The sequence below is a fragment of the Protopterus annectens genome, chromosome 5.part0 (genome assembly GCF_019279795.1).
Source record: "Protopterus annectens isolate FY-2018-M chromosome 5.part0, PAN1.0, whole genome shotgun sequence".
Taxonomy (NCBI): domain Eukaryota; kingdom Metazoa; phylum Chordata; order Ceratodontiformes; family Protopteridae; genus Protopterus; species Protopterus annectens.
Window position 1 is genome coordinate 1,606,239,391 of NC_056735.1, and position 72,089 is coordinate 1,606,311,479.

A 72,089-nucleotide genomic window follows, 5' to 3' on the forward strand; every position below is an offset into this window, starting at 1 on the left:
ACTTAATAAATAAGCACCTATTCAGGCATGTCTAAAGGTCAGCTCCCGGTGTTTTCTCCTGTCTACCTGATGAATCTGGGCATCTTGAGACAATGCAGCAATTAGGAGAAGGTAAACACTTGCACCGCACCACACTCATCACATAGTCCCTCAAAACCTACACCACCAAAACACACACACAGAACCACAAAACACACACCTACATTCGCGGAGGCTCTCTGTACTAATCTGCCCAAACAACAGAGACCTCCAAAGGAGAAATGCAAGCAACCTCCACCCTCCAACACAACCCAAATGACACATAGTCCACATACTCAGTATGCCACTCAACTACAGCCCATAAGGCATAACGTAGCCAACACTCTAGTCATAGGTGACTCTATAGTCAGGCACACTGATGTTCCACTCACCAGGCTAAACAAGGAAAAAGTTACTGTCAGCTGCCTGTCAGGTGCCAGGATCTGCCACATAATGCATGCACTCAGGTCACTCCACAACAAGTACAAATATGACTCTGTTATTGTCCATGTTGGTGTGAATGACGTACCTCCCTGGACTACATTAAAAGAGACAAGGAGGAGTTCTCTGATCTTGTAGCCCAGGCCGGTATGACCCTAGTCCTGAGTAGCATCCTGCTATCACCCAGAATGACACCACAGTACAAGGACAAAATGATTGACTTTAACAATTGGCTAAGCTTCTGGTGTCATTCTAAGGGAATCCAGTATCTGTCTGCCTGAGATGACATGATTGACAGACCACGCTGCTTTGCCAGAGATGGCCTGCACCTGTCACCCTTGGGATTCCGGATACTGGCAAAGGCTCTTACCACCCCTATAGTGCCTTTTTTAGGCAAGGTTCAAATGACAAATTCACCACCATAACAGGTACAAGCAAGCAAAATCTGAGGGTAATGCTACTCAATGCTAAAAGTCTAAACCTCAAAATGCACTCACTCGAGGCATTCCTTAAAATGGAGAACATGGACATCTGTGCAGTGACAGAGACCTGGTTCAAAGCTCCAGAGAGCACCCCTGCATTACCAGGCTATAATTCATACCACACCTTTCGGCCACCAAACCCGGACCGAAACACTAAAGGTGGAGGCGTGTCCATATTCATTAAGGATATCCACACCTCCAAGCTAGTTGCTCAGCATAATGCATCTGAGATTATCCAAGTTCAACTAACTCTGGGCAAAACCACAATCCAGATTGTAGCTTGCTACAGACCCCCCACCATGCCCCAGGATTCCCACTCCTCTTTTCTTGATACACTGGAAAATATTAAGGTACAACCCAACACTCTAATAATGGGTGATTTCAACTACCTTATCATTAACTGGGAAAACTACTCATGTACCAACTCTTTTGCTCAACATTTTCTGGAAATCATCAATTCCAACGCTTTGGATCAACTTATCCACACCCCCACCAGAGGCAGCAATATCCTAGACCTGGTCATCACCAACATGGGTGACCGGTGTTCCACACCAGAGGTCAGCTCCTCGTTGGTCAGATACGACCACAAGCTAATCACCCTAGACATCCACATCCCACTCCCACCCCCATTAGGAAAACAACTGTAAAAAATTTCTCCAAAGCCAACTTCACGCTTCTTAAGACAGAAGTGGCAAACTTCATGACACCCATGCAGATGGACAATAGAGGTACAACTGCTGAATCCTACACAAATGCACTTTATAAGCACTTACACGAGTGCATGGATCGTGCTATCCCTAACAGAACCAAGATGCTATCCTCTAAAAAAAGGAAGCTAATCTGGTGGTCTTCTGCCATAAACAAACTCTACAACAGAAGAAAGAAACTTGCAAAAAAGAGTAAAATCCCACGATTGGAGGAACTCCCTGGTCAGCCTCTGTAAGAAGCTGAGATCCCTCATAAAATCCTCCAAAGCTAGTTATGAAAACAAAATTGCCACTGATTCTAAAGACAACCGCAAAGCATTCTATAGCTATGTTAAAAATCTCCATGGCAACACTCAGATCTGCTCTGAGTTATAGCACAATGACACTAGATATACAGAATCAACTGATATTGCCAACATCCTGGCAGATAGGTTCAGTGCTAACTTTACCCCCTTCTCAGCCCCTAAAGGGCCCATCTTTATACCGGAAGAATGCAAAGTTCCTGTAATCATGGCTGCACAGGTAAAAACTTCACTCTCCAAAGCCAAGAACACAGCATCTGTGGGACCTGACAACATCCCTGGCAGCCTTCTACATGAACTACAGAATGAACTGGCACCCCACCTAAGTACCATGTTCAATCATAGCCTCACCTCAGGCTTTGTGCCCATTGAATGGTGCACCATGACAGTTATCCCACTCCACAAAGTGGGGGCCACAACAGACCCCAGGAACTACCGCCCCATTAGCCTGACGAGCCTCATCTGCAAGGCCATGGAACGTATCATCATGGAACTCATAAACAAAGACATTGGAGATCTCCAAACCCTGGACCCCACACAGTTTGGGTTTGTAAAAGGCAGATCATGTCTCCTAAACCTGATAGACTTCTTTGAAGTAGTCACCAAGGCCATGGATGAGGGTAAGGTGGTTCACACAGCCTATCTAGATTTCGTCAAGGCGTTCAACACCATCCCCCACTCTGGAATTATAGATAAACTCACTAAACTAGGTATAAATCCCTATGTCACAAGATGGGTTGCCAACTGGCTTACTGAAAGAACCCACACTGTGAAAGTAGCAGACTCCAAATCAGACTTCAGACCAGTGACAAGTGGAGTACCACAGGGTTCAGTCCTGGGTCCTCTCCTGTTTTGTATCTACTTCTCTGAAGTACAAGCTAACACAGAAGGTCTTTGGCTAACTAAATTCACAGAAGACTGCAAACTAGGAGCCATAATTGAAACTCCTAATGATGTGGACATCCTACAAAAGGACCTCACTGAGACAGATGCCTGGTGTCAAAGACATGGTCTCAAGCTCAATGCCAAAAAGTGCATTGTCATCCCCTTTGGTAATAATTCTGTACCCATGAACTACCACATAGGCGGTAGTCTACTTAACACCGAAAGGGTGATAAGAGACCTTGGGACACAGGTGGACAGTAGTCTCTCCTTTGATAATCACATTGCCAAAGTGGTCAGGAAATCCTTCTACATGGCACACCTCATCAAAAAAGGTTTCTCATCCAGAAAAAAAGAGGTCATTGTTCCCCTCTACTCATCACTTATTAGACCCATTATAGAGTACAACGCCCCTTTTGGTATGTACCTCACAAGACATCTACAACAACTGGATAGGCCGCAAAAATACCTCACAAAGAGGATTACTGGCCTCAAACAGATGCCTTATGCAGACCATCTCAAAAAACTCCAGCTTTACTCAGTCACATATCGCCTACTCAGAGGCAATCTCTGCCTAACATACAAAGCTATGTCAAACCCAGAGCTGTTGGACATGCTCCACTTAAAGAAATCCGAGCTACACGCTCTAGGGACCTGAATCTTGTCACCATAATAAACAGAACTTGCTGGAAGGATAGATTCCTGTCCCAGAGGCTTCCCATACTCTGGAACAGACTACCTATCTATGTCAAACAGAGCTCCTCATTAGCACTCTTCCAGAAAAATCTTGATGATTGGATGGGTAATAGGAAATTCACCCCGGGGATCACTTCTGTGGTTCTGCTTGACAGGGGCACAGGAAAATAATTTTCTTGGGTGGCGAAAGCCAGGGTACATTTTTGGTTAGGCTTGTATAGGCCCTAGGGCCAATAGCCTAGTACCTACCTATGAACCTATGAACCTAAATGTGGAGATTTTCTCCCCAGGCTTCCACTAAAAAGGGATTTTTGTCCAGTCAGACTTTCCCGGTAATCAAATGTAAAATAAAATAAAAAAAATAAAAATAAATAAATAAATAAATAAAATACAATTTAGGTCTTTCAGTCTAGCAATTCAGATGCTGTTTGTTTTGTGGATGTGCAAAATGTTCATCAAAAAAGGATCCAGTGATGCTTTGTATGCCAGGCAAGGATCGCCTCACAGAAGTGTAGCACATTGTGTTTACTATCTGTATTCTTTTTGTAAGGAACATTTGCAAACATTCCAGTTACTACATGTGTCTGGTCAGGTACATATCGAAGGCAACATTATACCATATGATGGGTATGATAAAGGCCGAGTACAGTGGCATGATGAACTCTCTGGACCTAGATGAGATGTCCTTGCTTACAAGCCGAGCAACATAGAAGGATTTTCTTACTACCTTGAACCCATGCTGGTCAAAAGCTAGGTTACTATCTACATGCCTGGCATCTTTGTGGAGGTGGGCTCACCGATTTTAACCTCCCGGGTCCTATCATGAACCAGCTAGCTATCTAGCATGTTATAAAGGGGTTTATAACTAGTTCCATAAGTTTGTTGACAATGCCTGAGTGAGGTATTGTACTGAATGCTTTAGCCAAATCTAGGTAGTCAGTATGCACTGTTTTCCCCTCATCCATTGCCTTAGGAACCTTTTCAAAGAAGCCCATCACATTCAGTAAGCAAGATTTTCTTTTGACAAAACTTAACTGGAATGGATCCATTGTTTGGAGGTCTTCTATGTCCTTGTTGATAATTTCCATAATAATTATTTCCATGGCTTTGCAGATAAGACTAATCAGACTAATGGGTCTGTAGGTTCCACAAACTGTTGAAGGTCCTCCATTATGAAGGGGTGACAATTGCAGTCCTCCGTTCATGTGACACAAAGTCTGTTTGAAGAATATGGTTAAATAATGACTCCAGGGGGTCCTGATAAGTCATATTTTAGACTGTTCAGGAGGCATCCTGAGATGTTATCAGGGCCCCATTGAGGTCATGTTCTTGGCTTTAGCTAGTGCAGTCAGTACATGCTTCCTAATTATAGTTGGAGGGGTTATGTTTGAGGGTATTTGGGGGTGTATGGTTGGGAATGCAATAAGCTTAAAGTTGGAAAGGAATTTGTCCATTAACACATTCACTCTATCGCCAGGCTTTGTGAATGCGGCACCATTAACCCCTAGTTTAGCCCACTGTTATGTGCTGCCCTTGATATTTCTTACATAGCTGAAGAAGGCCTTATGATTATATTTCACATGGGAGGCTATCTTAATCTCAAAGTTGGCTTGATCTAATTAGCCGTATTAGTTGTCTATTTAGTTGGAAGAAAGAGTTTTTATCTTTACGGGAAGTATCCATCCTGATTTTTGCCATATTTTTTTTCCTTTGGTTATATATCCTGTTTAATTTGGGATGTCACCAAGGCAGTTTGTTTTTTGGGGGCTAGTGCTGGGCTTACTTCTGGTAGATACAGCAGCCTCTATGCAGCCATTGACATTGTGGTATAATTTCTGAGAGCAATTCAACATAGGCTGCTGTATTTTTGGTGTTTGGAGGGCACTGAATGTTGAAAAAGCATCACTTAATAACAGGTATTTTCCCTTGGAATAGCTCCTAACTATTAATGATTTTAATGGGATTATGGAGCTGATTTTGATTTCAAAGGAGAAAGCTTTATGGGCGAACCTTACCAGGGAGGATGACATATGGGGGGCAGTGTTCTCTCATTTTTGTGAGCAAATAGTCCAGTATGTTGGAGCTTTTAGTGGATGTATTCCCTATTTGATCAAGGGTGCTTGCATTTACGAAGTCCAGGAAATTAACTGTCTTGGGTGGCGTAATTCAGGGAACCTTGTTGGCTAGGCTTACTTAGGCCCTTGGGCTGATAGCTAGTACCTACCTATGAACCTATGAATATCTGTGACTTTAGATTTGATGCTATGTAGGATTCCCAGTCTATAAAGGGTTAATTTAAGCCTCCCATGAGTAGGATCCAAGGTTGGAAGGTAAATGCTTCCTGTAGGTCCAAGTATGCATTGCAAGCTTCTTGTAACATGGATGGTGACCTATAGCTGGCTAGAATGCTGTACAGGATTTTGTCTATGGTAATTTGCACCTGGAGAAACTCAAGAAGATCATCTTGTTTGACCGCCCTAGAGATATGCTTGTCATTGATGTATATTGAGACACCTCCACCTTTAGCCCTTGTCTGTGCAGCTACTGGTCTAAAAGTGTGGAAGGCACTGAAATCTAGCAATGCCGGGGTACTCTCTGCTCCTTTAAACCTTATCTCAATACTCTGCACCTTTAAATCTTATCTCAATAAATATACAGATGTCTATATTCTTGAGTGTAAGGAAGGCTTATCAGTAGGTTTGTCAATTTGGCATTGCCAAAAAAAAAGGCATTATGGGGGTGGATAAAGTTTTATCCAGTATTTCAAAGCATATAGGGGAAAGGTGCAGGCTATCCTTAGTAAAGCAATGTGGTCTGTTTATCATGTCCTCCCAAGCTGACAAATATTGGATGCCCTTATAATGACACCAGAAAGACAGCCACTTGTTGAAGTCAATAATTTTTTCTCATACTGAGGCATCATCCTTAGTGATGATAACATGCTGCTCAATGCTAGCCTCATGCAAGCCTGGGACATAGTCTGAAAGCTCCATAATATCTCTCTTCATATAGTCCAGGGAGATACATCCCAGATCATTTACACCTACATGGACTATGATGGAATCATATTGGTACTTGTAATGTAATGACTTGAGTGTGTGCACGGTTTAATGGATCCTGGCTCAAGATAAACAACTAACAGTTATCTTCTCCTTGTTTAGCTTGGTTAGAGGCACATCAGTATATATTACAACGGAGTCCCCCATTATAAGTGTCTTGAGAAGTGTGTTTGCGTGCATTAGGGGTTTAGTGTTAGGTGCTCCACTGAGAGTGACAGTATGTGTGGTGTTAGGTGTTGCTTTTTCTGAATGTCTTTGGGCTTGCTGAGGCATAGCTTTGACAATGGGTGGTCTAGGTGATCATTTTTGTTTAAGAAGATTGCTTTTAAGTGCCTCAGAATACATTAGTCTATGCATGTGTGTTGTGCGCTTTGTGAGGTGTTGTGTCGATGGCTTTGACAACCTAATGTGCCTTGTATACAAGAGTTTAGTCTCCACAGTCATTGTGTGAGTACACCTCTCGCATATTGAGTCTGCTTTTTTAAGGATAAAGTGGGCCTCAGTAAACATGATACAGTTGCTATATTGTCTCAAAATGCCCATATTCACCAAGATGGCTACCCAGAAGTTAGGAAACTGCATATCCATACTGTCCAGTCCTTTTATTTGTGAGCTACAAGGAAGTGGTGTATTGGGGTTAGAAGTCTATTCATAGGTTCATAGATGTGTACTAGGCTAATGGTCCTGGAGCCTTTACAAGCCTAGCCCATAGGATTGCCCCAGCATCGTGGTAGTCAATCTTAGTTTACAGTGCCTCTGTCATGTAGAGCCACTGGAGTAATCCTCGTGGTGAATTTTCTATTTCCCATCCACTCATCAAAACTTTTCTTGAAGAAACCCAGTGAGGTGCTCTGTTTGTCATGTATGGGAAGTCTATTCCATAGCATGGGCAGTCTCTGGGTTATGAACCTGTCTCTCCAGCATGTTATGTTGATTGTAGTAATGAGGTTGATGTCTCTGGAGCATGTGGTGCAGAGGGATTGGGACTTCTTTAGATGTAGCATTTCTAACAGGTGGGTCAGATATGGCTTTGTAATTCAAGCAGAGATCGCCTCTTAAGTAGGTGATATGAGCAGAGAATAATTGGAGTTTTGTGAGTCTGTCCATATAGGACAAGTGTTTAAGGCCTAAGATCCTCTTTGTGAGGTACTTTTGCGACCTCTCCAGTTGTTGCAGGTGTCTAGTGAGGTACATGCCAAATGGGGCATTGTACTCGATGACTGGCCTAATGAGGGAAGAGTAGAGGGAGATGATGACCTCTTTCTTTCTGGATGCAAAACCCTTAGTAAAGAGATCTGCCACATAGAAGGACTTTCTGACCACAGCAGCAATGTGGTGGTCAAAAGAGAGGTTGCTGTCAACCTGTGTTCCCAGATCTCTTATAATACCGTCTGTGTTCAGTGGACTACCATCGATGTGGTAATTCATCGGAACTGGGTTTTTCCCAAAGGAGATGATGACACATTTTTTGGCATTGAGCTTAAGGCTGTGGTTCTGACACCAGTCGTTGGTCTCAGTGGGGCCTTTCTGTAGGATGTCAGCATCACTTGGGGAGTTAATAATAGCTCCTAATTTGCAATTGTCTGTGAACTTTGTCAGCCAGAGACCCTTCATGTTGTCCTGGACTTCAGAGAAGTAGATAACAAACAGGAGAGGACCCAGGACTGAACCCTGTGGGACTCCACTCGTGACTGGTCAGCAGTCTGACTTGGAGTCAGCTACTTTCACACTGTGGGTTCCATCTGTGAGCCAGTTTGCAACCCACCTAGTGATATACAGGTTGGTGCCTAGCTTAGTGAGTTTTTCAATGATTCCTGTGTAGGGAATGCTATCAAAGGCCTTGGCCAGTTCAAGGTAGGCTGAATGAACCACCTTGTCTTCATCCACAGCTCTGGTGACTGACTCAAAGAAGTCAACCAAGTTGAGCAGGCATGATCAGCCCTTCACAAAACCAAACTGTGTGGGATTCAGAGTTTGGAGATTCCCTATATCCTTGTTTATTAGGTCCATGATGATGCATTTCATAGCTTTGCATATCAGACTGATCAGGCTAATGGGGCGATAGTTCCCAGGGTCTGTAGTTGCTCCTCTTTTGAGGAGAGGGATGACTGTAGCAGTGCGCTATTCAGTAGGGACAAAGCCTGAAGTGAGGCTGTGACTGAACAGGGCACACAGGTGAGGTGCCAGTTCACTCTGTAGTTCATGTAGAACATAGCCAGGGATATTGTCAGGTCCCATAGAAGCTGTATTTTTGGCCTTGGACAGTGCTGTTTTAAATGAAAGGGAAGACTGAGGAGGTCCAAAGGTGTCAAGTCTTACAGCATATAATAGCTTTGGTGACCACTGGAAGGGTGTGTAGTTATCTGATGAAGTTCTTGACGAAACGTGAGGTGTATTGGTTGCTACGTATTCATTACACTGCTGCTGTTCATTTTGGACTTTTATTAAACTGCTGCTGTTCATTTGGAACATACTCCGAGTTGGATTACTTATTTTTATAGCCCTTTCATTTACAAGTTTTGTTTTTTGCACCGGCCATCCTTTTTTTTAACAGTGCTGTTTTAACCTGTGTAGCAGTAATCCTGGGTGCCTGGCAATCTACTAGTATTGTGATTGGTCCTTTTGGGGGGGTAAAGTTGGTACTGAATCTGTCAGCCAGTATATTGGCAAAATCTGTTGGCTCTGTATAGGGGGTAAAATTGTGCAGTAGTTCAGAGCAAATCTGGGTATTGCTGTGGAGATTCTTTACATAAGTATAGAAGGCCTTGTGTTTGTCCTTACTATCTGCTGCAATTCTGTTTCCATAGCTAACTTTAGAGGATTTGATGAGGGATCTTAGATTTTTGTTGAGACTGATAAGGGAGTTTTCAGTACTGGGATGTCACTTTATTCCACATCAGTTTCCTGCTTCTGTTGTAGAGTTTGTTTATGGCAGGGGACCACCAGATTGGCTTCCTTTTTTTGGAGCAGAGCATCTTGCTTCTATTGGGTATGGAAAGATCAATGCATTTGTGTAGGTGTTCGTACAGTGCACTGGTGTATGATCAGGTGGTCATGCAACTATTCTCCATTTGCATGGGTGCTGTGAAGTTAGCCACCTCTGTTTTTAGGAGCCCAAAGTTAGCTTTGGAGGCATTTTTCATGGTGGTTACCTTTGTGAGGGGGGTGGGAGGGATGTGGATTTCCAAGATGATTAGTTTGTGGTCAGATATAAACAGGGAGGAGTTGACTATTGGTGTAGAGCAACAGTCACCCATGTTAGTAATGACCAGGTCAAGGATGTTGCTACCTCTAGTGGAGGTAAGAATGAGCTGGTCCAGGACATTGGAATTAATGAATTCCAGGAAATGTTGGGCAAGTGTATTGTTACATGAATAGTTTTCCCAGTTAATGGAAAGATAGTTGAAGTCACCCAGTATGAGAGTGTTAGGTTGGATATTAATATTCCCCAGGGTGCTTGGGAATATGGAGTGTGAGTCTTGGGACAATGTTGTGGACCTATAGCAGGCTATGAGCTGAATCGCTGTCTTACCCAATGTTAGGTGCATCTGAAATATCTCTGATGCATTATGTTGGGCTACCAGTCTGAAGTTGTGCGGTTCCATTATGAATATGGAAACACCACCACCTTTGGAGCTACAGTCCAAGTTCTGGGTCTGAATGTTGTGGAACGAGTTATAGACTGATAATGCAGGGGTGATTTCTGCTGCCTTGAACCAGGTCTCTGTTACAGCACAAATGTCAATGTTCTCCATTTTAAGGAGTGCTTCGAGCGAGTGCATTTTGAGATTTAGACTTCTAGCATTGAGCAGCATTACCCTCAGATTGCATATGTTTGTAGCTGTTACAGTGATAATTTGATCTTTGGAACACCATCTAAAATGGCACTATATAAGTGGCAAGAGCCTTGGCCAGTATCCAGAAGCCCAGGGGTGACAGATGCAAGCCATATCCGGCAAACCATTAAGGTCTGTCAATCATGTCACTGAGGAAACTCGGAGCTATAATATATAACATTAAGTATCCTGTTTTTTGTTTATTTTGTTCTTTATTTCTTTGTTATTTATAGCACTTTGTGTACTGTGTATTTTTCTAGCTAGTTTAACTGTGTGTGAGGTATTAACTGGAAATTGTCCACTTTTATTAAGCATCTGTTGGGTTGTTTATTTCTGATAACTTGTTTCAGTAAAACTCTTTTTTTCTAGAAGATCCTTTAGCTGTTTAAAACTTTCATTTAAAGGCTCACTGCTGCTTTTTAGCTGTGAGATACATTTCTGCAGTTTGTTTCCTACCCTACCTCCCTGTTGGTATAGTGTTTTTATAGTTGGTGGCTTTGCAGTTGCCCGCCCCTAGTGTAAATTTGATCTGGGACCCTCCAACCAGTCTAGTGTCATTACCTCATTCTACCCAGTACAGGGAGAACATTTGAGAAGGCCAATCAGCTTAGTTTCTGCTATTCCTTTCTCTCTTTCCACAAAAAAAAAAAAAAAATGTTATCTGCTTTTACTGTATTTGTGTTTCTTCCTACTTTATTTTGCTTTTGCATCATCTTAAAAGTACTCAGTTGTATTTATTACTGCTTGGTGTAACTCATTCTAAGCCTTTTAGTTTAAGCACTAGGGCTTCAGACCAGTTGTTTTACATTAGGAAGGTTTGTGGTCTGCACTGTAGTGGCAGAACAGGTAGCTTACATCCTTCTAAGTTGGGAACTGCTGACTGAGGGCTCAGTGTCTGTTATTCTAAAAGTGCATTAATTCTGGTTTAAGCACTTGGGCTTCAGGCCAGTTATTTTACATTAAGAGGGTTTGTGGTCTGCACTCTTGTGGGAGGAGAGGCTGGACTCTGCCCTTCTGAGCTGGGAATTTCTGGTTAAAGGCTTAGAGTGCCTGTATATTTGAACTGCCTCTTACTGAAATTGGTACACCTTGTTTGCTGTAGCATAGACAAGATCCAGGCCTGCTGAATCTAGCTTTGTTTGTATGCTTGTTGTTTGTTTGCTTGTTATTTCCCTGAAAAGCTAATTCCACCTAAAATGCGGCTTTTCAGCGCTTCTGTGGATCCCTAGTGATATCTGCATTGCTTATTGTACTTATTTCCTTGTTTCACTTGAAAGAAAGTTACTGTTTGTCGTTTTTGCATTTAAGTTACCTGTAACACATTGCATTTAAGTTACCTGGCACTTGCTCACTAAAGCAATTATATAAGTCAGCACTTAAAACATTAAAAGCACTACACCCTAACAAACTCCCTTTAAGTACCTTGTTCCCCATTGGCCCTTTTTTTCAATTATAAAGGAATTCCCAGTACTATTCTAGCATGTCCAAAGGTCAGTTGTCAACCTCCTCTCCGGTCCAGCTGGTGAATCTGGGAATTTTGAGGCAATGTTACAACTGCCTCATGTACACAGACAACCCTCTCCTCCTCCCAACAAATTCCAACACGTATGAGAGATGCAACCATATAGCCAAACTGGAGGCTAAGCTCTCTCAACTCAGTACTGGCGTAACCAGTCAGGAGGAGAAGGAAACCACACTCACTACAATTCCAGTCTCACATAGACCTACCACGACAGCAAACCAAACACATAAACACACAAAACATACGAGGCTCTAAATAAAAATCTGCCTAAGCAGCAGAGACCTCCAAAGCAGACACCCAAGCAACCGCTACCCCAAAACAAAACACGTGCAACACATAGCTCACAAAGCCAGTGTGAACAGTCACAGCCCTTAAGGCTAAACAACTCACCTGATACACTTGTAATAGGTGACTCCAGGCACACTGACGTCCCACTCACCAGGCTGAACAAGGAGAAGGTCACGGTGAGCTGCCTGTCGGGCGCCAGGATCCGCCACATAACACAAGCACTCAGGTCACTCCAAGGCAAGTACAAGTATGACTCAGTCATTGTCCATGCTGGTGTGAATGACCTGAGACGTACCTCCCTGGACTACATGAAAAGAGACATAGAGGAGCTCTCTGCGCATGTGACCCAGGCCAGTATGACCCTGACCTTGAGTAGCATCTTACCCTCACCAAGAATGATGCCACAATATGAAGACAAGATGATCAATTTCAACAATTGGCTTAAGTATTGGTGTCATTCAAAGGGGATCCAATGCCTGTCAGCCTGAGATGACATGCACGATGCCAAGCCACGATGCTAGGGACGGCTTGCACCTGTCACCCCTGGGCTTTCGGATATTGGCAAAGGCTCTTGCTACCCCCATAGTGCCTTTTTTAGGCAAGGTTCAAAAGACAAACCCAAATCCATAGGTATCACAAGGGATAAGAAACTAAGAGTAATGCTACTCAATGCCAGAAGTCTAAACCTCAAGATGCATGCACTCGAAACTCTACTTAGCATGGAGAACAATGATATCTGTGCAGTAACAGAAACCTGGTTCAAGGCTCCCCGAGAGCACCCCAGCACTACCAGGTTATACCTTATACCATGCTTTTTGGCCCCAAAACTTGGACCGAACCACAAAAGGAGGAGGAGTATCAATATTCATCAAAGATACCCACACCTCCAGGTTGGTGGCACAGCATGAAGCATCAGAGACTATCCATGTGCAACTAGCAGTGAGTAAAACTGCCTTTCAGTTTATAGCCTGCTACAGACCACCCTCACAAACCCAGGAACCCCACTCAGCCTTCCTGAGAACACTGGAAAATATAAAGGTCTCTACAAACACCATTATATTGGGCGACTTCAACTACCCAAACATAGACTGGGAGCATTACTCTAGCTCCAACACCCTAGCCCAAAGGTTCCTAGAATTTATAAACTCAAATGCTATGGAACAACTTGTTACCACTCCCACAAGAGGGGAAAACATACTGGACCTGATCATCACCAACATGTGGACTTTATGCTCCAGACCAGAAGTGTATCCTTCACTGGTAAGATCAGACCATAAACTAATCTCACTGGATATTCACATCCCGACCCCACCCCCTGCCCAGAAAACCACAGTGAAAAACTTCTCCAAAGCAAATTTCACACTCCTCAAAACTGAGGTGGAATCCTTCAAAGCCCCCGGGCCTGTGGAAAATATGGCCCAGACCACAGAATCCTTTATAAATGCATTCTATGAACACCTTCAGGAATGCATGGATCATGCATTCCCAAATAAAACCAAGACCCAATCCTCCAAAGGCAGACGTCCTGTCTGGTGGACCCCAGCCATAAACAAACTATACAATAGAAGGAGGAAGCTGCTACATGATAGAGCAAAATCCCAAAAAGGGAAGGCATCTCTGATCAGTATTAGCAAAAAACTACGGGCACTCATAAAATCGTCTAAGGCCAGCTTCAACAGAAAAATTGTACAGGACACTAAGGATAATCACAAGGCTTTCTTTAGTTATGTTAGTAACCTGGGTGGGTATTTCCAGATATGCTCAGAATTAGTCCAAAATGACAAAAAAATACATTGAACCCACAGACATTGCCAACATGCTAGCTGACAGGTTCAGCACAAACTTCTCCCCCCCCCCTCCCCACCAAAAGGGCAAATATCTACAGACAACTGGTGCCAGAGCCATGGCCTCAAGCTAAACGCCAAAAAGTGTATAGTCATCCCCTTTGGCAAAATAGGTGGCAATCCATTAAGTACAGAAGAAGTAATTAGGGACCTGGGGGCCCAAGTTGATAGCAATCTCTCATTTGACAACTACGTGGCTACGTACAAAGTGGTTAGAAAACATTTTATATAGCCCACCTAATCATGAAGGGATTCACATCTAGATCAGGGGAGGTCATCGTGCCTCTTTACTCATCCCTCATCAGGCCCATAATTGAGTACAATGCCCCTTTTGGGATGTACCTTACCAGACACCTGAAGCAGCTGGAAAGACCCCAAAAGTACCTCACTAAGAGGATCAAAGGGCTCAAACAGATGCCATATGTTGCCCGGTTAAAGAAACTCCAGCTCTACTCAGTGGCATACTGCCTGCTCAGAGGCAATCTGTGCCTGACGTATAAAGCCATGTCCAACCCGGAATTAATGGACATGCTGCACCTCAGAAAATCCAAATCCCATCGAGCCATGCGCTCGAGAGACTTGAACCTCAGCACTGAAATAAATAGGACCTGATGGAGGGATAGATTCATAACCCAGATGCTCCCTTCACTCTGGAATAAAATCCCAGTCCAGGTTTGGCAGAGTCCCTCATTGACTCTCTTCAAGAGGAATCTTGATGAGTGGTTGGGAGATCGTAAGTTTACCCTGGGTATCACTTCTGTGTCACTGTTAGACAGAGGCACAGTATACTAACCTCGAAAAAGGGGATAGCAAAATTAATTTAAAATGGGTGGTGAAAAAGCCAAACACACTCTGGCTAGGCTTATAAATGTCCTAGGGCAGATAGCCTAGTATGAACCTATGAACCTATGAACCTATGTCATCCCAGGTAGACAGATACTGGATCCCCTTAGAAAGACACCAGAAACGTAGCCAATTGTTGAAATCAATCATTTTCTGCTTGTACTGTAAGGTATAATTTTCTGTGATGGTAGGAAGCTGCTCAGGGCGAGGATCATACACACCTGGGTTACATAATCTGAGAGCTCCTCCATGTCCCTTTTCATGTAGTCCAGGGAGGTATGCCTCAGGTCATTCACACCCACATGTACAATAACAGAGTCAGATTTTTGCCTGTTGTTGAGGGACCTGAGTGCATGGGTTATGTGGCGGATCCTGGCACCTGACAGGCAGCTGACTGTTACTTTCTCCTTATTCAACCTAGTGAGTGGCACATCAGTGTGCCTCACTATTGAGTCTCCTATGACTAGTGTGTTGGGCATGCTGTTTTGCCATAGGGGCTTTGGTTGAGTGGCACACTGTTTAGGAGAGTTATGTGTCTCGTGGTTAGTGTGTTGTCATGGTCGAGTGCATTTCTGCCTTGGAGGTCTCTGCTGTTTGGGTAGATTTTTATTGAGAGCCTCTGCAAAGGGGGGTGTATGGTTTGTGTTTTCATGTGAAGGCAGTGCTGGTGTGTGTTCTGTATTGCTATGTGTTCCATGTGGTATGATGCAAATGTTGTCCTTCTTCTCTTGACCAGCTATCCTGGTCTTGGCTGGAGAGTGTGTGACTTCCAATTTGGATATATAAGTGCATCTCTCACAAGTCTGAGTGCTGGAAGGTAAGAGGTGAGGGTTGCCAGTGTACATGAGGCAGTTGCTACCTTGTCTTAGGATGCCCAGGTTTGCCAGGTTAATATGAGAAAGCACAAGGAACTGACCTTTAGACATGCCTGGAGGGATGGGCATTAATAATAACTTCTGGAGCTGTTTCCTTGTAGACGTTTAGTGCTAATAGCACTTTTGTATGCTACAATAATTGCTACAAGTAGAGTGGTAAAGTGCTAGACTAATAAGCTAGTAAAAGTGCAGGAGAGGAGAGAACTAGCAGATCTAAGGGAAAAATTGAAGAGCAGACTTTGTCACCACTCAGAAGCTTACAAACAGTCCTGGATACAGCAAATCTGCATCTGGACTAGACTAGTTACAAGAAAGGCAGGAAACAAGTGCAAACGCGGGCTTTTAAACCAAAAAGTTGAAAGAGATGGAAAAATGCCCAAACAGCCAATAAACTACAATTTCTGGGCCAGAAACCACTCCTCTTGTGATAGATAGGCCACCTAGTTCTTACCACTCCCACTGATAAGCTAGAAGGCTTCCCTATAACACAGAAAGGCTTGGGGGGCTCAGAAGTTTACATATATTCCTGGATACTGCAAATCTATATCTGGACTAGACTAGTTACATGAAAGGTGGAAAACAAGCACAAATGCGGGCTTCTAAACCAGAAAGTTGAGAGAGATGTAAAAAACTGCTCATATGACCAATAAACTGCAATTTATGGGCCAGAAACCACTCCTCTTGTGTTAGATAGGCTACCTAGTGCTTACCACTCCTACTGATAAGCTAGAAGGCTTCCCTCCAACACAGAAAGGCTTGGGGGGTTCAGAAGCTTACAAACAGTCCTGGATATAGCCAATCTGTATCTGGACTAGACTAGTTACAGGAAAAGCAGGAAACAAGCTTAGAATGTTTTTTTTTTAACAGAAAGGCAGCAAAAACAGTAATAAAAACAATTCAAGTGCAGTGCAAGCTAGCACACTTGAGTGTGTAGCAATATTAAGGCTGAAGAGATGGGACTGGTAGGAGTGTCTGAAATCAAAATATGATCTCACTGTACTCAGTTGAGTGAGCAAATGAAATGGACCCAGGAGGAGTGTTCAAACACAAATTTACAGGAGGGGTGAGCAATTCCAAAGCCACCAAGATTAATACCACAATAAGAAGGTTAAGGGTGATTTATTGGTGTAAACTCATAAGGGTGCTTTATCAGGGTATATTATGCTATACAGTACTAAATTCTACTAATGTTAATGTTTAAATAATAGCTTGGGTGCTTTATTGGGGCAGGTTATGCTATACAGTACTAAATTCTACTGACTTTAATGTTTACACAGTACTGAATTCTACTAAATCTGTCGGAATTGCCACTTGACACCCAACTATCTACTCTTAGCTTGCTGGCATACGAGGGGTTTGCTTTATATTTCTGCTTACAGAGTGCAGTTTTATGGATTGTTCTATAGGGAAAATTTGCTTTCTGTTTGTTTAATGCTGTACAGGGTGATGCTAATCTACACAAAAAAGCAAAATTTATAGCAGCACAGAAAAAATAGAAAACTAACTAATGAGCCATCTAACCAATACAATTATTACACTACAATTCCTTTTGTGAATTTTCTAACTGAAATAGACCAGGTAAACACCTCCTGCCACAAGATGAAAAATCTGCAGTGACAGTGAGAGGAAGAGCATTTCTTACAATAAATACAGTGAAATGCACACATAAAAGCAGGAAACAGTAGCGATCACTCAAAATAGGTTAATGCAATTTGGCAATCAAAGGTACTTAACTTTGCCTGGATGGCACTGGATACAAGTAAAACACTTCTAGAATGCAGACTATGACTCCAACCTTTACAAAACTCTAGGAAAATGAGCAGAAGACACTGTCACTCTGAAGTAAAGGAGGTTTACTCAAGAGCAATACTGGTTTGCTTTATGGGTACTCAGTATCATAGCTTTTGGAAAACAATGAGTGGGAGGAGTACACAAATAACTTATACAACAAACAATAGCAATGAAAGTGGGGAGGGAATGACTTTAAAAATCATATTACCATAAGGGGTTGAGGCCAGAGATACCACCTTATAAAATCACCACAAAAAAGAGTGAAAGGGTTGGGAAAATGTTCAAGGAGCAAGCAGGCCAGCTAGAGAGCCATTGAATCAAATAAAACCAATACTGGAGCTCTTTCAGAAACTTTAGCTTAATGTGTTAGTGGGGATGGTGCAGACACAGAATGTAACTTTAAGCAGGGAAATGATAACCAGAATATGAAAACACCGAAGACAATTCTCTCATTATTGAACTTCTACTGCAATTTAAGGAACCAAACTATGTAGAAATTTACTAGTAACACTGTTTATGGAAAAATGCAGTAAAAAATTACTAAGGCTCAAATCTGACAGCATTACACAGTACTGCTACAACTGTGAATTAAACTAAAAAGATTTGGGTCTCAACGGGATTTAAAATACAAACAGCTTTTACCAGTAATTCTACTTGTGGAAATAAAAGTGCAGACTAGTGTAGAAACACAATTTTCCCACAACTGCAAATCTGCAAATTAAAATACATGACTAAGGTCCCAGAACAAACTAAAAATTGCAAACAGATAGCTTTTTGGCTAAAACATAGAAAAGTACAAAAAATATCACCCCATAAGTCACTATAAGTGCAACTTAAATATTTAAGCAGAAAGGAAATAATTATTTTTCCTTTATGAAGAAAATATATTTACAGTACCACACCTCTACAAGTCTTGCATAAAAGTCTCTGGGTGGGGTAACTATCTGCTGGAAATACTAGGCAAGCTAGAGAGGCATCCAATCAAATAAAGCCAATATTGGATCTCTTTCAGAAACTTTAGCGTAAACTCTCCTTTAAGTCCTAGTGGAGGTAATAAAGGAAGACCTTAGCCTCTTTCAGATATTATGTTTCATACTACATGAATATGTGATCCCCTTCAATAAATATCATGTTCAGTGCAGCAATGTGGCAGACCAAAGCACTTTTAATCATATGTGGCTGTGAATCATGAGTTTGACTTTTGCTGGGCTGTGGCCACTGACTGCTGACCTGGGCATCAAAGTAAAATTCTTCAGCAGCTGTTATCTATGAGGTTAGTAAGCACAATGACATACTCCTTTGTCTATGTAAGCAGTGAATTTAATTTGACCACTCAAGGGAGGTCATCAGCAATCACTGGCGATATACACTGCTGTATTTAGTTTCTCCAAAAAAAGGTCACTAAGGACTGACACTTTTATGAAACTCCTTACTACCTCTGTAATCCTATCATTAAACTAGTAGGCCAAATGCTACATTTTGACAGCTCTTCTCACAGCTGTCAAAATACCTGTCAACAAAAGACTGGCTGTATGCCACATAGAGGGATACATAGTGCCTGTAGCCAAAATGTTGTGATTTCAAATAGTGTCTCAATACTGAAAAGGACAGGCAGTGGAGGGTGAGAGTGAGCAACATATACCAGCTCATTCTTTCTGAGAGGAAACTGTTAGTGGTCCCAAACAGCCAAACTGCACCCATGCAAGTGTGGCCTGCATGCAACCTTGGGCAATAGGACCAAGAGGCATGGTTTGGTGAGCTCATACTGTTTATGGTGACCATTATATGTGGAAGGTATCAGCATGCACAGGATAGTGGAAGAACATAAAATATCCCTTTAGTGAAGTGGGAACCCTCATCATCCACCAGAGGCAGGGATAGGGATGAACAGAAACACCCATCATGGCTGACTGTGTAATGACAGTGCCATGCATTGCTTTCAACCAAGTGATGTGGGCTGAATGAGCAGTGGCAGTGGGTAAGGGACCAAAAAAGGAGATATATTAAAGATATGTGTTAAGTAAAATGGGTTTACGACTTCTGACCACTCTCTAAAGAGCTTTCAAATACTGTAATTTAACAAATGATAATTCAAAAGCTATAAAATGGCAGGTTCTATGAGGCTGTACAATACTGTATATAAGTAACTCATTTGTCCCTTTTATGTGTCTCTTCCACATTACTATAAAGTGCAGTACAAAGTATCACTACTCTAGTTTGATCAACCCCCTATACCACAGCTCCATTCAAAGAACATTTTGGTTATACCACCTATTACCAGGAACATAGTTGACTATCAGTGTGCATGCTCCATATTTTACTTTATTCGGCTTCATCATTGCCTGTAAAATTATGTCTGCAGCCAATAACATAAATTGTTCACAGCTACCATTCACATCAAGTATCTAACCATTTGTAAAATTGTAGTAAAATTTCCATTTAGATAAACTAAACTTCTGGAGCAAGGGAAGGAACCCTTACTTTGACCCAAGCAAAAAGTATTTAATTAGCTGCCCTGGCACTGGAGAAGCCATGTAGGAAGTGAGAGGACTGAAGTGACATGGCGCCTTCTTTGGGGGATGAACAGGGTTGTTAGCACTTGGGGAGCACATAGTGACAAGGAAAGCTACTTCCTGTGCTTGAGGAAGGGGGAAGGGAGGGGCAGGGTAGCTTGCTGACAAAGACCCAGATGTAAGTGAGGGATGACCAGTGCAGCCAGCAAGGTCCCAGCTGGAAGTGAGGCATGACCAGTGCAGACAGCACTGTCCCAGATGGAAGTAAGGGATGACCAGTGCAGCCAGCAATGTTCCAGCTGGAAGAGAGGCATGACCAGTACAGACAGCAATGTCCCAGATGGAAGTAAGGGATGACTAGTGCAGACAGAAAAGTCCCAGATGGAAGTGAACAATGACCAGTGAAGACAGCACATTGCACTTCCCCCACTGGCCCTGCAAGCTGGGCATTCATTCATGGTAATTGTATGACTAAATAAGAAATGAAACAAAAAAGGCTATATTAGCCGATAAAAGAAACTACTACTACCAGCTACAACAAACCAACCAAAATAATCCCCAAAATTTCTGGCGAGGTATCAATAACCTCCTACACCCTGGACGCTCAAGTACTCCCTCTCCCTATGGCTCTGATCACAACAATCCCAACCAAATAGCTGACTCATTTAATACTTTTTTCACTGAAACTATACAATCCCTAGCCAACCAGCTATCCCCTAGCACCCCGTGCTCTCCCGCAACCTCTACCAACAATCCTCCTCAATTTCATTTTCTGCCAGTGCCCACTTCATTCATTTGTAACCTCATACAGAAACGTAAACCCACTACACTCTCTGCTGATCTATTACCTGCAGAATGCCTACAAAAAGCTGCTAAAGTCATAGCCTACCCCATATCGATCCTCATTAACAGAACTATTTCCAAAGGAACTATTCCTCTAATCTGGAAAGTCTCTCACATTATTCCCCTGCATAAAGGTGGTAACTCCAAGGAGTTGTCCAATTACAGGCCCATAGCTATTCTATCACCTTTGGCAAAAATAATGGAAAAATGTATTCACCTACAACTGTTAACCTACCTACTTGATCACAATTTATTAGCACCCTGTCAACATGGCTTTAGACCATTTCATAGCACTACCTCTGCTCTCTTATCCTTCACTAACCATATTAACAGTAAACGTAATAATGATACTCTATCCTCAGCCCTATTTACTGACCTGTCTAAAGCATTTGACATGGTTAACCACCAACTGCTTATAGACATACTCAAAAACCTGTCACTGGACACCCATACTATACAGTGGTTCCAATCTTACCTACAAAATAGACAACAGGCTGTACTATGGGAAAGTACTTTATCTTCCCACCTCCCAGTTGCCCTAGGGGTCCCACAAGGATCTATATTGGGTCCATTACTCTTCTCCATCTTTACAAATTACCTCCATTCTGCAATCCCACAAGCCGATTGTATCCAATATGCTGACGACTCCACACTCATATGCTCTGCTACTTCTCAAGCAGAACTTCAGTCACTAACCCAAAAGACCTTTAGTACAGTTGAAAACTGGCTCCTACAAAGACGTCTTATCCTTAACCCCAAAAAACGAAAATGCTACTGTTTACCCCCGCCCACAGAACCTCCCTACTTAACTTTACTATTACTTCAAATAACGGAACTATAATATCTCCTGAGCCAACCACCAAACTACTCGGAGAACTAATAGACAATAACTTGTCTTTTGAACCTCACATTAATAACACCATTAAAACAGTAAACAAGAAACTAGGTTCCCTCTATAGAATCAAACACTTTCTAATACCTCCAGCCAGGGTTACCATTGCTCACACCCATCTTATCTCTACCCTGCTCTATGCTTCCCCTATCTATACCAAAATATGTAGATGTAATCTGAGTAAACTTTCATCCTCCTACAACAATATTGCCAGATTTGCAGCTGGGTCCTCCTATAGAATTCATCACTGCATCAACCTGAATCAGCTAGGATGGTTAGAGCTGCCAAATCTAATACTTTTTAATCAACTAATAGTAGCCCATAGAATCCTGTATTTACCTCAAAATACACCCGTACTTACTTCCCTAGTCATCCCCTATAACAATCTCAAGACCTTACGCTCATCTAATAAACTACTTGTACAAATATCAAAATCCAACAATTCAGCTGGTGACACCTTGTTCTCCAATACAGTAGGTAAAGCCTGGAACATCCGCCCAAGCCAGCTAACCTCAATATCCTCTGCCAGCTTATTCAAAAGCAAGCTCAAACTCTACCTCAAATCACACTGGCTATGCCCCTGTGTCAACCCAGACTAAGCACCAGACCATTAACTAGACTCCCACGATTCCTAGTCTCTCAAGATCATGGTCTTGTGTTTACTCACTAAATTCTAGTGAGCTTAACCTTTCTTAGGATTTTTTCACATGTAAATATGTATATATTGTGGTATGGTCAACCACCTTCATATATGATCACAACTTCGGTGATAAAGAACACTATAAATGCATCCTTGTATGTTTATCTTCTATACTCTATCCATTTATCTCTAGTGTTTTTCTTTCTTAGGTTTATATGTGACCTTAGTACCTATTTAATATAAACTAATAGTTGTATCTAGTTTAGTCTTATATTAAGTTTTTCTATCCCTAACAGCATACATAATATAAAATCCTAGGCTTGTAATATGTTATAAAGATTTGTAATATACCATTTCTAATGCAATTGTCTTAGTCGTGTTCATCTAATTCTTAGAAAAATATTTCTTTCCCTACTGAAATATAAAATATATAATCTTAGGCTTGTAATATTTAAAAAAAAAAAAAACTTCTTAAGTACCAAATTCTACTGTTAATGTATTTGTCGTGACCTTTATGTTGTTGTATCTTGTGGAGCTTTTCTCCCCGGGCCTCCACTGAAAATGGACACATATCCAGCTGGACTAGCCCGGTCAACAAATGTAAAATAAAATAAAATAATAAAATAAATCAAAGAAAAAAAAGAACTTGAACCACTCCCAATGGCTGCCTCAGTGATGGCCCTTCCCACATGACCCTCTCTCCTTTGAAGGGAAATGAATGATCCAATTGGCCATGGCAGAGGGATGATGGCTGACAGACAGTGAGGGCAAGCATTGCTAAATAAAACTTATTTAGATAAGCAGTATTGTCTATAGAGAATTTAAAATATTATTCAACATTCTGCTCTTTTTAACCATTATTCAGAATTATTCTATAGTTATTCAGTCCTTATAGATTAAAGGATTTAAATATAGAATTAACAAGAGAGTTTCTAGCTCATCTTATTTAAGCATCTAAATCAAGTATTTTCCCATTGAAAAATGACATGCTTGATATGAATACTTGAGTCTCATGTGTCCTGCCTGATCAATCCAGTAGGGCAAGTTCTAATTTTAATTCTACTCCCTCTCCATCTTTAAACATCTGTGGAAAAATAAAAAAAGAATTATGTCCAAACATATAGCCCCACAACTCATATATAGCTTCTGTTAGTGCCAATGTCTCCTAGAATTTAACTCTTCAGTTTGATAAATATACTTATTAGGCATCCTCTGATACTAGTAAAGTGATCAGTATATCATGCAATACTTGTTAAAACTGCTACATTCATTTACAACATGGGTTATGCAAAAGGCTATGCTTATATCCAAACATATATCCTCACAACTCAGGCAGTTTCCTATGATGTCAGGGTCTTATAAGTTTGTGCATTTACATTTGCCCACCAAACTTATATTAAAGTGATATCCCTGTTGTGCTAAAATCAGTATATCAGGCTAAGTACAAGTGTTACACAAGGTTAAGTTATTTCCAGCACATGAAGTAAGTCCAGTCATGACATGTAAGTAAAGTATAAAGTCAATGTGGACTGTATGTTATTTTAATTCAGTATTCATTAAAAAGGAAAATTACATTATTTACTCTAGTAATGTAGCTATGTTGATTGCTTAATCAATTGCATTAATACTCATCGACAATATTGAATCATTTAAACTGTCTTCAATTCAACTTCTTTCTTATTATCAATTTTCAGCCTTTCAGACCCATGTCTGTATCCCATTGTCAATCCAATATTTACAGTTAGATTATACCATTTAGATACATGTCACTTCATTAATATTCCACATTTACACAGTACAAATCATATGAAAAGCAACTGTGAACAGGTAATATCTCAAAGAATTTAGAAATACAATTGTTTATTCTAGCTCAGTAGTGGACATAAATTCAAGCCATCATCATTTAATGGGTATTTTAGTCATAGCTTAGTTCAAATGGTGCATATTAAGAGGTTATGTTGTCACAGATGGAATATTAATAACATTCTAATACTTCAAAGAAGCTCTTACTGAGAACACAAATATTAACTATCCTTAGAATATTCTTTATTTAATCCTGAAATCTGACTAATTATGCTTTGTGTTTGGTCTCACTATTTCTTGATTAATTGATAGTTTCATCAGCAATGAATCCCCATTGCAGTTTTTCCATATCCTTCCAACATATGAATCATAAGTATTCATTTATATTACACGCATTCAGAAGATCCCAGTGTGTGTTCTGGCCATAATGTTAGATGCTATGACTCTAGTAAATGTATTTAAGATATGTAGCCAACATTTTATCTTTTCTTATGTGTTTGCTTAGAGTCTGTTATATGTTTTTATGACATTCAAACACAAAATCAGACTTACCTACATTTGAGCTTCGAATAACTACCATGTACAAATGCAAAAACAACTTCTGCTTCCCTAACTGAATGTAAGGAGCTATGGAGTCTGATTAATAAGATAATATAATTCTTTCAAATATAGAAATGCAATGGTATATTCTTGCTTTCTCGAAAAATATTATTTGATTTATGTTTTTGTTATAGTACTTGGCTGTCATGAGCATTCCATGCTGTTAAATCATTACATGAAAGACTACTAATTTTAGCATTGTGCAAGAAATTAGCAATCAAGAGACATGGTCATATTTTAAATACCATTTTAAAATAAACGGCATATGCTTGATATTATTCATTAAACTGATTAATCATTTTCTTTGATAATTAGTTCACTTTACCATTGATAAGCTGTTCATTGATATCAGCCAAATTTATCTAATGGATCAAGTCAGAACTTTTAGAATCTGAAAAAAGTATTTTGAGGTTGTATATGTTAAAATCTTCATTTCAACAAACAATTTCTGACATGTTAAACCTAAATCAAATGTATTGCTTCATGTATAAGAACTGACCATGAAATGTTCAGGGATTTACATCTCCACAAAAAATTCTTATAAATTACACATGTCTTGTAACTAAGCTTAAAGTGTGGAAGAATATGTTTGTATGTAATAAAGAATAACAAAATTTAGGCAAGAGCAGCATCTTAATAATATAATGTCAGATACCCAGAGACAGTAGACATTTCCATCAGAGTTGTCGCTTGACTCATACGTGTTGTTGCATTTGTTTAGCATTAGTCTTAAAAAGGGTCTGATACATACTGTCTACCAAGATATCTGAAGGTGTAATTTGTTATCACTGGGCATTGTATAGATTTGTATTTCCTAAAGGATGAAATTTAGATTTTTGTGCTATTAACTACATGGCATAATTCATAATGGAGCTTGAGGACAGTCCTAAGAAAATCCATGATGATAATTGTCCATCTGCAGTAGATAATAAGAGATCATCTACATGCACATAGAACCTTTGATGTGACCTTTTAAGACCTTGATGTTTAACACTTTTCTTTTCCTTGAAACAGCAATTTTTCAAAAGTTAATGTAAGCTAGGGCCTAATATAAAAATAATGGAAAACAGCTGAAGAATATGTATGACCTCATTCTTTGCCTGAAATGAATAGATTCTTGATTATTTGTAAAATATATATCTCTGTGTTCCTCAGCAGGGTACATGTTAAATATATCGATTGATATGGTATAGATTTTTTCCTCAGACAGAAAAAAAAATGTTATTATCAAAAGCTTTGCATGTACCTATAGAAGAGAAAGCTGGTGCTGTACAATTCATCTCTTCTGTAAATCTTGAATAATTATTAATTGCAACTGCTGATTAATATGTCAAGTTTGCCATAGGTAACTTGTTATAAGTTAGGAAATACGATGTATGTTTATAGTACTTTAACTTTCAGGATTTTAAATTGTTAAGCCCACATGTTAATGTTATTGCATGTTTCATTTGAGAATATATGGAAGCTATTAGACAACCTTCCATCTTTGAAGTAAGGGTTGCAGTAAAAAGGTTTTGTTTCCATGGTGCATTATTTTATGATTCAGAAACACATTAGTTACAATGAGGAAATACCTGTTTAACAGCTAAGTTGCAGGTGTCTGAATCACCATTAAGTACTGTGAGTGCAAATCAACACTTCCTGTGGTAGTCAACACTGCTGGCCCATCTATCATGTTGTCACAGCCACCTCTCCTCAAGCACTCTCCCAGACACACACACACACACACACACACACACACACACACACACACACACACACACACACACACGCACTTACACACACAAACATCAGATAGCTTACACTTGTCCCTGTGTTATCAGAATGTTCCAATGTCTTCATTTTCCCTGTTCTCATAAATCAGTGATGATTGCAGTTACACTTAACGCCACACATTACCATTTCACAGTTCATGTCCTTCAGTAAAAACATGCTGGAGCATATGCTGTTATTTTAGTGACTTTATATGTTTATAAGAGTAATAATTTCAATCAACATGAGAATAATCTTTGTCCTCCATTATTTTTGGGTTTTTCTAAATTTCTTGCACTATTAGTTTTACAGGTATGCTTATATGTGTCCTTTCCCACTCCCTTGTAATTCACAGACTTTTGCAGGTGTCTAATAATAGCTGAGATCTTCATTGTATTATAAAGAAAACCTTGGTTTACTAGCTTAACATTTAGAACAGTGGGTTAATGCTGCTGTTTCCTTTATCAAGGGTGGATGGTTTGAAACTTTCCTCTTCTGTAATGTATTTATTTTTAAGCTGTATTTAGTCTTCCATATTATCCCCGATGACTACTGGTCTGTATGAGGGTCCAGGATTTAATTCCATTTTTGTGACTTTATGGCACACTATTTACAGTATGCCAAGTGTTTAGTGGTCGGGTCTCCCCGACCTACACTGTCTTTCTTTTTTCTAAGTGCCTTTAAGTCGTATTGTTAATGAGTTATTCCTGGTGAGTAGTATTCTGCCTTGCATGTCTTATATAACTGAAGTTTAGGCCTAGTACTGAAGAATTTTCTCTAGTGTCTAGGGTTCCCCCAACCCATGTCGTCTGTAAGTGGGGTTAAGGCACAAAAGTTTACCATGATTTCTACTGGTCCACTGACTCAAATCTTTAGTGTTTCCCTGTTTGCTAGTGGTCCTCAAAACCCATGTTTTCAGCACTCTCCCTGGGGCTACTGGTTCTCCCAACCCACATCTTCAGAGCTATTCCCGAGTAACTTGTTCCACTGACACAATGTTGCAGGCTTTGGTCATTAGTCTAGAACTCTTCTCAGTCAAACATTGTAATTACAACAGACTGTAGTAGTCTCCCTGAAGTTTTTCTGCTAAATGAAGAAAACATTAATTCCAAGGAGGATATGTACTGCGGTAGGTAATGGATGTAATCAGGGACACTTACTTTCATACCTCTGCTATACCTACATATCTGCATTTGTGTAGCACACTAAAGAGCAAAGTTATGATTGGCTGCTCAGAGTGCAGTTTTAAACTGCAGCCAGAAGGGAAAGCTACAACACACTGCTCTTACTGAATGCGTACACTAGATTAAAAAGTTCTGTTTCTTGTTCTTTGTTCACAGATTCAAGAAGAAATTATCATTGAATGGAGACTGGAGATCACCATAACTGCAATAATAGTGATTTCAATATTTGGTATCACTATCTAGGGCTTCAGGAGTTCTACAGGTACAGCGTGGGGTGGGATCTATTAAAATGTGTTTTTCTACTTGTTTTTCCTAAAGTAATCATACATTTTAGCGTCTTTACAGAGCACATAATAAATAAGTTGTAGCTTACTTTATTATGTGTTGTTTTCGTATTTAAAGTAATGGAATATGGCTACATTGCTAACAAGCATACTTTTCTAGGAGCCAAGGGAACTGTTTTGTATAGATGATTATGTTCTTAAAGGCTACATAGCAACTTGGACTTCCTGCTGAATATGATCATATAGGAAGCAATGAGTTAAGATGTGATGACAGAGTGCATGATAAAGTTGTGTTCCAACTTAACAAAATGTGCGTTTTTCCACAGACATTTGTTTCTACTAAAAATGTAACATAGAATAGTTATAATTTTAAACATACTTCCAAGACGAAATATTTTTCCAATAGTTTGTAATGCAATGTGATTTTAATAAACATATGATTGCTTTAAATATGATTTTACTTCTGTAAAACATTTTATTCTTTGGAAGAAGTAATATGACCTTACTTTCCAAGGCTAAGATTTTTCTGAAAGTTTAGCACAGTCTTATAAACTCTCAAAATTCAGACTATGGAATTATTATTATTATTATTATTATTATTATTATTATTATTATTATTATTATCATCATCATCATTATTATGATTATTATTATTATTATTATCATCATTATCATTATCATCATCATTATTATGATTATTATGATTATTATTATCATCATCATCATCATTATTATGATTATTATTATTATTATCATCATTATCATTATCATCATCATTATTATGATTATTATTATTATCATCATCATCATCATCATCATTATTATGATTATTATTATTATTATTATCATCATTATCATTATCATTATTATTATTATTATTATTATATTATTATTATTATTATTATTTTATACCAAGTAAGACCCACAAGCCACAAGTGCTTATTTTTTCAGCAGCACCCCAAGATCACTGTTGATTTAAAGACTTCTTCAATGTCATGTTACATACAACTGAAAAATGAGGGACTCGTGCTCAGGTTCATAAGATGAGAATGTGTGTTTTCCTTGATCACTGTTTCTCCAACTGACAGCAGTACAAGGATATTATCGCTGAAAGTGTCTTTCAAGGAACATGTGGAGTTGTGCTTTCTCCACTGCTGTGTTACAGTGCAGTTCGTATATATATATATATATATATATATATATATATATATATATATATATATATGTGTGTGTGTGTGTGTGTGTGTGTGTGTGTGTGTGTATATATAAGTTGGTGGGATGTAGAAGTCAGGGATGCCAGCCCCCTACAAAAACATGCTTTGGTTTGCATGTGCTAAAAATGGCTTTAAGTGACTGATTTCCTATTTTGTCTGTTGGTCAAACATCCTTTGTTAGATAATCATGAATCCCTTAAGATAACTTTTTCATAGACTTAACTCTCTATGTTGTGCTTCCAAATAAATTTTGTAACTCTACTGATTTTAAATGTTGAGCAAGTACATTTCCACTATGTCACCTGTTTGGTCCCACCTTGAAAATTGTTGTACTGTGATTGTACCATTCTATCATGAAAGATGATATTGCACATTAACTGCAAAATCTCCAATCAGCAATTATAAAATGCCTCTCCAATTTATTGGTGCAATTACAATGCCATAGGATTTTAGGGAAGCAGGACTATTCGACCACAGATGATTCAACCCCAATGCAACTGTATACACTTTCATGTTTAAATTTACATTTATTGTCTATGGGAGTAACTAGTGGACAGTTTGAGGATGATTAGACCCCAGACTATTTGACCCCAATTATACAAAAAAGAGTTTTTAAAGTTTTATAAATACATTTTATTGCTTAATATTTCAATCATTATTTTTTTCAATGGAATTTAATACATTATTTAACTTTTTTTATATGTAAATGTTAATTTCTATAACATATTATTTAATTTGTAAATATAATTAATTTAATTAACAGTTTTTAACTTAACTTTAAAATCAATATTATTTAACATTGCAAACATTATTATTTTAAATTAAAATTAATTAACATTATTATATGTATTTCAAATGCAAATGTTTTAAACAGTTATATATCCTCATGACTTTTTTTTTTTCTTGTTTTTTTTTTTTTTTTTGAGGTAATCTTTGACATTTTCTCAGTAACTGTGTGGATGTGCGAGCTGTATATAAAATTTTTTTCTTTATGTCAAAATGTCTGTGATTTCGTTTTTTCTTGCCTTGCCATTTCAATGGGGTCAAACTGTCTGGGGTCTAACTGCTTGGGGTCTAACTGTCTGGGGTCAAAACTTCCTGTACATATTATTTGTTTGCATTATAAGAGGTGTATATTGAACATTTTTGGAAAAATATACAGCTGACAAATCTTACATAGATATATTTCATTTCAAGAATACATGGCTCAAAAATTTAGCAATTTATGGTGTTTTGATATAAACATACAAAATACCTGTTTGGATAGAAAATGGCATGAATGCAACATAAGTCACATTTAAATCTATAAGAAATATTTTTCTACCTCAAAAGCATGTGCTGCCATTAGTAGAGAGACTATTTTACATAAAAAACAGTATCAAATAAAATGTGCAATGGGCACCATTTCAGTATCCTGAGTTATGTGGAGGTTACCCTACCTACACTAGCCTGCTTTCAAAAGCTTTAGGTGCCTTCCAGACTTTCTTCCCACCTAGTGTGCTCATAGCACACCTATAAAAGGCAGAAGAAGTGCCAAAAGATTCAGAGCTTATACTGACAAAGTGAGCACTTCTTTGCTGGTCCACCTGCCAGTCAGCTGGAATCTTCAGGCTAGGCAGTCCTCGCCGGGGAAGCCTTCCTATCTAAACTGAATTTTATGATAAATATTGTTGTTTTTGACAAGAATTCTGTGAGTATGTGCCTAGAAAATTTCTTTTTGCCCAAGTAACCAGATTCTCATTTTCATCTCATTCTGCCCAGCATGATGTCCGAGGGAGTTATAGACCCAGAGCCCTTCAGTCTTCAAGGTAAAGGTTATTATTCAAGGATTTTTCTGGTCCCAAAACCATCAGGATCAGGGAGGCCAGCACTGGAATTTTCAGCTTTAAACCCTCATGTCAACATTACAATTCAAAATGTTCTTACTTCAGAATCTTGAACCATTGATCCCAATCCTAGCTTTCATGATAAAGTTAAACATAAAGGATGGGTATTACCATATTCCTATTTTCAAATGGTTCAGTTTTATTACAAATTGCTATATCTGACTTACATTATCAGTTCTCTGTTTTACCCATTGAAATATCCTCTGCACCACTGGTATTTATACAATGCCCTACCCTACACAAAACAGTTGTTCCTGATCTTACCTACTATGGAGTTATCTTCGGAACATTTGCAGTAACTGTCAATGTTCCATTTTTTGATGTTTTCATACTAACATTACACTGACAATACAAATGTTACTCTTGTATGTGCATGTGTGTGTGTGTGTGTGTGTGTGTGTGTGTGTGTGTGTGTGTGTGTGTGTGTGTGTGTGTGTGTGTGTGAATATATATATATATATATATATATATATATATATATATATATATATTATTTTATTTTATTTATTTTACATTTGTTAACCAGGAGAGTCCAACTGGATATATGTCCATATATGGATCTAGGACTGTTGAACGAAACTTCAACAGTCCGAATCCAACTTCACTGAACACACTTTAATGAATGTGCTTTTAGTGAAAAAGCACTTTCGCTAAAGTGCATTAAAAAAAAAAGCATTTATGCAGGGGGGAAAGCCCCCACGCAACCCCATGTGGGGGGCTGAGCCCCCACACACCCCCTACTTTAATATTCTCACTCCGAGATCGCACTATAGTGGGAAAAGGAAAAAAATTCCCTTATCTGCACCTTAGTACGATCTCCACAACATCACTCCCCCACAACTCCCTCCACCTGCAGGCATACTTCCGCGAAAGTCCTTCTTCGGTGAAAAGCACTTTTGCGGAAGTATGCCTGGCTGTTCAGGATTTGGTGAAATGGCCATTCTCGCATCAGTCCTAGATATAAATATATATATATATATATATATATATATATATATATATATATATATATATATATGTATATATATATATATATATATATATATATATATATATATATATATATATACATATATATATATATATATATATATATATATATATGTATATATATATATATATATATATATGGATATAGGACTATTAAACAAAAATTCAATAGTCTGAATCCACAATCACCGAACACACTTTAACGAAAGCGCTTTCACTGAAAAAGCGCTCTCGTTAAAGAGTGTTTACAAAATAAAAAAACACTTTTACGTTTTTGCATGCATCCCCCACACACCCCCTACTTAAATATTCTCACTCCGAGATCGCACTACAGTGGGGAAAAGGGAATTATCCTTTATCCCCACTGTAGTGCAATCTCCGCAACAGGCATACTTACGCAAAAGTGCCTTTTGGTGAAAAGCACTTTCACACAAGCATGCCTGGCCGAATCTGTTTTGGTTATGTTGCTATTCAGTGATCTGTACGGATGCCATATATATATATATATATATATATATATATATATATATATATATATATATATATATATTTAGAATCACTTACCTGAATGGCAGTCAGTCGAATAGCTGATTGTCAAAATCATGGTTTTCAAGGGGCAAGAAACCGAATCAAAGTGGTTGACCATGTTAAGTCGAGTTGCATGGTGTACTCGACCTTCCAGCAAGCAACATACTGAGACTTCACGCTTCAGTGAGAAACAGAGAATTAGCCCAGTTCCTCACTGTACTGCGATCTTGGAGTTGGTATATTTAATGTGCAGGGTGTGTGGGGGGTGCAGGGGGGTATATCCCCCCCCTGCAAAATAGTAGAATTAATGTACTGTTGAATGTAGAGTTCAATGGTACGTTACTGTGCATAACAGGAGTTGAGTGACGTCACCTCCTGCTATGTTGAATACATCGAACCATGGAGTTCGATGTATTCAGTTTCATTGTGGGTTACTATTCAGAATTTCGGATTCAACATTTAAGGTCGACATTGTAAACATTCAACCAATGTTGATCCAACAGTCCCATAGTATACCATATATTAATATATATATATATATATATATATATATACACACACACACACACACACACACATACACATATACATATGGGTCTACTTTTCTTGACTGAAATTTCAAAATCTTGAACAAGAAAAGTAGAAACCCACTTAAGCGAAAGTGCACAACATCGAAAGTGCACTTTTGCAAATGCTGATTCACCGACTCAGAAAAAAAAAAACATATAACTTTTAACACTATTTTGCAGGGGGGCAAGCCGTCCACAACTCCATAGTTAAATATACTAACTCTGAGATAGCACTACAGTGGGGAAAAGGATATATTTCCTTATCCCCAATGTAATGTGCTTCACTGAATCGGCTTTTGCAAAAGTGAACTTTCGATGTTGTGCACTTTTGCTTAAGTGGGTTTTTACTTTTCTTGTTTGAGAGTTTGAAATTTCAATCAAGAAAAGTAGACCCATATATATATATATATATATATATATATATATATATATATATATATACATATATATATATATATATATATATAAAATGTATGCATGCACATATGCACACACACACACACACACACACACACACACACACACACACACACACACACACACACACACACACACACACACATATATACACAACATATGCATGCATCGATCTCTATATATACTTAAGTATATATGTATATATTTGGATGAGGAATAATGCAAGAAACTAGGAGTGTGTTTATGCTTGTTTGCATGCTTGTCTATATGGATGTCTGAATGTGCATGCATGCCATACACATGCATTTGCACATATACATTTCCTGATGCATGTAGATCACTACAATTTTCATTCAATTGAATAACTTCAATACGTTACAATGGGGATACAAATAAAGCAAAATGTTTAGGTGGTATAAAGGTAGTGGCAAGGAAATTAATTTTTTAATTAACTGCTATTTTTTTTTGTTTCACAAAGGAAATCAAAATGTGGTTATTTATAGGTTCATAGGTTCATAGGTTCATACTAGGCTATCTGCCCTAGGGCATTTATAAGCCTAGCCAGAATGTGTTTGGCTTTCGCCACCCATTTTAAATTTATTTTGCTATGCCCTTTTTCGAGGTAACCTGGACTGGGATTTTATTCCAGAGTGAAGGGAGACTCTGGGTCATGAATCTGTCCCTCCAGCATGTCCTATTTATTTCAGTGCTGAGGTTCAAGTCTCTCGAGCGCGTAGCTCGATGGGATTTGGATTTTCTGAGGTGCAGCATGTCCATTAATTCCGGGTTGGACATGGCTTTATACGTCAGGCACAGATCACCTCTGAACAGGCGGTATGCCACTGAGTAGAGCTGGAGTTTCTTTAACCGGGCAGCATATGGCATCTGTTTGAGCCCTTTGATCCTCTTGGTGAGGTACTTTTGGGGTCTTTCCAGTTGCTGCAGGTGTCTGGTAAGGTACATCCCAAAAGGGGCATTGTACTCAAATATGGGCCTGATGAGGGATGAGTAAAGAGGCACGATGACCTCCCCTGATCTAGATGTGAATCCCTTGATGATTAGGTGGGCTATATAAAATGTTTTTCTAACCACTTTGGCCACGTGGTTGTCAAATGAGAGATTGCTATCAACTTGGGTCCCCAGGTCCCTAATTACTTCTTCTGTACTTAATGGATTAACACCTATGTAGTAATTTGTGGGCACTTTGTTTTTGCCAAAGGGGATGACTATACACTTTTTGGCATTTAGCTTGAGCCTATGGCTCTGGCACCAGTTGTCTGTTTCTATAAGGCCCTTTTGTAGGATGCTTGTGTCGGCTGGAGAGTCGATTATGGCGACCAGTTTGCAGTCATCTGCAAACTTGGTCAGCTACAGTCCTTCCGTGTTGGCCTGTACCTCTGAGAAATATATACCGAACAAGAGAGGTCCCAGGACTGAGCCTTGTGGGACACCACTTGTAACTGGTTTGGAGTCTGACATGGCTCCAGCAATTCTAACCATGTGGGTTCTGTCCTTGAGCCAGTTTGCAATCCATCTAGTGACATAAGGGTTTATATTTAAGCTGGTGAGCTTATCTATAATGCCCGAGTGGGGTATTGTATCGAAGGCTTTTGTGAGGTCCAGGTAGGCTGTGTGGACCACCTTCCCCTCATCAATGGCCTTGGTGACTGTTTCAAAGAAATCAACCAGGTTTAAGAGGCAGGATCTGCCCTTAACAAAGCCGAACTGGGTAGGATCCAGTGTCTGTAGGTCCCCAATATCTTTATTTATGAGGTCCATGATGATCCTTTCCATAGCTTTGCAGACCAAGCTAGTCAGGCTTATGGGGCAATAGTTTCCAGGATCTGTTGAGGCACCACCTTTATGGAGAGGGACCACTGTTGCTGTACGCCACACTTTGGGCACATATCCTGTAGTAAGGCTGAGATTGAACAGTAGTTTTATGTTTGGGTTTAGCTCTTCTTGGAGTTCTTGTAGGACGCAGCCCGGGACATCGTCTGGTCCCATTGATGCTGTGTTTTTTGCTTTGGAGAGGGCGGCTCTTACCTGAGCATCTGAGATGTCAGGGGGGCAGCACTCTGCTGGGATAGATATTTGCCCTTTTGGTGGGGAGGGGGGGGAGAAGTTTGTGCTGAACCTGTCAGCTAGGATGTTGGCAATGTCTGTGGGTTCAGTGTATTTTTTGTCATTTTGGACTAATTCTGAGCATATCTGGTAAATACCACCCAGGTTCCTAACATAACTAAAGAAAGCCTTGTGATTATCCTTAGTGTCCTGTGCAATTTTTCTCTCATAGCTGGCCTTAGACAATTTTATGAGTGCCCGTAGTTTTTTGCTAATACTGATCAGTGATGCCTTCCCTTTTTGGGTTTTTGCTCTATCATTTAGTAGCTTCCTCCTTCTATTGTATAGTTTGTTTATGGCTGGGGTCCACCAGGCAGGACGTCTGCCTTTGGAGGATTGGGTCTTGGTTTTTTTTGGGATCGCATTATCCATGCATTCCTGAAGGTGTTCATAGAATGTGTTTATAAAGGATTCTGCAGTCTGGGCCATATTTTCCACAGGCCCGGCGGCTTTGAAGGATTCCACCTCGGTTTTGAGGAGTGTGAAATTTGCTTTATAGAAGTTTTTCACTGTGGTTTTCTGGGCAAGAGGTGGGGTCAGGATGTGAAAATCCAGTGAGATTAGTTTATGGTCTGAGCTTACCAGTGAGGGATACACTTCTGGTCTGGAGCATAGAGTTCCCATGTTGATGATGATCAGGTCCAGTATGTTTTCCCCTCTTGTGGGAGTGGTAACAAGTTGTTCCATAGCATTTGAGTTTATAAATTCTAGGAACCTTTGGGCTATGGTGTTGGAGCTAGAGTAATGCTCCTAGTCTATGTTTGGGTAGTTGAAGTCACCCAATATAATGGTGTTTGGAGAGACCTTCATATTTTCCAGTGTTCTCAGAAAGGCCAAGTGGGGTTCCTGGGTTTGGGAGGGTGGTCTGTAGCAGGCTATAAACTGGAAGGCAGTTTTACCCACTGTTAGTTGCACATGGATAGTCTCTGATGCTTCGTGCTTTGCCACCAACCTGGAGGTGTGGGTATCTTTGATGAATATCGATACTCCCCCTCCTTTTGTGGTTCGGTCCAAGTTTTAGGGCCAAAAAGCATGGTATGAGGTATAACCTGGTAGTGCTGGGGTGCTCTCGGGAGCCCTGAACCAGGTTTCTGTTACTGCACAGATATCGATGTTCTCCATGCTAAGGAGAGTTTTGAGTGCATGCATCTTGAGGTCTAGACTTCTGGCGTTGAGTAGCATTATTCTTAGTTTCTTATCCCTTGTGATACCTATGGAGGTGGGTTTGTCTTTTGAGCCTTGCCTAAAAAAGGCACTATGGGGGTAGCAACAGCCTTTGCCAATATCCGAAAGCCCAGGGGTGACAGGTGCAAGCCGTCCCTAGCGAAGCATCGTGGCTTGTCGAGCATATCATCCCAAGCTGACAGGCATTGGATCCCCTTTGAATGACACCAGTACTTAAGCCAATTGTTGAAATTGATCATCTTAGTTGTCAGAATATAAATATTATAGTGTTGTATTTACTATACGAGTAACATTTCAGTGGAGAAATAGACAGTAACTGACAAAGACTCAGATAAGTTATTTTTTCACTTATCCAAATATTTATGCGCAGTTTCTGCTAAGCAGTAATGACAAAGCATTAAAATTGCTTATAAACATAAGAATTAGCTTAATCTAGTTAACAATCTTTAAAGCATTATATGGAATAACAACAGGTTTTCAGTCACACCTTCTTCTAAGAGTCATTCTGTCTGAATCTGATCTGTGAGTTTAGATTCTGATCCTGGAAATGCTGCTGTTATATACTTTTATTATTCATTCTGTAAAACTTCTCTAAAACTCAAATACTTCTGGTTGTTCTCAAATCATACTACCTCTGCAGTCTGAAATATATACAACAAGCTGGAATATAAAATATGCTTACAAATAAAATATAACTGGTAGCTGAAGGATACCTAAATGGAGAGGTCAAATAAAGTAAGATGATAAAATATAAAGCTGTACAAAAATACATGAATGTACATACCACATGAGGAACTGAAGAGCATATGAAGAATCTATGACTCCTAGCATTCGTAGTTATTATTACCAACCCCCTGAGGACTATTTGATGACCTGCAGCACTGTGCTGGTATAGTCAATAGCTGCATCCTGTATGGATGCTTTCTTTTCAAGCAGAAAAATCAATTATTAATCTAACAATCTGAAAATTATTAATGCTCTGCTTTGTTTTGTTTATTTTAATGTAAGTGCACTAGACCGCATAAGCCTGTTTGAAGTTGAACTTATTAAAGTTTTATAAAATAAACTGTATAATGTAGTTGTCAAAGATTAGAGTCTAGCTGTATGCTAAGTAAAAAAAATGACAAAGCATAACTGTAATTTGAAAGAGAAACTAGTCCATGAAATAAAAACAGAAATCAAGCTATCCCATATTTATATACAAAATTACCAGCAAGGTTTTAAAATTGCGTCAGAATGTCTGTTTCATAATTTTCAATAATCTGCTTCACAGAATTTATTAAAAAAATAATCAAAAACAAATACTTTACGATCAACACACACACACACACACACACAAAAACCCACAGAAATGCTACTTCTAAAATAAAATATAAAAATGTAACTGTTTTTACAGAACTTCTAGTACATAGAAACATACAATAAATTTCTAAACTACATTCCAAGTCAAGAATGTGACATTCTAAGTCAAGTATGGAAGAATTCATGTTTGATTCATGGTGTAATAGTGAAGGGTACAAACAATGTAAGTTTATATATAGCAAATGGCAATGTGTGGCCATGTCTATGATTTCTAAACTAACATCTTTGAACATCAAGCACCATCAAAGCAGATATGTAGTTTTATTTAATAATGGCAATGCTAGTTATGAAAAACAAATGAATATGATATGTTATCGATATGAAGCAGCAGCAGTTAGTATCAAATATATTCTACATTCAAAATAAGATACCATTCTACATGCCATAGGTAAACTGCTATATACATCATAAAGAACAAATAGATTGATATTTAATTATTTAATTTATATTTTGATGAATTACTTTCACTGCTGAACCAAATGAACTCCATCCCTACTGTTATTGGAATAAAAAATAACATTTTATACAATTCGGATTAAGACTGCGGCATCTGATCCTGTTAATTTTCTAGAAGCAGATATGCTTTTTTATTTAAAGTCTTGCAAAGCATGCAATATTAACATTTCAACAGTTAACACAGATCAGAAAGGTTAAAATGAACATGACGAAGCACTTTTATTGTTGTTTTCAAGTTATGTAGTTTAGCGCTGTTTTCATTAAGTAATCCAAAGTGCAACATACAATCAACTAATATAGCCTAGTAACTGAGTTGCTGGCAAAAATGGAGTAGACACTTGTATATGACTTTAAGTTTTATACAGTTTTGTACAATTCATTATTTCCTGTTTATTATTTAAGGTGTACTGTTAACTACTATATTAATGCAAAATACATATGAGGCTTATTGTTGCAATTCAATGCAAAAAAAAAGAAAGTATGGTTACCAGATAAGTGAATAGCATTAGAGATAGCCTTTGACTGATCTGCTTGTGAGAAAACCAGCAGGGTTTACAATAAATAAATAAATCAGGAGTCTAATCAGCAAGTAGAGGTTACAACTTACATGTTATAGTGTAAAAAAAAACACAATTCCCACAATGCTAAATTTTAAAGGTTTAGTTTTGCATTCATTTTAAACTTAATTTTTTCATGTCATACACAATATTAACTTCTTCACAGCTTTTAATCATAATTAACAGTGCAACTAGGGTCCCCATTTCTCTTATCTTTATTTTACTTTTGATTTTTGGAATTGATTGAGCTTTTTTTTTTTGTCAAACACTTTTCAGGTTATTCTTCAAAGAGTTTGCTTTAAATGTTGAAATAACCACTCTCAATAAGATGCTCAAATCTCAGGTGAAGAGCTAATGCTATTCAAAGCCTTTTAATCTTTTGAAGTCGAGTTAATTGTAGGAATCATTCTAATCCATTATGTTTATATGAATTTCACCACAGTGTGACTTCAAATACATTGAACATCTCTGCTCTTTGCTTAGAGGCAGCTGTGTAATTTAAGTTCTTTCAAAAGCTATACAACTTCACTTACTGACAGTTTAATATAAAATAAATGTTTTAAATGTTGTTTGTCTACAAAATTTGTACAGAAACAACATTTGAATAGACCCATTTCCCCTGTTAAACTTGCAGGCCATTTGTATGACACCCACAATCTCACATTCTCTTATATTCAGTGCATTTTCTTCATTATCATGTAACTTGCCTACAGGGTTACACATACAAATAAGCAGTTCATTGCCTACTGTGCTAAATCACTGTCCAAAGATAAATTAAACTTAAGTTAAACAACTCATGTTGCAGTAGAAGAAAACGTTGCTAGTATGTTTCTTTTCTGAAATTATACAATATAAATGGGTAGCATTGTGTAAAAACATGATTTTTGGACCTCTGCCATGCACAGCTATACCAAGGAAGGCAAATAATCACTGTGATTACAATTTGTTTTGCAATTTATCACAATAATGCTTCCATATACCTCATGGAAATGGCAGCTACAGTTATGACTGAACTAGACAAACATGATATCTGGTAGATGTTTATTTACATGCATGCATGTTTTTTTTAACCTGGTTGATACGTTGATGGATTTGTAACATCGTCTGCCATGACAGAAGCTAAAAATATTTAACTAATAAAATACCATTTCTAATGAAAGAACACAAGTGCAATACAACTAGATTCACAGTGCAGTAAATACAATAACGTGCAGTACATCATCATCATCATCAACAACCCTCTTTTCCTCATTTTCTACATGGAGTTGGGGTGTCATGTTAACTGTCACTAGCTCTCTCGATTCAATGCCACACTCCTGCCTTCTTCAACACTCATGCCTGGTCGCAGATCTTCTCTTACACATTCCATCCACTTCTTTACTGGACACCCTTGTTTCCTCTTACCTTCTTCCTGCCTGTCCCAAATCTTCCTCACCAGATTGCCTTCTGCTTTTCTATACATGCAGCCAAACCAGCATAATCTGTTCTCTTTGATCTTTTCTGCAATTGGAGCTACTTGGCTTCTGCTCTTATGTCCTCATGTCTTCATCTGTCCCACAATGTGCATCCTACCACCCATCTAAGGCACTTCATTGCCATCACTTCTAGCTGTGAGCAGCAGCACAGACTCTACATGGTATCCTAATGGGGAAGAGTTGCATATACCAACCACTTTGGGCATCTACTCTGGTGCATAGTATCCCTGAGATAGAAGAACATGGGTCACAGACTGCGTGCTGTGATAGTTCTAACCACATAGTGTAAAATATGGCTCTAGGTGATTTGATAATGTGAGTACCTTTAACAAAAAGCACATAACATTTTATCAGAAAAATTGACATTATACTTTAGTCTTTAGGCAGGTTACAAGTTCACTACAAAAGATAACAATAACAATGAATCCTACGTGATTTACTCAACTTTGATCCTGTCCATAAATTAAACCAAGATACAAAGGAATCAGATTATTCTTATAGGTTCATGGGTAGCTACTAGGCTAGCTACCCTTGCAAGCCATTTTAAGCATAGCCAGTTTCATTTTTTGTGCTCAAATTAAACAATCCCATTTGCTTAGAGATTGGCCTTACCCAGCCTGTTGTCAGTAATTATATATTATACTATGATGAATGAAAAATTAGAGCTCCTTTAAAGGAATAAACACTTCCTCATCTATGCAGCAAGACTATCCCTTGCCTCATCCTTTATAGGTTCATAGGTTCATAGATGTTTACTAGGCTAACAACCACAAGGGCGTTTTTAAGTCTAGCCATGCATCCCAAATCTTTGATAAGTTCTGATACCTTTGAAAATTTTAAGCATGGGCCCGGGAGATGAACTATTTACAGGTTACCTGTTTGCATCAGAGACGTAGGTGCCAAACCAAGGATGAATTTCCAGTTTCCCATCAAATTGTCCAAGTTGCACTTGAATTGGATTAGGGAGAAACTCTGCTTTACATGGATGGGGAGCCTGTTACATAGACAGGGCAGTCTCTGGGATACATACCTATCTCTCCAGCTAGTCCTATTTAAATTACATGCAGGTTTAAGTCTTTAGAATGGGTAATTCTGGTACTGTTTGTTTTGTGGATATGCAGGAGGGCCATCAGAGTGGGGGTCTGACAATGCCCTGTATTCCAGGCATAGATGTCCCTCAACAGTCTGTAGGAGACAGAATACAGGGATAGGGCCCAGAGGCAGTCTGCATAGAACATATTACTTATGCCCTGGATCTTTTAGAGAGAAACTTCTGAGGATGTTCCAGTTGTTGGATATGCCTGGTTAGGTACATACCAAAGGGGGCATTGTATTCAGTGATAGGTCTGATGAATGCTGAATACAGTGGAACAATGACTTTCTTGGACCTAGACGCCATACCTTTGTTTATAAGTTGCACAACATAGAATGATTTCCTCACCACTGTAGACACGTAATGATCAAAGGCTAGATTACTATCTATGTGTGTCCCTAAATCCCTGACTATTGGCTCAATTTTAAGGGGTGTGTTGTCAATATGATAGTTAGTTAGCAGGGATGGATGACTTCCCAAAGGATACTATTATGTATTTCTTGGCATTTCATTTTAGTGCATGACTCTGACACCAGTTGTTTGTCTGTGTCAACTCCTCCTGGAGAACATTTGTGTCAGTGAGAGATTCAATGACAGCTCCTAATTTGCAATCATCTGCAAATTTAGTCAGCCAGATACCACTGACATTGGCCTTGACTTCTGAGAAGTACAGTAGATATAAACATTTTGCAGACCCCTGTTAAAATGCCAGGGTTTTGTGATATAAAAAAATGAGACCACAACAAATAATTTCAAAACGTTTCCCACCTTTAATGTGACCTACAACCTGTACAATTCAATTGAAAAAGAAAACAAATATGTTAGGGGAAAAAATATAAAAAATAAAAAAATGTACAATATGCTGGTTGCATAAGTGTGCACACCCTTAAATAATACTTTGTTGAAAAGCCTTTTGATTTAATTACAACATTCAGTCTTCTTGGGTAGGAGTCTGTCAGCATGGCACATCTTGACTTGGCAATATTTGCTCACTCTTCCTTGCAAAAGTGCTCCAAATCTGTCAGATTGTGAGGGCATCTCTTGTGCACAGCCCACTTCAGGTCACCCCACAGATTTTCTTTTTATATCTACTGTAAATGCCAAAATTGAGTGGTCCAAGGACTGATCCCTGTGGGACTCCACTTGTGACTGGCTTCTTTGTAGAAGTGGACTCCCCAATTCCTGGGTCCTGTCTGTGAGACAGTTGGCTATCCACCAGGTTACATATGGGTTTGTACCTAACCTCTTGAGTTTGTCAACAATTCCTGAGTGGGATATTGTGTAATATGCCTTGGCCAGGTCAAGGTAGGCAGTGTGAATGATTTTGCCCTTACCATTGTTTTGGTGACCGTCTCAAAGAAGTCCACCAGGTTGAGTAGGCATGATCTGCCCTTTACAAATCCAAACTGGGATAGGTCCAGTGCCTGGAGGTTTACTATATCTATATTGATCATCTCCATGATAACTCTTTCCATGGTTTTACATATAAGACTAGTAAGACTTATGAGTCTGTAGTTTCCAGGGTCTATAGATGGCCCACCTTTGTGCAGAGGGATGACTGCTGTCTTTCTCCATTCATGTGGCACGAAGCCTATTTGGAGGCTACAGTTAAATAGTAATTCCAGAGGACCTGATAGGTCATGTTTTGTGCTATTTAGAAGGCATCCTAGGATGTTGTCTGGGCCCATTGAGGCAATGTTATTGATCTTAGAGAGAGCATTAAGGACCTGTTTCCCAGTGATAGTAGGGGGAGTTATATTTGATGATATTTCCTGAGGGAAAGTTGATGGGGAGAGAGGAGTAAAGTTGGAGATGAATTTATCAGCCAGGAGGTTTGCTATATCTTCTGGGTCAGTATAGGTGGCTCCATTTACAATGAGCTTTGCACACAATGGTGTAATGCCTTTGAGGTTGCAGACATAGCTAAAGAATGCTTTGTGGTTGTCCTTGGCCTGGGAGGCCAAACGTAGCTCAAATTTGGCTTTGGTAGACTTTATTTGTCTTTTGAGTTGTCTGTTTACTTTAATGATTGTGCTTTCATCCTGCTGGGTGCTGTACCTCCTAATTTTGCCATGATTTTCTTCCTCCTGTTATACACTACATCCAACTGATTTTGTGATTCCACCAGGATGGCCTGTTTTTTGAGTTAGTTCTGTACTTCTTCCTAGTGGGTACAACTGCCTCTATACAGTTATTAACATGCTTGTCCAGAGTTTCTGTGAATAGTTCTGCATAGGCAGAAGTGTTCTCAAGGTTTATAGGGGCTTGACATTTTGTCAGGTTCTCACTTAATAGCAGGAGGCTAGCCTTAGAATAGTTCCAGAATATTCCCGGTTTAGCTGGGGCTCCAGATTTTATTTTTACTTCAAAGGAGACCATTTTGTGGTCTACCCTTATCAGGGAAGGCATTACAGTAGGGGATGTGCAGCAGTCTTCCATATTAGTGAGGACCGGATCCTGTATGGTTACACCCCTGGTTGGTATATTGACAGCCTGGTCCATGGAGTTTGTGTTTACAAAATCCAGGAATCTCTGTGCTTGTACATTTGGTGTCATATAGGATGTCCAGTTAATAGTGGTATAATTAAAGTAACACATGAATATGGTATTGGGTTAAATGGTTAGAGTTTCTAATAAGTTTAAATACATGGTATGGGTTTCCTGGCTCATAGAGGGTTACTTACAGCTTGTAAGGAAGTGGTACTGGATTTTACCTATGGTGATTTGAACATGGAGCAGCTCAAGTGCATTGTCCTTGCTCTATGGCACACCTGTCTATACTAACATACTATCCTCTTGTAAATCCAAACTGGACTCATACTACAATAAAATCGCAAAATTTGTAACCAACACCAAACACTCCTCCCGCCACTGCCTATCACTCCAACCTCTAAACTGATTAGAACTTCTCTAACATCTAACATACTTGCAACTAACCACAGCTCATAAGCTAATCTACACGTCTTTGAGCTGTCTTGCCCTCTCCTCTTTGTTCACTGTTAATCATCCAAATAGACCTCTGTGATCACTCACTCAGATGCTCCTAAATATAGCAAACCTAACCTTTCCACCAGTTAAATGCACTACACATACACCATCGCCAAACTATGGAATGCTTTCCCTCCATCAATTAGGACTAAAAGTAACCCTAAGCACTTTAAGACATTGTTGAAACAACACCTAATCTCCCATTGGCTATGTACATGTACCAGCACTGACTATAATAAAACCCATCATTCTTAGCCTTCCTACTTCTCCAGCTCATCCTTTCTTTCCTCCCTATCTCACTTGTTGCTCTGACTCCTTATATTTATATATATATATTTTTTTTCAGTGCTCCACCCAGACACTCAAAATCTATGTATTTATCAGCATTTACCTACTATATCTTAAATTTAATCTTGCTGCCATGTAGTTGATGCTCTGAGCCCATGACTTACTCCCAGCCTAATTAACTATTACCCTTTGTCATTTTCCTCTTTACTGCATTACTGCATGATCACACATACACTAATTTTCTATGTCATCAATTGCACTCATGTTTGTCTTGCATATTTAAAATCATTTTATTATTACTCACTGTAACCTATTATTTGTATAACTTGTATACTATCTATTTTATTGTATCACCTATCTGTAATTTAATATTCTCTATCATGAATGTTTGATTTTGTTTTGATTCTGTAGCTTTTCATGTTATTTGCTTGTTTTTGGAGTTTTTCTCCTCAGGCCTCTACTGAAAATGGTCTCTCCCTGGCCCTGTAGACCTCCCAGTAAACAAATGCAAATAAAATAAATAAAATAAAATAATAATAAAATTACCCCTTATGAGTATAACTGGGATCATACCATAGATAATTTAAGGGGATCCATGCATGGAATAAAGCATTTAGGCGCTGCATCTGTCCATTAGTAGTGCAGGGGGAAGCCCTGGGATTAATATTCAGTTTTCCATCCATAGATCTATGTTGCATTTGAAAATGCACAGAAATAAACTTTGTTTTGTGTGGATGGGGAGACACAGCAATGGTATCCTCTGCGAGATATACCTGTTCCTCCAAACCATTCTGTTGATGTTACAGAAGAGGTTTGTCTGTAATTTTTCTTTGTGGAGCTTTTCTCCCCGGGCCTCTGCTGAAAAAGGACCTTTTCGGCACAGTCAGACACCCCCTGGTTAACAAATGTAAAATAAAATATTGGGTACTTCAGATACCATTTGACTTGCTGATGTGCAGTAAAGCCATCAGTAATGGGCCGGAGGATGCCTTGTATGCCAGCTATGAGTCACCTCTTAGCAGTCTGTAGGATACTGAGAACAGTGACAAGGCTTTGATTTGGTCCATGTAGGACATGTTGTTTAGACCTTGTATCTCTCTAGACATTCCAATTTTTGCATGTGACTGGACAGATACATGCCATAGGGGACATTATATTCAATGACTGGCCTAATGAGGGGTAAGTAAAGGGTGGCAATGACATCCGTAGATCTACACACCATCCCTTTATTTATAAGCTGTGCAGCATAGGACACTTTTAAATAATAAGACACATGCTGGTCAAAAGTTAGGTCACTGTCCATATAAGTTCCTAAATCCTGATCAATGGGTCAACTCTTATGGGTGTATTGCCATTGTGGTAGTTCCATGGGGTAGATGGCATCCCATAGGATTCAATAATGCATTTTTGGCATTTAGCTTCAGTCTGTGATTTTGGCACCAGTTATGTATATAAGACAAATCTTCCTGCAGCATGGCTAAGTCATAGGGATACAATAACTGCTCTTAGCTTACAGTCAAAATAGTAGAAGGCAAATAGGAAAGGTCCCAACACAGATCCCTGGGGGACTCCATTGGGGACTAATCTCTTTGGGAAGGTAACTTCCTGTATTTTGATTATCTGCATCCAATTTTTTAACCACCTGGCAATCTAGTGGCTGGCATAGGGGTTAATTCACAGCTTGTTTAGCTTTTCAACTATGCCTGAGTGGGGGATTATATCAAAAGTTTTGTTCAAGTATATGCAGCATAAGAAATGTTTGTGATATCATTATTTTTCTGTTAAAATGACACTAGCAATGAAAATACCAACTTATGTCTATGCACATGAGTTGTTTCTTCCTGGTAAAGTAGATTTACATAACATTTACATATAGATATAGGTAAGATATATATATATATATATATATATATATATATATATATATATATATATATTAGACAAAGATACAGATATCTGACACATATATATATATATATATATATATATATATATATATATATATATATATATATATAGATATAGCTATAGATATAGATATATACATACACACACAACAGACTGAGTAGTATTTATATTGATGAGGGAAATTTGCTCAGGACCCCAGGAAAAATTCTTCTAGTGGTATCAATAAGTTACATGGCAGTCTTTTCATCCACATAAGCTACCACCTCCTATAGCAAATGGGATCTTGATTTAACATCTTCTTTGAAGGACAGCACATAAGGTGTTGAGCACCCTTTCCATTGCTGCTGTCTTCTGTTGTGTAAATGCATTAGCACATGAGTCCGAGTGCTATGGGAATAGAACCTACAACTTAACTGACTAATTTCAGCATAAGGGAAAAATGTGCCAAGAGTTCTGTCTTTCAGAACATGTAAAAATATTGAAGATTAATGTAGGATCTGACTATTTAAAATAAAATTATGTAAGTTTATCTACTTTTAGATACATTTATTGCACATTCATGACACTTATTTTTGAATGGCTATAATTCTATAGATTATTAATTTATTTTCAGACTTTTAAGAAGGTAGTTAAATTAAGCTCTAACAATGAGTGAGATTATCTAGTTGCAAAATAAACTGTATTTAATGCAATTGGAAAAGAATTACAAACCAATGTGGGGCTGATCTGGCTACAGCATATCCACATATAGACACATAAAATTCAATGAAATTATAAACAGAAAGCATTGGAACATAAACTGAACCAATTTAAGAAACTTAAAAGTTAGTTTCTACCCTGCAGAGAATATTGCATACATTACCAGCAATCATTATGTTATGCTTGCAGACTGACATTAGTGCTAACTTGGTAAGCTGCTTTAGATGTATAAAATTATTGATCCATCCCGAAAAAGTAGAAAGACAGGTGATTAAATACATCAAAAGTATTAGTAAGAGGTTACTGAATTTTTGGAAATGGCCAGTTGTGTTGTGGAATTTAATGATAAGATAACATGAATGTATGACTATAAATGGGAAAGAAAGACCTCTTAACTGTCCAGATTTTTGCAGAATGTCCAGACTTTTTGCCTCATATTTTTGGTCTATTCCTCATGATATTTGTGGTTTTCTGGCATATCACTGTGATGATCTGAGGATTGAAATCACTAAATAATGGCATACATTTGAGTTTCAGACTTCAAATCCTTCAGAAAATGTATTGTTACTCTGCCAACTTTCTAAGTTTATAAAAGCAGTATTTAAAATCTGTCCCTATTTTTTGGGCCTTTGTCAGACTTTTTTTTTTTCAATAAGCATCTTTATTAAATTATCACATATGACATAGGCAATCTTATATTTATATGCAAACACTGTGCATCACAGACACCACATTGTCCAGATTTCTTGAACTAAAAAGTTGAGAGGTATGAAAGGAAATGGTTTTCCAAATACCCAGACCTGAACATCACTACTAATAACCAATCTTAAAGCTGTTGGTATTGCATGCAATCTTAGAAAGTTGATTCTTTAATCAAGTAATTTTATTTTTAATAAACATGAACTGTTTAGTCATTTAGCTGAGTCCATCTCTTGAAGACTTCAAGGACTTTAGCATATCAGGCATGCCTATGCATCCCTGTTGTTATAAATACATATTCATTGCTTCAGTAATACTGATTAGCTATCTTAGCCTTAGACTTTTTTTTCTTTCTAGCTTCACTGTTAGACCTTCCATTGAGCAGTCTATAGTTATTTATTTATTGGCTGCATTGAGTTTCTTGCAATCCATGAAATTCTCAAAAGTTTTCCAACATGAAAAGTTTAACTTTAGCACTGGACTAGTTAAATTATACCTTTACATTATACCTTGTATGTTAAGATTTATACAGGTTCTGAACTTCAGTACATATTCACATTGTAAATTATGATGTTTGTATCATATGTTTACAATTGACACAGAGGTCACAAGCCCTATTACATCTGGTTGAAAGATTAATCATTTTTTTCATAACTTGACTTATGACTGAAAAAAATGTGCTAAATTGTGCACTGCCTGATAATTAAATTCTCATTCAAATCTAAATAAAATTAGAAAAAAATTAGAAAAATTGGTCAATGTTTCTTTGTAACCTCTAAGTTTTAAAAGGAACTGTTTTGGTTTTAAAGGTGGTAAAAAAAGACCACAGAACCTTTTCTCTTAGAGTATATTAATGCCTTGTCACATGTTGTTGTTGTTGTCTTTCGGCTTTTCCCAGTTAGGGGTCGCCACAGCGGAACTCTGGTCTGCTAATGATTGGCAGTAGATTTTCACAGTGCCGAGTTGCCAGTTCGATGCCCAACCTTCAACGATAGCACGCCCATTCATGCATGTCTTTTGGAACACCACTCGACCCACGGGGAGGACATGCAGACTCCACATAGAAGGCACTCCCCGCACACTAGCTGAGAATCAAATGGGAGAACCTCTTGCTGTGAGGCAACAACTCTACCACTGCACCACCACGGAGTAGAAAAAGGGATAATGTAATTTTAAGTGTGTGGTGCAGTGTGTGGGAAAATTCTCACAAGCAAGTAGCTAAGCAGCACTCTGTATTAGCCAGATAATAGTTACTTGATAATTGTTCATCAGTGCTGTATAAAAGAAAGACACCTAAAACTGTCGCATCATGAAGTTAACATCACATTTGGCTGATTATTTAATGGAAGACGCTGGAATCGAGGAGTGTCAGAGCTAACAAAACTAACTGTGGAGTGTATCTAATAGAAGTACTTGTTTATAGAGCTTGGCCCTGTCAGACCAGTACTCTTGGACTTCCTTTTCTTCAAAAGACTGTCTGCATCCTGAATGGCCTGTGGCAAATGTTGGTTAGAACTAAGTAAGAGTCCTGTGTTTTCTTTGTTTTGAACTTGAAGTGAAGAAGGTAGTTATTTTTCCTGTTTTGGACCATGTGGATTAATGAAACTTGCGTTTTATATAAGTCTTGTTTCTAGGGTCACTTTAAACTTACACTGATAGTGTGAGCATGAGTAGCTGGCCAAAAAAGTGTCATCTTTTCAATCCCTCATATTACCTCTACTTTAAATGGAATACAATATTTGTTCTGCTAAATTCCCTTCAGCAATGGAATTGATGTGCTTCTGTTTGTGGTTTCCTGATTATCCCAATAATGGAGGAATTGTTACAGAGAAGTCATGGAGTTGAAGGTCGGAACTCACCAAATGTGTGTACAGCTACAGCTTGTGCCAGAAGGGCTTCAAATATGACTGCCAACACTAAGACTATACCACTTCTGAAGAAACTATCCATAAAGGATGACCCAGAGTTATATTTAGTGTCATGTCAGCTCTGTACCAGAAATAACTGGAACTGACCAAACTGGGAAACAAATCCTGCACCCAAGCTGGAAGGAGAGTCACTGAAAACATACATGTATATGGAAGAAATTGATCATGTGGATTATGACAATGTTTTTGCATAAAGCAACATTTTTGGGCAAGGTTGAAATAACTCCTGAAGGGTAAGCAAAAACATTATATAAGATGTCTGTTAATATGGATAAAATGTTGAGCTCTCAGATGCAGAATCCAAAGCATATTTTAAACATTTGGACTGAATCAAACAGCAACAATACTTCAAAAATGCTAGATGTGTTTGCTGTAGTTAGATTTAAAAATGCATTTCCTAGAAATATGATTATGGCAAAGTGATGCAAAGAACTCTGATTCAATGTTAAATTTAGTGGAATACTTAACAGTAAATGTCAAATTGTTTAGACGTATGAGAAATGTATCATCTTATGTTAAACAAAAGTCAGAAACATTGAGTTCATTTGTTGCAAATGTGAGAGAGAGAGTTTGCATTACTAAGTTTTGTTTACTAATACTGAAGAGAACAGTACAGATATAATTGTGAAATGGAAATGCATGCTTTATATGAAGCTGTTACAGTGGAGTGGGACATGACAACAGCTACAATTACTCAGTCTGCTTTATTTACAACTAAGCTAGTGAAATGTACTACATTTTTCTTAAGGAAGGGTGCCTCAGAGCCGAGCTACAGTTTGAAAATGATGTATGTTGTAAAAATTCCTGTGGTATGTAAGCATAAGATTAGCAGCAGTCAAAAAGTGGAGGTAATATGCATTAGTAGTGATAGACTAGAATATGCCCTTACATGTGTTGAAATACAAATAGTTATACACACGTGGTCACATCCAGTGGCTGTAACTACTGATCTGAGCAATGATGTAATACTACCAAAACATTTTCCCCATTTTGTACCTCCGTAGAAAATGTGGGAGGAAGGTGAATGCATACATACAGTGATATTTTTATCAAGGAAAAGACAGAACAGCTTCATACACGTTTTAATACAAGATTGGATGGAGGGACAGCAAGCTAATGAGAATCATACAGAGATCTAGAATACAAATCAGGATAACATTGTTTGGAACATAAGCAATAAACAAGGCTAGAATTTGGATTTGAATATGGTTTGTCTATAAAAAGCATCATGTCTTTTATCAAAAGAATGCCCCAGTGATATTGCAATAGAAATCTAAAACTGGAAATGATGTTATCATAGAAACCATAGGTGAACTACTAGGAAACTTGAAATAAAAATAAGATAAACACATATGTCAGCACAAACATGTACAAGAGGCATTAGCACAGAAACTGAAACAGATATAGAAAAATAATGTTGGACACCTAAGTGAGGGCACTTAGAACAATACAAATAGTAAAAGTGAGCTAGGTAGGAAAATGCTGAATGATAAAAACAAGAAAAATAGTAAAAGTGAGCTAGGTAGGAAAATGCTGAATGATAAAAACAAGACAAATAGTAAAAGTGAGCTAGGTAGGAAAATGCTGAATGATAAAAACAAGACAAATAGTAAAAGTGAGCTAGGTAGGAAAATGCTGAATGACAAAAACAAGACAAATAGTAAAAGTGAGCTAGGTAGGAAAATGCTGAATGATGAGAGCAAGACAGATGGTAAAAGTGAGATAAGTAGGAAAATGCTGAATGATGAGAACAAGACAGACAGTAAAAGTGAGATAGGTAGGAAAATGCTGAATGATAAAAACAAGACAAATAGTAAAAGTGAGCTAGGTAGGAAAATGCTGAATGATGAGAACAAGACAGACGGTAAAAGTGAGATAAGTAGGAAAATGCTGAATGATGAGAACAAGACAGACAGTAAAGGTTAACTAGGTAGGAAATGATGAGTCTATTTCTGCTAGTGATCAGCAGAAAAAAAGGCAAGCTGTATACAACAGGTTTCTGTAATCCATGAAAGAAGAAATACTTATGATAAATATTGATCTGATATATTCTGTGCTGTGGGAGTAGAATGTGGGAAAATAATGTTGTATACTATCCTAGTAGATGGTCATGGTGGTGCAGCGGTTAACGTTGTCGCCTCACAGCAAGAGGCTCTCTGGTTTGATTCTCAGCTGCAGAGCCTTCTGTGCTTAGTCTGCATGTCCTCCTCATGGTCACGTGAACTTTAAAGACATGCAAGTAGGTGCATGTGTGAGTGGGTGTGCCTTCTTTGAAGATTGGGTGCCAGGCTGGCAACTCAACACTGTAAAAATCCACTGCCAATCATAAGTGGACTGGGGATCTGCTGTGGTGACCTCTAACTGGGAAAAGTCAAAAGACATTACATACTATGCTAGTTTATAAACTAGATTAAAACTGGCAACACTCCTTATAGTATTTAACCCAGAAGATCAGGAATTATTGCTAACATTTCCCATGTGAAACACATTTGGCTACACTCATTTGAGGTGATTGAAAGAATAAATGCAGTAAACTATAAGGTCAGATAGAGATAAATAAAGAGCATATCTGTTACATCAATGCTCTGAAACCATGGAAAAAAGTAAACATTTATTCACAGAGCTCACAAGCTGAAGTTCTTGAAGGAAAGTCTGGGGAGTATTTTCCTGAAGTTCAGCTAGAAGAACCATTGATTTAGAACAAAAGCTAGAAATAAGATAATTTGTTTTATGAAATAAAGACGTGCTTAGAGAAATATCTGGGATAATTAAACTGTTAGAGTATAACACTGAGACAAAACCAGGAGTGACACAGAGTAAGAACTTACTGAGTGCCAGCATCATAAAAACAGTAAGTAAGTAAGGGAAGAACTTAATAAAATGCTCAGACTAGGCATGATAGAAGAGGTACAGGGTGAATGGAACTACCAGATATGCTAATTCCTAAACCTGATTGAAATATTAGATTCTGTACTGACTTTATGAAAATTAATAGTATTTCAAAGTTAGATTGCCATCCTACATTCAGAACTGATAAGTTGATAAAAACCTAAGGAAGGAAGATATTTGACAATACTGGACTCGTTGAGGAGATATTGTCAGATATCTCTCACCACTTCCCTTGCAAAGGGAAAAAAGGCTCTGTAACCCAATATGTTGTATTTCATTGAGCTCTAGCCACTCCTGAGAGGCTTTTTTATAAAATATTTGAGCCCAGTTCATAATATGCTGGTCAGTTCTTAGATGACATGGTCATTTTTTCAAGTGCTCATTGTGCTACAATCCAGGAGACAAGCAGGCTTGACTGTAAATACTAAGAAAAGTACATTTATATAGTGAAAGTCAAGTTTTTGGGATACTTTATAGGAAAGAGGTAGTATGACTATAATCAGAAAAAAACAGAGACCATAAAATTTGGCCTATGCCCTCCAGTAAGAAACAGGTAAAAATGTTTTTGGAGTAGCTGAGTACTATAGGAAGACTGTGCTTACTTTTGTGATTATTGGTTTCCTTCTACATACCTCACAAGAGGAAAGATTCCTGTCAATATATAGTAATCTTTTCAAGTGCTTACAACATTTGATAAATTCAAAAGTATCCTATGTCCCCAATCTGTGTTCGTGACTCCTCATTTTATAGAAGAGTCATACACATGAAAATGCATCTGAGGTAGGTTTGGGGGCAATACTATCCCAAGATATTTAAGGTGAGGAACACCCTGGGTGTTATATTAGAGGAAAAATGAGCAATACTGAGAGCAGATATTTCACCACAGAAAATGAGTGTCTAGCCAAAACTTTGGCTTCCTATGCCTTAAGGTAATATTTCTTAGGCAGGCAGTTTAATGAAGTAACATACTATGCACCTTTGTAATGTTTAATGAGGCAAACTGATGGCAATATGAAGTGGCCACCTGAAATGCCTCCAAATATACACAGACCAATAGACCTGGTCTAGACAAATGAAATGTTCATTTTTTAAGGACATACATCCTGTCATTATAAGTCTTAAAACCCTTCATTTTGTACTGTAGGAGATATTTGAAATGTGGTCATTCTGGAAAAGAAGCTATGTGAAGTGTGTGGTGCAGTGTAAAGGAACATTCTCTCACAAAGTTATATAGGTAATGTTCAGTACCAACTAGACAGAAGTTAGGTAAAAATTGTTACTGCTGTACTAAAGGAAACAGCTTGAAAGACTAGAAAAAGGAACTTATTTCTTCACTTGCAGGAATCATGTGAAGGAAGCCGTTGGAAGTATGGAGTGTAAGATCCCAGTCCGGGTTAAAGTGTGGACTTACATGTGGAAGTACTTGATTAAGTAGCTTGAAGCTGGTCTTGGGTGAAGACTGCAGCCTTAAGCTTACTTTTCTTCAAAAAAACTACCTGTACTCCAGAGGGTCTATGTGGAATGAACAATTGAATAAGAAGACACTAAAGATACTGTATTTGATTTGTTTTAAACTGGAAGCCAGGATAGCAGTTATTTTGCCATACTGGGACATGTGAATTATTGACTAAACCTTTTTAGCTGTCTTTTTTAGTGAATTCTTAATTGGATGATTATTTAATTGATCAAATGCATGTATTTAAGTGTATGCCTACCAGCAGAAAGATCTACTCTGAAAAGGCTTTTCTGAAAGCGGAGGTGCCAGAGAAGTGTTACTTGCTCTTAATGGTATAAGAGTTTGAAGTTTTGCTGTCAACATTCACTGCAAAAGTAATTTTTTTATTTTAATAAATCAGTCTGTGTACTAAACTGAGTGAATTCATCTGGCCTGGAACTTGTGGTGTGAGGTTTGATTTGTTCTACAGTGAGGTGCTTCATTTATGGCCAGTGAATCATTTGTGAGACTGCCAAGACTGCTTAGAGAATTGGAAATGGATTCCAGCCAAAGAACTTTGGATAATTTTTTTGTTCCTCCCAGTCGAGAGAAGGGAAGGGTCAGGGTTCCTTAACCCATGGCAATGATGGTTCTGCTCCAGATCCAGAGCTTGCTATAAGTATATATTCCAGGTGGGATGAGAACAGGCAGAAATGGTCAGTGAATCCATTCTCAACAGTGGGTAAGAGAACAAATGTTTCTGTAATATCTGAAGTGCAATTTTTATTAGAACAAACAGATAGACTGATTTTTAAAGAGTCGTCTGTTTTTTTTCAACTTACAGATATCAAGAACTAGATATAACACCTAGAGGCTTAAGAGCCTTTCGTAACACCTCTGCACCATTTGATTTGACCAGTGAAGCTGACATAGCATTTCATGAACGCTGGGTGGCAGCAGCGCACAGATGTAGTGCTGAGTGGGTCAGCATTCTGGTGGAGAGGGATATGCTGAAAAGGGCTAAACTGAAATCTGAAATCAAACAAGCCAGTTCAAATATTGCAAGTAAGATCAGTCAGGAAGCCTTTGAAGGCTATTTGCAGAGTGTCAATGATAAATTGTTGACCTATGAAAAAGAGGCCATTGATCGTAAAAAGAAAAAAACTGTTGAGACACATTCAGGATTATGAACGCAAACAAGCATTCGTTTCATCTTCCAAAACTAACAAAAAGCAGCATATTAGGTTCCAGGAAGGGAAGGAGGTAATGGAACAATCTGTGAATCATTATACATCGGCTGAAAGTGGAGCCTCATCAGCAGAAGGTAAAGGGGAAGAATGGGAAGGCTACCCACGGCTCCCAAAGGGACAGAATCCAGGGTATCTAAACAGAAGTTTCTGTGACCAACTTGGGTTACAACAAGGGAATAAGAAGAGAAGTTGGCAAAATCAACAGCATGGTACTGGATATAATTCCCAGACCAACAAACGGGGAATATGGACATTATGAAATGGGACTTTCTAATAATATAAATGTGAGTGGTTTTGAATATATTGTAAATTTGTCTGAATGTATTATTAGTAATGAAGAAAAAAATGTTTTATATAGGGGTTTGAAATGTATCCCATTGTCTCTACCCAGAATGTATGAGTTAAAGGGGGAAGTATTTAATTTTGTTCGCAAGTTACATTTAATAGATTTCTATGGAAACCAAACAAAAAGTTTAGAAGCAGATGTGAGCAATGCAAGTTTTAGAGATGTTGCAAGGAATGAAGAGAGTTTTTTTTTCTTGTAATTCTGATTTAGAATGCAATGCTTATAGTAATTTTGATACAAGTGGTGTTTCTTATAAAAGCAAATTCATGCCTCCTTTCAAGTGTGATAAAATTGAAATGTTTCATCATATGTTAAATTACGCAAGAGAGCAAGAGTGCAATACTTTTTTTAAAAGTGAAATTCAATATAATATGACACAAAAAGAATGGGTCACTTTAAAAAAATTAAGGGAAAGAAAGAAACTTATATTTAAGCCTAGAGATAAGGGGAGACAACTAGTAATAATACATTGCATACAATACATAAATATGTGTTTACAGCATATAGAAAATGACACAATCTATGCTAAAGTAGGTTTCTTACCTTATCAGGAGATGGTTAAGAACTATGAAGCATTAATACATAAAGGGGTTAAACTAAATTATTTTAGTGATGAAGATGCTAAAAATAAGTTTTTAAATAAAAGCAGTGAGTTGGCAAAGTTTTTGTGCGTGCCTAAATGCATAAAAGGTCATCCCATTGTATCTGCCTGCAATTATTGGGAGAATTTGGGATGTTTTTTGCATCAGTTTTTGTTAAAAAAGGTGATACAATTACCTTCATATATCAAAGACAGTTTTGATTTTCTAGATAAAGTAAAGAAAATAGTATGGCAGAAAAACATGTTTTTTATACTGGTAGATGTAGTCAGCCTATGCACTAATATAAAACATAATGATAGCATAGAAGCTATAGAACTTTTTTCTGGGGAAAAGCACCAGTACACAGTATATTATAGAACTGGCATTTTTTAGTTTGGAAAATAATATATTTGAATTTGATGGATCTCTGTATCATCAGAAGTGTAGGACAGCTATGGGGGCAGCTTTTGCCCCCACATGTGCACATTTATTTATGGGGTTTCTGTGAAAATCTGTATGTTTATAGGAATGACTTTTTAAGAAAACATGTTAATTTTTAGAAACATTTATAATTTGATTTTTGTTTGCAAGGGGGGCTATGGAGAGGTGGAAAAGTTTGTTCAGGAACTGCAAGTGAACAGGTTTGAGATCAAATTTAGTGGGTTACAAAAAGGAAAGACAGTAAATGATCTAGATATTACAATAGAAGGGTAAGTAGATGACAAACTTAAAAACTAAAATATTTAGAAAAATGGACAGCCAAGCTTTATGTTGCATGGAACTAGTTGCCACCCCCTACATTATTTCTTCCATTCCTTATGTTGGAAATGGTCAGGGATAAATGTTTGTGCAATGACAGGAAGGAATGTAAGAAGGAAGTTCAAAATACAGGTAACGTGCTTATAGAAAGGGGCTATGAGCCAGAGAAAGGATGGTTGGGGTATAATAAAGTAATGAACAAAAAAGTGAATAAAGCAGAGAACATAATAATGCAGAAAAAGTATGTAGAGGAAAAAGAAAGTGAGTTATATTTGTGTCTAAGTATACTAATTTTCTAACATTTTAGAGAAAATAGTTAGTTTTAATGGTCCTATAAACAGAAAGAAAAATCCTGCCTAAAAAATGTTAAACTTTGTTTTTCATATAAAAGAGGCTGGAGTCTTAAGGTCATGTTAGTACATGGTAAATTTGAGAGACCAAAAATATAGCAAATAATGTAGTGAGATATGAAACTTTTCCATGTTACAATTGCACAGTATGCAAACACATAGTTGCTAGTTTTAAACGTATTAAGGGAAAAAATTAATAAAAGAGGCAGTTTCAGTTGCAATAGTGAAAATATTATATATAGTTTAAAATGTCCCTGTGGATTATTTTATATTGGAGAAAGCAAGAGAAGTTTTGCTGCAAGATTAAAAGAGCACATAAGGGACACCAAGAAGCAAAGATTTCATAGTCCTGTAGCTTTGCACTTTAAAGAACACCATAATGGAGACCCACAGGGGTTACAGGCAACTGCTTTGGAACAAGTAAATACGAGGTTTAGTACTGATGAAAAAAATAAGGAGCATTTAAGAAGGAGGGAAGCAATATTTATTTTAAAATATGATATAATGTTTCCAACAGGTTTGAATAGGGAATTCTCTTGGAAGCATTTAATGTAAGAAGGTTAAAAAGAATATTAAAAGTTAACCTTTTTAGTTGGCTTTTTTAGTGAATTCTTAATTGGATGATTATTTAATTGATTAAATGCATGTATTTAAGTGCATGCATACCAGCAGAAACATGTACTCTGAAAAGGCTTTTCTGAAAGCTGAGGCGCCAGAGAAGTATTACTTGCTCTTAATGGTATAAGAGTTTGAAGTTTTGCTGTTAACTGTTACTGCGGAAGTTATTTTTTTTATTTTAATAAATGGGTCTGTGTACTAAACTGAGTAAATACATCTGGCCTGGAATTTGTGGTGTGAAGTAAACCTTGATTTTGTTGAAGTCTTGTTGAAGTCTTGCCCCATTGTCATTGTGAACATTTACCCTGTATAGTAACACCTCAGTGTCTGGTATCTTACCTACTATATTTATTATGTCATGCACCTCTCTCTCTATATATATATCTATATATCTATATCTCTCTCTCTCTCTATATATATATATATATATATATATATATATATATATATGTATATATGTATATATATATATATATATATATATATATATGTGTGTGTGTGTGTGTGTGTGTGTATTAGGTTTACTACTGAAACCTTGAAACTGCATACATCGACCAGTCACATGGTTGACCAGAAATCTTGAGTCTTGAATGGCAAAAATGCAGTCAGGTCAAAACTAAATACATCAGCAAGTAGTTTGATGTATTCAACATAGCAGGAGGTGGTGTCAGTCACCCATGCTATGCAGCTTACCATACTGTAACATTCCACAGTCAACGGTACATGTATTTTACTGTTTTGCAGGGGGCAAGCCCCCCTGCACCCCCATGTGGGAGCTGCACCCCCTGCAAATGATATATACCAACTCTGAGATCACACTACAGTGAGGACATGGATTAATTCCCAGTTCCTCACTGAATCACTATCTTCATTCACAATGCTGAACTCAGATATTCGAACTAGACTACACATTCTCTGTAGTGTAGATGATGTTTTATGAGTCAGCATTCTGCCCATTTGAAAACTGTCTTTTGACTACATCCCAGTCGACAGCAGTCACTTTGCAGATTCAATAATAAATTATATATATATATATATATATATATATATATATATATATATATATATAGTTCTACCCCACTTCAATGACACGCCAGAACATCGACAGGGAAATTGCGAGCCCCAGAAGATCGACAGCGCAGAAGACCGACGCGACGAGACCTAGAAGATCGACAAGCAGAAGACCGACCCAACGGATGAAAGCACCGACGCCGAGGATGCCGAAATGGGAAAAGGCTGTGTAAGTATGCGGTAGTGACGGACATTAGGGTGCGAGTAAGGTAAGTGTGGATAGGGGTGGGTTAAGTGAGTTAGGGTTAGGGAACAGGTTAGGTAAGTGTGCGGTAGTGATTGTGTTTGAGTTAGGGTTAGGGAGCGGGTCAGGTAAGTGTGCGGTAGTGATTGTGTTTGGGTTAGGGGCGGGATAAGTGAGTTAGGGTTAGGGAGCGGGTCAGGTAAGTGTGCGGTAGTGACGGACCTTAGGGTTAGGGTTTGGGTTAGGGTTGTAGGTAGTTGTGTATGTGAGGTTTAGTGTGGGTTTGTAGGGATTTTGGTGTGCTTGTGTTGTGTATGTGGTTTTTGGATGGGGAATGTGTTTTGTTTGTTGATTGTGGTGTGTGAAGTGTATGAGGTTTCGTGTTTGTGTACCGTCAGTTATTTTGTTGTCGGCATGTGGGATTTTGTGTTTTTGTACTGTCGGTTATGTGGTTTCGGTGATTGCATTGTCAGTGTTTTGGTGTTTCGTTTATGTGAGGTAGAACCATATATATATATATATATATATATATATATATATATATATATATATATATACATACACCATACCCATCATGTATAAAATGATAAGCCAGGTCATCTGTAACTTTGCATCACATGCCTTAATCTGATAAAGTGGAACTTGTGGACAATGTTAATAACCCTTCTGAGGTAAAAAACTTTTTCTAATAAGGAAATATTTGAAAAAAAGTTTTTCTTTACACAGTGAGGTAGACCGATCCATTTAAAGTTTTGATAACTGTAATAAATAATCAGCTCTGATAGTGAATTATATACCAAATACATTATTTAAAGTAAAACAACGGGATATACCCTACTTCAGCTCAACTTATTAGAACCTTTTCTCCCTATTCCCTCCACCAACCTAAAAAAATGAACAATGCTTCCTTGAAAAACTGTGATTTCCTCTGTTTTCCTTCAATGTTACATTCTTTTCCCGTACTGTATTACTTTCACTTGGAAAAGTATTTCTCGCGCCCTGTAAAAGTTAGCTTTTGGCTCAGAAGCTGTGATGTCAGCGAGGCTACAAATCAGCAGTAGTTCCTATACAAGATACCGCCCAGAAACCTACATCATCCCGGCACTATTAGCATGCCCCCCCACCTCTTACCTGATGTAAGAGATTCAGACCTTCCCACACCTGTAAGGTGTTAAATACTTGCTGCAGGGAGTGAGAACGCCTTTTCAATCATGTTGTATCCTGCCGAGTGGTTTATTTAGCTGGACATCTGGGAACACGTGGACTCCTTATCTAGAGGCTCCTACTGCATTCAGATCTTGCATTTCAACTGTAAGTTCTTTTTTTTTTTTTAACAGTCTGTTCCCTGTAATAATATGCAAACATTCTTTTTTTACTGTTTTTCTTGCAGTCTAGCATGAGTTACAGGGCTTAAAGAGAAACCTCATGCTAAGGACTGAAAGAAATCCTGTTTAAAGCATCCGGACAGCATATTTGTGTGTTTTGAACAGGATTTCTTGCAGTCGCTAGCATGAGGTCTCATTTTTAAGCTGTGTGCATGTTTCAACAGCTTTTCTTGCAGTCGCTAGCATGAGGTTAGACTTTAGATGCTTTAAAGTCAAACCTCATGCTAGCGACTGCAAGAAAAGCTGTTGAAACACACACAGCTTAAAAATGAGACCTCATGCTAGCGACTGCAAGAAATATGCTGTCCGGATGCTTTAAACAGGATTTCTTTCAGTCACTAGCATGAGGTTTCACTTTTAAACCATGTGTGTGTCATCACCACACATGATCGAAAAATGGAGACAAACTCGGGATCAGAAAGCAACACATGCATCACCCTCCACCCACAATTCGAGATGGCTTGCTTATTACCACACGTTCTTGAGCTACTATATATGTATCACTGTATGCTTAGAGGAAGATACCGACACACACAGTGGACAAACAGATAAATTTTTCAATGGTTACACTGATGCCCAAGTGGGACTGACTGGCTGCTTGTGCTGCATATTGTAATGTGTAAAGGGAGGGCATAGTTAGCAACAATTCATGTTAGAAGCATTATATCTATACAGTTGTTTGTATGTGGCCTCTTATGTGCAAGTGGCTAGTCTTGCACGCAACTTGACTACCATTGGTGAAATCATTGTTGCTTGACATGTATGCACATAGCCAATCCATCGCAGTTGCTGAAGGCTCAGAAGCATATCTGGACAAATGTTGATGAGTGCTTATTAAATGGTGCAAATTACTGAAATTTGTTTTGTTTCAGGTTGTACCGCCTGTTTGCCTTGTGGGTGCACAACAATCGCAAACTTGGATTTGGAAATCGCATGATACTTCCTGCGTGTGTTGTAGCACGAATAAGAGCTGAATTTCCAGCTGAAGAAAATGACGGTTACACTGGGTTTCAGCCATTTGAAGGACTATGGATTTTCTCTGAGCATTGATATGGATTTCTGTTCATCTAAGTTTGTTTATCCTGCTGTAATGATGTTTATACAAAAAGGAATGCTGCTATACATTAATCTAACACTCCTGAATGTGCACTGTAATGGAGAGCAATAAAGTGTTTGATTCATAAGATTAAGATGTGTCTGTGATCATTGTTGAGCCAACAACGTCTTCATAAAACAATTAGATTTTCATTTCTGATCAACTCATGTAGACCACTGAAGCGTCTTGCCAGTAATGCAGAAAGTTGGTTGATTCATATGTTCACTAAACTACAAATACCTCTCAGTGGTATGATTCATTATCATACGTAGCTGTGGATTCTCCCATGATGCCACTGTAAAAGCAGAGCTATTAGGAATATGTATGTGTACTGGATAAAGGGAGGTTAGGCAATGCAAAATCTTGCGGCTATTGAGCGGTTTTCAGTGTGTGCATCTGTAACTTATTTGTAAAATTCATTTTTCATGGTAGGTCACAGTATGTTCAGCTAAGATGTTAGAGTAATCGATCCTGAATTGGATATATGGTACAATTTGCTGATGATAGCTTCCATGGTTTGCGTGAGTCCTGCAAAAGCAATAAATGACATAGTTGAGGTATGGTTTTCAGTATGGTACTGACAAAGGCAATCAATGTCACATGTTAGTATGGATGCATTGCAGACTAACTGCAGTTTCTTTTGCTAACAGAAGTGCTTTGATTTGTATATGGTCTGAATGGCGACTCGCACCAAGGCCATTTAGAGACACAATGGTACTGCAGCTATGGTGGGTGGGTGCTCTGAGTAATTGCGTGACATTTTAGCGGCTATGATGTCTTGCTCAGCACTGCTGGATGGACTATGGGGTATTGCTGTCAATTAACGGATGGGTTCACACCATACATGGCATTTGCCTGTTTGGTGTCGCTGAGTAATGAATTACTTTTCTTTTGCTAGCTTTTTAATAGAGAAATAGATTAGCCATGGTGCTTAACTTTGCGGAAGTTAGAATGTGAGTATACCCATAATGTCAGGCATTATTTTCTAATGAGTCAGGAATTGCAACATGCTGAGACAATTCAGTCCAGTTCACAATGTATTTTTCCATCTTGCAGGTGTACAACAGCCATGCCTCAGTGCTTTGCATATGGTTGCCGCATTTGCCGAAACTGTCTGCCGCCCGGTGTATCATTCCATTGGTTTCCACGTGATATTAAACAGTGTACCCGATGGGTGGTTAACTGTGGCACAGATGTTGGTAATGTAAGTCAATTTGTCAATTCTAAGGTAACCAGTGCAAAGCCATGGCATTTCCTGTGTTCAAACCATTTTGAAGAAAGCCAGTTGGAACTGAATTTCATGCATCAGTTACTTCCCGAGGGCATGAAGCCACAACGTCCAATTAGGAGACTAATTAGTAATGCGGTGCCTACACTATTTGGTTTCTCCACAAAAAATCCACGGACATCAACAATACGTCACCTTCGGCACAAACAACACAGAAATGTAAGTAATGTTCAAATATATGCTTATTTGTTTAGTCGCAAATCTGTCCATTAAGTACTGTGGACATCATAATGGGTGTTAAACTATTAATTTTCTGACCATTGCAGCTTATTGATGAACTGCTAACTACCACACAGCTCACATTGCCGGAGATTGTGACTGAACAACTGTCGCAAGACCAAAAGGTAAGTATTTGCTGCATTTGATTGTTCAGTTGAGGTTCATGCTGTGATTTTGGTCACCTTTCAATTGTGACAAGTGGTTGAGGTTAGACTGTGTTGTCTCTGACAGACTGACAGTGCAGCAAAATGTACAGTGAAACGTAAGTGAAGTGAACCAGCTGCTGAGTTAGTACAGCAGAATGATGAAGAGCAACCAAAAGACCGTCCGGCCTGTGCAGAACATGTGCAAGTAAGCAGGAATCCGTACTTGCAGAAAAAAGACTAGACTAGCATATCTTTGCTATACTGCTACGCTTATGTATGTCACAGTAAGCTTCATTTCTATAGGCAATATGAGAACTGCTATTGTCAAGCAGACATGGAAGAATGTCTCTGCTCTTAATGTCATGTCTTCACACAAGAGGGTGAAGTGTTGATAGGCTTGTAGGCTTTCATTGATAAGCAATCCTGGATTCAGGGAAAACTGGTTTGAGTTGATGACACAGCATGTCATGTCAGCCATGTGTAAATGGTGTTTTGCAGATTCATGTTTGTATCTAACGAACAATTCATGGTAGACAGTCGATTTAAGGAGAAGATTTTTATTTACGCTTTTTTACTAAGGGGGAAATTACTGCACTAGTTCACAGCAAACCTTTGCAGCATACTGAAAGATATACATAAGAATGTGAAACTTAAAAACAAAGTTATCTGAAGGGAGACACCTGCTCAGAATGCAAAAAACCTCAAATTTGGCAATTTGGTTTAATGTCTGGAAATTGGTTGATGCCATGTGTATAATTCGTCAATTGAAAAGCAGCCATTGCGGTGGATGTACTCTTCCACCATTTCTTCCTATATTTAAGGTGTTGACAGAGTACCTTCTATGACTATGGCCTTATTAATGTCAATGCTATTGCAGGTGCAAGCAGCAGAATTGGAGGAAGAGGTGGTGCAAGACATCGAGGTATACACAATGAAAATTCAGACTTGATAGTATGAAGACGATGGCATGTCAAACAAAAAAAAAGTTCCGAAGAAAAGGTTGTAGTGTCGGAGTGCAAGCCAAGTTAGACGATCGGGTAAGCCAAACTTGTAAGATGATTGATGCAGCTGTTGCATTGTCACCATTGATGGACCACACGTATGTCAAAAAGTCCAAAGTTGTTCAGACAGAAAGGCGTGAACCGGGACGAAGTTAACAGTTGTACAGAATTGGGAACATGTAGCAGGAGAGTGACTGAAGATCTTCAGCAGGAGGATTATGGCGTTAGTGAGGCATCCACAAGTAGATCCTGTACATATACGCCTCTACAGATAAAGGCTTGCAGTACCCCAGTGAAGCTTCCAGCAGAAGTCCTTCAGACAAGCATGATTAGTGAATCCTCATTTTCACACTGTGGAAGTGATGACAATGAGAAGGATCCAGACTGGTGCTACCCTTCTGACAGCATGTCAACCTCTGAGATGGAAAACACAGTTGAAGAACTGGACGAAGATGAAAAGATGATAAGTGAGCCCAAGTTCATTGTATTCGAATCGTGCCTTGATTCTCTACTCTTGAAACTGACACGTCCTCAATGCAAAACACCAGCAGTGGAAGTGGAAAAGCGATTGAAGATGGGTTCCTGTGTATTTGTGAAGGTGTCCTGCATTACTGGACATGCGGTTCTGGAGTGGCAAAGTCAACTGGTAATAGGTCAAATGCCAGCTGGAAATCTACTGCTTGCATCGTCTGTACTTTTCAGTGGAAGTACATATGCCCATATTGCGTGATTCTGTGCATATGTAGGACTATAAGCGAGACAACCTTCTATTCAATTCAACAAGAGTACGTTTCCAGTGTTGCAACATACCTGGACTGAGCATCAGAGGTGGCTGCTGGAAGATACAAAGAGCAAGGAAATCAGGCTAGCTGGAGACGGGCGATGCGACAGTCCTGGATGCTCAGCAAAGTATTGCTGCTATAGTATGATGGACTTGGATTCAGGAAAGATCATTGATTTTGACCTGGAGCAGGTTACCACAAGAATTGCATCGGTAGCACTGGAGAAGAAAGCTTTTAAGAAATGTATGACTAATTTGCTGGATAAAAATCTAAAGGTACGACTGGTGGCAACTGACAGATCGTGGGATTAGATTCTTGATGTGGAAGGAATTTCCAGAGATTGAACACCAGTCTGATGTGTGGCATATGTCAAAAAGCCTGACAAAGAAAATATGTAAAGTGGGAAAAAGGCAAGGTAGACGTGAATTACTGCAGTGGTGCCACAGCATTTCCAATCATCTGTGGTGGTGTTCGGAAACATGTGAAGGAGATGAAGTTGTCCTTGAGGAAAAATGGTTGTCTCTGCTCTACCATGTTACAGGCTGCCACAGCTGGAGTAGTGCGAAGAAGGTTTCCTGTTGTGGTCACGAGATGCCAGTGATAGACGGAGATGAGAAGAAGTGGCTCGAAGAAGATGATGTGTGTCACAGCTCATTAAGGAAGATTGTTTCAAACCCTGCATTTCTTAAAGATCTGAAGCACATCACGAAGTTCTGCCACACCGGAAACCTCGAAGTGTTCCATGCATTACTATGCCGATACTGCCCCAAATTTGAGCACTTCAGCTTTGCAGGAATGAAAGCAAGAATCATACTTGCCATCCTTGATCATAATGAGAACCACAACTGGGAACAAGCAGTTGTCCGATGCCCTACCACCAAGTCAGCTTCTAAAGGAGAGCTTCGATACAGAGTGGTGTACCCAAAGGCCAAACAGGAATGGGTGGCGAAACAAGTATTTGAGAAGCGAAAGTTCTACTACATTTATGACCTCATGTTTGAAGTAGTATGAGCCAAAAGAGGCATTTTAGAAGTTTCACCCATGTTGGTACCAACTTTGCCAAAGAATATAGCTAGATGTGAGCGACCAGAGAAGACACAGGTGATCGCAAAACACATTTCTAGATTTGGAAAAAGTAATTGAAAAAGCAAGGTGATCTTTTACAGTAGCAAGTCCTGCAGTTTACTCTGGTGCTTATGTATGTTGGTAGTATATGCTGTGTGTGGAGCTTACGTATGTCGGTAGTATATGCTGTGTGTGGACTAAACAGTGATGCTGAATGTTGTAACAGTTTACATACTGGATTCGCAGAGATGTGTTGCTGTCATCCAGTTTAATAACTGGATTGCGATTTGTATCGTATAGCTGTGTCAAGCATGTCCAGGTGTAATGTAGTAAATCTGTCAGTAATGTTGTGGTGTGAATGGACCTCTGTGATGCTGGCTACCTTGACGCGGTACAGAGGCTTCAAACAATAGTTCAAAGTCAAGTTTGACAATTGTATATTGTAACCAAAAGCCAGCTTTCATTGAACACTGACATAATGTCTTTGGAGACATGGTATAGTATGTTGGATGAGTATTATGATAAAATTGCTCTGGAAGGTATGACCTAAACAAAAAATTGACATGGAAGCTATGACATGAAGAATTAAATATTATCTTCTACTGACAGGTGTTGTGCAAGAACCATCATGGTCGGAGATTTATCCATGGAGCGGTAATGTGTGGAATCCTGGCAACCTGTTATTTCATGAAAAAATAAGTGGCCTGGATGAGGTATTGTGCAAGGTTGGAACTGACTGGGACACTAGTTCTCCAAACATCTACTAGTACTTGGACACTGAGATGGGCTGCAGCACTGGTTTGCAGTGACCTTCTATAAGGTAAGTGAATTACACTTGTAAATACTTCCCAAGAAATGTGAAATGCAGTGTCTGACACTGATCCATACTGCCTGATCATAGATAAATGTAAAATGATAATTCTGGTCTGCCTTGTGCAAGACTTGGTACGTAACTGGCAACTAAGTCCTGAAAATTGTTTGTCTGTTACAGTCATGTGTAAGTGTGTGTTTTTTTTTTTTTTTTTTTTTGAGCACTTGGTCAGTGTTATGGAGAGTGCACTGAGGACAGTCATTTGATTACAGATATCCTGTAATATACAAAGATAGTTACTCTTAAGTGAATAAGATTATGGAGAGATTGCTCGCAGGACCATATAGAAACTTTTGTGATATGTTCATAGGTTCAAACCTATATCCCTGAAGGCATTTATAAGGCTAGCCAGAATGTGTTGGCTTTCGAGGGCCCATAAAATTAGTTCCTGTGCCACTGTACAGCAGAGCCACTGAAATGATCCTAGGGGTAAACTTTCTCTTTCCCATCCAATCAAGGTTTTTCTTGAGTTAGCAAGAAGCTCTGCGTAATGTAGATTGGAATCTTGTTACAAAGCATGAAAAGTCTCTGGGACAGGAATCTAGCCTTCCAGCACATTCTATTGATTGTGGTGAGGTTTAGATCCCTAGGCTTTTGGCTCGAGGGGATAAGGTTTTCTTTAGGTGGAGCATGCCCATCAATTCTGGGTTGGACATGGCCTTGTATGTCAGGCAAAGATCACCTCTGAGCAGGCGTTATGCAACCAAGTAAAGCTGGAGTTTCTTCACTCGAGCTGCATAGGGTATCTGTTTGAGGCCAGTGATCCTCTTGGTGAGGTGCTTCTGTAGTCTTTCTAGCTGTTGCAAGTGTCTTGTAAGGTACATCCAAAATGAGGTGTTGTATTCTATGATGCGTCTGAGTGAGTAGAGGGGCACAATAACCTCTTTTGATCTGGACGTAAACCCTTTTGTGATTAGGTGGGCCACACAGAAGGATTTTCTAACCACTTTGGCAATGTGATTATCAAAGGTTAGATTGCTATCTACTTTGGTGCCCAGATCCCTTATGTGTTTCGTATTTAGGAGACTACCACCTATGTGGTAGCTTGTGGTACTTTGTTTTTTCCAAAGGGGATAACTATACACTTTTTGACATTTAGCTTGAGGCCATGATTTTGACACCAGGTATCTGTCTCAGTGAGACCCTTTAGTAGGATGTCTGTGTCAGCCAGAGTTAATTATAGCCCCTGTATACCAAAACCACCAAAAGTCTTTTGAATAATAAACTACCAATATCAGAATGGAATAAACTTCACAAGAGTCTACAAAAAACACATAAAAAGCAAAGATTTATTCTAGCACCTAGGTGTAAAACACCTTCATGGAATACAAATTCAACTACAAATGCTGTTTAAATACACATTTTTATAAAAATTAAACAATAAAATAATCAAGTAGGTTCATAGATTAGTACTAGGTTAACTGCCCTTTTGGGCCATTTGAAGCTTAGCCAGTTAGCCCATGTGAGAATCAAATGCTGTACCTTGTGTTTTTAAGGTAAACACCTTAACCATTATGTCATCCTCCCACCCCCAGACTCTTGTGAAGTTTATTCCATTGGGATTTTGGTTGTTTATTATTATAGCCCCTAGTTTGCAGTTGTCTGCAAACTTGGTCAGCCATAGTCCTCCTGTACTTGCCTGTACCTCTGAGAAGTATATGCTGAACAGGATGGGTCATGGGACTGAGACCTGGGGAACACCACTTGTAACCGGTTTTGAGTCACACCTAGCTCTCACAACTCTCACCATGTGGGCTCTGTCCATGAGGCAATTGGCAACCCATGTTGTGACATAGATGTTTATGTTCAGGCTGGTGAGCTTGTCTAAACAGGCATGGCATGAAATGAAAGAGGCAAACATTGTAACATTTCATCTTTATTGTCCATGACAAAATAGTGGCAACAGTAGTGAGACCTAATGTAACGTGAAGTCCTGCATTAACAAGACAACATCTTCCAAAGTTATGTATGCCCAGTTAGTAGAAACAGTCGCAGTTGTAGACATTCCAATTATCTGTGTAGCATTTAGTTGTCCCTAGTTGGCCTCTCTTTGGCTACAACTATCCTGTGTAGTCTGCAGTGAGGGAATAGGCAAAGGCAAACATACCCTTACTATCGAATGAGGAATTGCATGCATAAAACAAAGTTGTCTGCCAGGAAAAACGATCAGTGCTGTACTATTGGCAAGTTTTGTATGCAAGTATTGGGGCACTGAGGACACAGCAGCAGACATGGAACCAGTTTTTGAATCAAAAACTAATATTGTGTAAGCAGTTAATGGCTGTCGGATCAGAAGCTCCTCCAGCAATACTGTCATTTCCTGCAGTTCACACACTGTGCAGTGATAATTCAGATAATGGGCTGCTGATGAGAGGGATGCACTGGGGAACCACAATTTCTTTCAAGTATGAATTGCAGGGTTTATGTCTAGTTGTACAATAGAAGAAAAGTAATTGTACAGGCATTTGAATACCTCTTAAAAGCAAAATGCATTAGGGAATAGAAGCTTGTGTTTGGGTGAAGCTGTATGGGCATGTGAGGGCTGTTACACTGCTAATGTAAGTTTTAATACTGGTAGTTTTGGAAACTGTTCATATGAGTGTATTTCACCAGTAGACTTAAAATCGTTCTGATAATAGTAATTCAGGAATGCATTTCTACTGCCTTAGTTCCTTAGTCAGTCCAGGGAGTGTTGCATATTACCTGCCTGGGGATACTTGCTGTCTGTGTACTGGTAATGCACAGATTTTCATGTTACAAGGTGACATGAAGGCATTCACCATGGGCCACAGCAGTTTCCTTGTAGATATAGTTCTTGTAATATGTAATCTATACTGTGTGTGTGTGTGTGTGTGTGTGTGTGTGTGTGTGTGTGTGTGTGTGTGTGTGTGTGTGTGTGTGTGTGTGTGTGTGTGTGTGTGTATGTATATGTATATATATATATATATATATATATATATATATATATATATATATATATATATATATATATATATATATATATATATATATATATGTATATATATATATATATATATATATATATATATATATATATATATATATATATATAGATATATATATAAAATGTGTGTATATATATGTGTGTGTGTGTGTGTGTGTGTGTGTGTGTGTGTGTGTGTGTGTGTATATATATATATATATATATATATATATATGTATATAGATATATATATATATATATATATATATATATATATATATATATATATATATATATATATATATATATATATATATATATACATATATATATATATATATATATATATATATATATATATATATATATATATATAATGTATCTGCATATGTAATATATTTGTGTGTTAAAGCTGAAAACAAAAATCTCTAAGATATATGATGAATAGTGATATGGTGTCTTTTTATAAGGAGAAACACAAAAAGGGTGTGTAAGCATGTATAATTATCAAAATGCAATTAGACACTGCCTACTGTCCTGCAAAAGTCTCCATGGAACATATTTTTGCTGTAGTACATGTATTACTGTTTGCACATAGTGCTTTTCAGCATGGGTCTACATCACGGTATGATCACACACTGGGCCAGTAAGTTTTCACGTAAAACAATCTCGAGAAATACATACCAGCAACCTGTTAGTGGAATCATGTAATTAATAAGACGTGTAATTGTTGGCATAATGGTAAACTCTAAGCAAAAATGTGTACATGGGCTTTACAAGACTTTGTATAGTGAGGCAGCAGTGATTTGAGTAAGCAGATGATACCTGAACCTTAAGCAAGTCAAATTAGTATTTTTCATCCATTTACTATTCTGTTTACAGCACTTAAAATATTGTGTATTTCAGGCAAACAGGATAGCCCAGAGAAAGTAGGTAGTTTTATTTGACAAGTGTGTTTCCAAATACTCTGAACTATGCATCCCTGTTTCATGACAGGAAGCCATGGTGCTGCATAAATAAGCGTCCCACTGTTAGAAAGAAAAGGCTAGAACTAGGAAACATTGGATGAGTCAAGTCTCCTGTGGTGAGGTGTCAATCAAAGCAACAACAGGTCAAATTACTTTTAGCACTTTGACAGCTTGGGAGGGGAAGTGTGAAGGGGGAGGGGAGATGATCTAATGAACTACGGCTCAGGCATCACAAAAGAGTGCAAATTAAGATCTCTGTAAAGAAGAAGCAGTAAAACAAAGACTCAAAGTCTGTTCGCTGGCTTTGTCTCAGTTAGTTTTTTTAAGTAGGCATTTAACAGCAGGATATTTTAGTTGAAATTTACAGAATGAAAAGCC